General features: G+C 41.9%; 6 protein-coding genes across 8 annotated transcripts in view; 3 read left to right on the forward strand and 3 right to left on the reverse strand.

Moving 5' to 3' along the window:
• The first annotated feature begins 1,314 nt into the window (after positions 1-1,314).
• Positions 1,315-3,107, forward strand: dnaaf19 (dynein axonemal assembly factor 19). Of its 2 annotated transcripts, none has more exons than XM_070923971.1 (3): positions 1,315-1,412; positions 2,020-2,185; positions 2,948-3,107. In XM_070923971.1, the coding sequence occupies exons 2-3, from the start codon at positions 2,037-2,039 to the stop codon at positions 3,048-3,050; spliced, it is 252 nt and encodes an 83-aa protein (XP_070780072.1). In that variant the 5' UTR covers positions 1,315-1,412; positions 2,020-2,036; the 3' UTR covers positions 3,051-3,107. The 2 variants fall into 2 exon arrangements, with proteins under 2 accessions (XP_070780072.1, XP_070780073.1); XM_070923972.1 differs by having other exon boundaries at positions 1,384-1,462.
• Positions 3,108-5,041: 1,934 nt separating this feature from the next.
• Positions 5,042-20,385, forward strand: abi3a (ABI family, member 3a). 2 transcript variants are annotated; one of them, XM_070923401.1, is made up of 12 exons: positions 5,042-5,145; positions 6,300-6,433; positions 7,604-7,774; positions 8,890-9,066; positions 15,225-15,277; positions 15,358-15,411; positions 16,438-16,745; positions 17,090-17,224; positions 17,850-17,984; positions 18,650-18,781; positions 19,081-19,209; positions 19,363-20,385. In XM_070923401.1, exons 2-12 carry the CDS (start codon positions 6,302-6,304, stop codon positions 19,524-19,526), a joined length of 1,590 nt encoding a protein of 529 aa, XP_070779502.1. In that variant the 5' UTR covers positions 5,042-5,145; positions 6,300-6,301; the 3' UTR covers positions 19,527-20,385. The 2 variants fall into 2 exon arrangements, with proteins under 2 accessions (XP_070779502.1, XP_070779504.1); XM_070923403.1 differs by lacking the exons at positions 17,850-17,984; positions 18,650-18,781.
• A 2,833-nt stretch (positions 20,386-23,218) lies between these two features.
• On the reverse strand, positions 23,219-27,100 carry ifnphi1 (interferon phi 1). The gene is given in 6 exon segments (XM_070923801.1): positions 23,219-23,359; positions 23,448-23,525; positions 24,119-24,271; positions 26,030-26,104; positions 26,890-27,051; positions 27,053-27,100. Coding segments are annotated over 6 exon segments (657 nt in total).
• A 2,873-nt stretch (positions 27,101-29,973) lies between these two features.
• Positions 29,974-32,505, forward strand: rdm1 (RAD52 motif containing 1). The gene is made up of 7 exons (XM_070923834.1): positions 29,974-30,078; positions 30,227-30,406; positions 30,814-30,939; positions 31,065-31,227; positions 31,570-31,668; positions 31,790-31,866; positions 32,393-32,505. Exons 1-7 carry the CDS (start codon positions 29,974-29,976, stop codon positions 32,456-32,458), a joined length of 816 nt encoding a protein of 271 aa, XP_070779935.1. The 3' UTR covers positions 32,459-32,505.
• Positions 32,506-34,113: 1,608 nt separating this feature from the next.
• LOC139300305 (integrin alpha-3-like) lies at positions 34,114-53,623 on the reverse strand. Its single transcript, XM_070923350.1, has 28 exons — positions 53,466-53,623; positions 49,984-50,111; positions 49,150-49,235; positions 47,102-47,238; positions 46,906-47,012; positions 46,717-46,809; positions 46,204-46,263; positions 45,958-46,111; positions 45,211-45,404; positions 45,047-45,135; positions 44,838-44,971; positions 44,571-44,648; positions 44,422-44,489; positions 41,682-41,818; positions 40,649-40,792; positions 39,531-39,628; positions 38,387-38,555; positions 37,590-37,676; positions 37,390-37,469; positions 37,235-37,312; positions 37,039-37,141; positions 36,787-36,963; positions 36,526-36,669; positions 36,166-36,276; positions 35,439-35,537; positions 35,132-35,257; positions 34,770-34,914; positions 34,114-34,188 (listed from the first exon to the last, which is right to left on the reverse strand). Exons 1-27 carry the CDS (start codon positions 53,621-53,623, stop codon positions 34,804-34,806), a joined length of 3,150 nt encoding a protein of 1,049 aa, XP_070779451.1. The 3' UTR covers positions 34,114-34,188; positions 34,770-34,803.
• A 10,658-nt stretch (positions 53,624-64,281) lies between these two features.
• The window catches only part of LOC139299820 (globoside alpha-1,3-N-acetylgalactosaminyltransferase 1-like), an 8,587-nt gene continuing 2,536 nt past the window's right edge, over positions 64,282-70,332 (reverse strand). The window contains exons 4-11 of the mRNA XM_070922742.1: positions 70,231-70,275; positions 69,632-69,688; positions 68,317-68,349; positions 68,064-68,198; positions 67,829-67,961; positions 67,417-67,612; positions 65,894-66,113; positions 64,282-65,816 (exon numbers count right to left, since the gene is read on the reverse strand). Coding sequence (XP_070778843.1) covers positions 65,669-65,816; positions 65,894-66,113; positions 67,417-67,612; positions 67,829-67,961; positions 68,064-68,198; positions 68,317-68,349; positions 69,632-69,688; positions 70,231-70,275 — 967 coding nt within the window. The 3' untranslated portion in view covers positions 64,282-65,668. The remainder of the gene's footprint in view (positions 65,817-65,893; positions 66,114-67,416; positions 67,613-67,828; positions 67,962-68,063; positions 68,199-68,316; positions 68,350-69,631; positions 69,689-70,230; positions 70,276-70,332) is intronic.

The raw sequence follows: 70,332 nt of genomic DNA on the forward strand, positions 1-70,332 counted from the left end.
TGACATCTGCAGATGTTTGTCCTCGACATACAGGTGTGTGGTGATGTGGTTACCATGGCAACCCTGTACTGCATATATAAAAGACAGACAGAGAGAGAGAAAAGGTCTCTAAGTGTTTTCAGATATTCTGTAATATTTGTGTCACATGATGTCACCTGTCTGTCTGTCTGTCTGTCTATCTGTGTCTCTACGTCTATCTCTCTGTCTCTGTCTCTGTCTCTGTCTCTCCCTCTCTCTCTCTCTCTCTCTCTCTCAAACCCAACCGGTCAAAGCAGATGACCCCCCACCTAGAGTCTGGTTCTGCACGAGGTTTCTGCCTCTTAAAAGGAAGTTTTTCCTTGCCACTGTCGCCAAAGTGCTTGCTCATGGTGGGACCTGTTGGTCTCTATAATAACATTATCGGTCTAGACCTGCTCTATTTTGTAAAGTGTCATGATCGACTTTTGTTGTGATTTGGCGCTATATAAATAAAATTGAATTGAATTGAATTGATGCTGACATCTTACCGGTGTTAAAATGCAACAGACCTGAGGAGGGAAAGAAGAGACATCAAAGGTCTCATTCATCAGTCATGGGTACGTTCTTGTCTGCACACAGAATCCCATGTATCAGTGATGAATCTGCATTAATAATCAACATTTTATTACCATTAATTTGATTTAAATGAAAGGTACATTTTCTGTTCTGCTGAGTCTCTTCAAAAGTGCAACTATTGAAAACAAATGAAAACAATATGGTGAGCGATGTGGTGTGAAGGTGTGAAATGATGCCATGTCTGCTGTTGCTTCACACTGTTTAATGTTAAAACTTCTGTGTAGTAACGTTTTGTAGTAGAGAGCCAGAGATCACCTCAGTACTTCTTAACATCTGTCCAGATAACTCAATAAATAAAATAAATGTACCTTTCTGTTGGATACCAGTGGGAACAAAAGGAAATTGGCAAAAAGAATGATTTAGAAATAGATTTTGTCAGAACAGGATGAGACATGTTGGCAGGTGTGATAATGACAGTAAAGATTATTACAGAATACAGATGTCTGTCAGCTCACCTGCACTTTTCTGCACTATTAGTTTACAGTCTCCTGACATCAACATGAACTGTTCGGAAGACCTCCACCTGCCGTCCGGACGGTTTAAAGGATCAACATCGGTCAGATAAGTTACTTTATTCACACTGGAATCCTAAAATGGCGCTCCGGGATCAGATCTGTGAGTTTTTATCATCGATATTAAACCGACTGGTTATTGTTTGAAGCATTTATTCCGCCTCAATACACTGCACTGCGCAGGCGCGGTCCGGCCGACCAGTTGTCATGGAGACGCGTTGTTGTTTCTGACAATGCTCCTGACAGGAGCCTGAAAACACCTGAACACAAAGAAACCGGGAGCACGAGGAGGTTGAACGACGTCAGGTAAGGTGTTTTACCTGACTGCGGAGCTGCTGTTAGCCGGGACGCTGACGGTGAATAACAGCAGTTTTAGCTCAGTGGTGTTAGCCGGGACGCTGACGGTGAATAACAGCAGTTTTAGCTCAGTGGTGTTAGCCTGGAAGCTAACGGTGAATAACAGCAGTTTAAGCTCAGTGGTGTTAGCCGGGACGCTGACGGTGAATAACAGCAGTTTTAGCTCAGTGGTGTTAGCCTGGAAGCTAACGGTGAATAACAGCAGTTTTAGCTCAGTGGTGTTAGCCTGGAAGCTAACGTTAGGCACTGAGCTGCGTTCAGTAACCACACGCTTGTTAATGTTTAGTCAGCGTTAACATTTATGAGCAGAAGTGGAAGAAGTACTTTGATCTTTTAAGAAGAAGTATTAATATGGCAGTGTAGAAATACTCACAAGTAAAAGTTGTGCATTAAAAATGTTACTTTATGTGGAAGTATAAAGTAACAAAAGGAAAAGTACTCATTGTGCAGAATGATATATATTATATTATTGGATTATGATTAATGATGCATTACTACTGGGCAGCCTAACCTATAATAATGCATCATAATTCATTAGTTGATTATATTTTGACAGTGTGACATCATCAGGTGATGGCGAGGTCACAGCGTGATGTCATCGACTTCTCAGCGTTGGAGAGAGAGCTGCAGGGGGCGATCGAGGCTGAGCAGAGATACAAGAGAGAGAATGAAGCTAAACTGAGAGCCGTCAGCCAGAGAGTCTCCTCATACAGGGAGTTCAGGTAACTCCAGGGTCCTGGAAACACAGGTTACAGGTCTTATCAGGGTTTCCAGGGGTCCTGGGAACACTTCCAGTTAGAGGTATTATCAGAATTTCCATCTTCTACAACTCCTACAAGGCATCCCAGGACTCCTTGAAGGATTCCCAGGAATTAAATGTGTTAACGTAAATGTTCCAGGGTGCTTTAGAAGGATCCCTGAACTTCCTGGATACTTTAAAGCATGGGTCACTAACAGGCGGATTCATGAATACGGATTATTAAGGGATTTTAAATTTTGATGGGGCGCTTCTATTTTAACCGGCGCAGCTTTTCTAGTCTTTACGGCACTGGTTCAGCGGATCAGGAAACTCACAGACCAGTTTCATGCGAGTTACACCAGCCCACGTGATGTTACTCAGCCAATCAAATATGTGCATTCCAGGCGATAAACACTGCGACTCTGAATACAGACAGATGGGAGAGGTGAGAGGCGAGTGACAGATGATAAGACGAGTGAACGATACAGGGAGAGAGACTGTTAAGTCAACATGTGAAACATCCTTGAAGGAATTTCAGGATGCCCTAGAAGACTCCTGGGGTCCCTCATAACATTATTAGGATCCCTGAATGAGTTCCAGGATGCCTTAGGAAAACTCCTGGTGTCCTTGAAAACCCAAAGTAGTTCCAGAATGTTTGAGAGGCCTCTTGGTGTCCTTGAAGTAATTCCAGGGGTCCTTGAGTAAGTTCCAGGCTCTGTCTTATCTGTATGTGTGTGTCTGTCAGAGACCTGGTCCTGTCCTGCCACCTGAGGCCTCTGGAGAAGAAAGATAAAGACGGAGCTCCACGGAAACAGCCCTGGAACCCTGTCGCCCCGAGCAATGACTGATGTCTGGTCGCCCATAGCAACAAGGAACACCTTGACTGTTTTTAAAATATTTTTTCACTGTGATTTTAATAAAACGTGTTGCTGTCCTGTGAAAAACACGTACCTACCTTGTTTATTTAACCTCAGAAGAAATGTTACTTGAGTCAAAAACATCAGCAGGAAACAGTGCTCATGTATAAAAGAGTTTTCTGTCAGAGAGAAATAGTTCATATGTGTGTGTGTTTAACAGTGAACCTACAGGAAGGTCATGTTTTTAAATGAAGCCAAGAAACATGAGGAGACAGGAAGTCTCGTCCAGGTTGAGTCAACTCTCTAAAGTGTATAAATCTCCAGAAACATTTGCAGCACAGAAATATAGTATAGTGGAGGTAAAGTACAGTATTAGTATATACATGTATATATATGTATGATTAATTGTAGTTTTCTTTTTATGCATTTAATGTAACCACAACTTTCACTATTGAATGGACTTATTATTAGTAGTTTTCAAATGGACTCTGGTACATGCTGTTATTATTAGTAGTCTATTTGAGACATTTACATACAGGTACGTTTCTATATTTTTTACATGCAGATATACGTTTATATATTTAAACGTACTGTTTGGTTACTAACAGGCCTCAGGATCAGGTTTGAGTCATGAATTTTAAACATTTAGTTGCAAATCAAACAGACTCTGAGTCAGTTTTCACTTAACTTAGAGTTATTCTCTCTGATGTGAAACAGGAAGTGGTTTGTACTGAGCAGGTTCACACACAGAGGAGGAAACACAGGCTGGAGGTCTCACTCTGAGCTTACTTATGGAGACTAAAGCCCCTCACTCCTGCTGACGCCCTATTTGGTCCTTGGGCCCATTAAGAGGTTTTAGGGATCATTCAAGGACTTCCAGGGTCCTTTAGAGGACTCCTGAGATACATGAAAATGATCCTTGAAGTTCTCTGGAAGGATCTAAGGACCTATTTCAAGCACCCTGCCCTCACAATCATCCTGGAAGCTCATTTAATGGAGTCCTGGAGCCCCTCACAATTACCATGGACTCCTTCACAAGCAGCCTTGAAACTATTTAAAGAATCACTGAAAACTTTTTTTCCATGACTTTTTGACCCTGGAGTTTCCTGTACAGAATGTCAGGGATTATTGTGATTGTCCCTCAAAATATACCAGGATCCTTGAAAAGATTCCAGGACTGCAAAATGAGTCTAGGGGGTCATTTTAGGTTCCAGAGGTCCTGAAGTTTCTAGTATGATAATGTGGGCTGTTTAAGGTCCTTTAAGATATTTCAGTGTGAAAGGCTTCCAGGAGTCCTTGAAATGGCCTCTGGGATCCCGAGTAGTTTACTTAAAAGAGTTTCCAGGACTTTTGTGAGGGTTCATTGATTCCCTGAGAGGATTCAAAGGTCCTTGAAACATTCCAGGATTCCTTGGAATGGGCCCTAATGTCCTTCCAGATTCTCACACTTTCCAGAGGTCCTATAAAGTGTTTCCAGGACACTAATGAGGGTTCTCTGAACCCCTTAAGAGATCAGCGGTCATCCCAGACTCCTTGAGATTGGCTGAGGGGTCTTTCAAGAGTTCCAGGATCCTACAACCACATACCTACCAAGTTTCTCTCTTCGACCGGACAAAGACTGTTAACTCATAGTGAAAAAACACACTTCATTCAATCTCCACACATGTAGTCTGATCACACAATCAGGCTCAGGCACTCGGGAGCGTCACATCCCGGGGGGGGGGGGGGGGGGGGCGTTATTCTCCGTTCACACATTGGCAATAAAAAGAGATTCATACATGTAAACTGTTACATATAGTACTTTTAAAGATTCACCCCGCGTGTTTTAAGGCTGTTTTTCACTCCATGAAACGGTTTCAATTTTCGTGAGGAGTGAGACATGTTAAGGACCAGAGAGGATCTTCGGCAGTAGGTCGCAGCAGCAGATGAGAAAAAACTTAAACGGCAGGTGGAAGTTTGTCTGACGGGAATCAAACCGTCAACTCTGACAGAGAGACAGACAGACAGACAGAGACAGACAGAGAGACGGGCACCATCAGAGCTTCTACTCTTCCTGCGGATTATTTTGTCTTCTCTGCAGCTTCTGGTGAGTTTTTAAAGTTGAGTTCAGATTCGGCTCCGCTCGCATCACTTCTTCTTCTTCTTCTTCTTCTTCTTCTTCTTCTTCTTCTTTTTTAATTGACGTTAATTAGATAAAACGCGTCACGTACAGGACTTTAAAAACATTATTTAGTGATGATGAGTTCAGTTTCAGTGGAAAGAGTTCAGGTTTCCTCGTTCAGTTTTCAGTCTGACTCTCTTTACATGAGTACTTCACTAGTGACTACTGATTATTTGTTAATCAAATCATGTACTTCAGTAAAAGTATTAATACCACAGTATAAAAATACTCGTCATAGTTAAGTCCTGCATTTCTTTCAGTAAAAGTACAGAAGTATTATCAGAAAAATGCAGTAAATAAGGTATGAAAGTACTTGTGCAAAATGGCGCCCGTCAGAGTTATAGTACTCAATATTTTATTATTGTATTGTTATTAATATATAAATATGTGTAGCAGCTTTAATTTATTAACAGTTTAATCAATGAGACATTTTATTAACTGATCTTCTATTTTAGTTTTTAGAATATGAATCTGTAAAGTAGCTTAAGCTGTCAGGTAAATGGAGTGCAGGAGAATATAAAGCAGCACAAAATTGAAATAATCAGTACAAGTAATGCAAAACTTGAATAAATGTATTTCTTGCTTTCTAAAGATGGCAGACAAGAGCTCTTAAATAGTAATGTCATCGCTGTATTTATTACTTCCTTAATTAGATTAGAAACAGAAAGCTCAAAGTTAGAAACAGGCAGCGTAATAAATAATCTACAGCTTGATTTAAGAAATCTGATCACGGGAAACTAAACTTCAGCATCTGTTCAGTACAAATACTTCAGGGTGAGGCGTCTCGTCTGTCAGGTGGGACAGAAATGATTCATACAAAAATAGTCATTTGCGTTGTTTTTCTACAGAAAAGTTCAATGACTTTATTAAAAAGCCAGAATCTCTGAATCTGTAGATATTATTCATATATTTATATACTTTCAGTGTTTTTATACTGGAGAGATTTTAATAAATAAAGTCGCTCATTGTTCGCAGAACTTAATGTGAGAGAATGTGGAACTTAATGTGAGGTGGCACAGAAGTAGAATAAAACCCCTTTCGGACTTCATAAAAAACGAAATGTCTTCTCTCTAAATCAGTGATGAAGGAGCAGAACTTTGAAGAGGAGGTGATGAAGGTTATGGAGGAAGCACCGAACGCCAGAAAAGCTCTGCTGGAAAATTACGACAACCTGCTGAACGTGGCTGATTACTGCTACAACAACTACATCCAGGTTAGTACTGCTGACTGCTAGTACAACAACTACATCCAGGTTAGTACTGCTGACTGCTAGTACAACAACTACATCAAGGTTAGTACTGCTGACTGCTAGTACAACAGCTACATCCAGGTTAGTACTGCTTACTACTAGTACTACTACTAAAACTACTACCTGTAGGTTATTACTGCTGTACTACTAATACAGCAGCTAGTACTACTACTCCAAACATGGGTTCCTGGTTAGTAGGAGTTTGTAATTCAAAACAAATTTCCTGCATTTCTTCACCACCTGACCTGTTGGATAAAGTCAGGTGGATAAACTGCATTTATGTGTGTTTACCCTCGTCTGCATGTCAATTAATAAAACCAACAGGGCTAATACAATATATTAATAGCCAGGGGTTAAATTGGGATTTGTTATGTGGGGGGGCTCTGAGCAGTGTTTTCCACAGGATTTCGTGGGACTGTGGTGGGTGGACCTTGGACGTCCACCTGTTGTGTGGGCCTCTCCTCGGTCTCAACTTGTGTATAAATTGGACTGAGGCGGACAATCATCTCCCGAAAACAGCTTTTTTTATTAAAGGAACCAGTGAGGCCCAGAGCTCAGAGGGCTGCTCCTATACTCATAGAACCTGGAGTTACAGTAGTAACTAACACTCTATAGCGTATGGGCTTCACCCTCTGAGGCTATCACTAGAGGGATTAAGGCGAAGCAGGATATAGTCTATATAGACCCTCATTGAGTCCGTCCGGTACCACAAACACACATCGACTTCATGAGATGGAAGAATGAGGGTTCCATGCGTAACAGCACATAGAACTTCATATGTGTGGTGCCCCAGTGGCACCACACAGTAGAACACCTGATGTTCTCCGTGAGGGGATGAAGGCTGGGAACAAAATAAAGCCTCCTGCTGAGAGGAAGAGGAGACGAAGGTTACGCACTGTAACTGTCCAGGGGGGTCCAAAAATGTGGGTGCCGAGTTCATTTTTAAAAAGACAAAAAGTTTAACTAATTGAATGACAGGGATGTATTTGCTCCTCTTGCTCCATAGCTCAGGCGCCTAGTAATACTACTACTACAACAACTATCTACGGGTTAATACTGCTAACTGCTAGTACTATTACTACAACAGCTACTTAAGCTAAGCTAACCCCTCCTGTCTCCATGTGTCTGTGTCAGTCAGGTGATGGCAGTTTGAAGGCGCTGGAGGAAACTAAGAACTTCACCACCCAATCACTGGCCAGCGTCGCCTACCAGATCAGCACTCTGGCCAGTAGCGTACTGAGTCTGCTTGACGCTCAGACCAATCAGCTTCGTCACATGGAGTCTTCCATCAACCTCATTGGTCAGGTGAGCCCTGCCCTCTAATCCTGCTGGCTGATGGTTGAAATCAATCAATCAATCAATATAAGTTTAATTTAAAGGGTCACTCCACAGTTTTTATGTTTAGTAGTTATATCATGTCTTCTGTGTCCTGGTGATGTCACAGTGATGTCATCAGACTAAAAATGTCTGTGTTAAAAACTGAGGTGAGGTGGCAGAGAGGCTCTAATGGAAGACACTATCCAGGTGCATTATGGGGAATGTAGAATCCAGAGTTTCTGGTCCAAAGGTCAGGACATCTCCACCTCTGCTGTCTCTCTCACAGCACCGACTTTATGGAAGAGAGACACTAACAGAGTGACCAGAGCTGATCAGAGACCAAATAATCTCACACAACTGGTCTGAGATCAGATGTGTCGTCTGTGGACCCTCTTGTCACCATGACAACAGACGTGGGAAAAAATGATTGAGAAAATAAATAATGACAATAAAGAGTTTATAAGAGTGTCGTTATCTGCATGAGTCTTTAGATCCAGACTGAGTTTTCTTTTAGTATGAGCAGTTGGTCCTGATTGGATCCTTCTGTCTGTTCCCTCTTACTTTGTGCTGAGAATACAGATCCAGGTCATCGCAGTGTGTGTGTGTGTGTGTGTGTGTGTGTGTGTGTGATAATAGCCTCCCCTCCATCAGGGAGGGTAGGTCTTAATGACTGAATGAATGAATGAATGGAGCCTCTGTTCTCTGTCTGCTGTGTGTTCACTTACTGTCATTAACAAAGTGTTGTAGATAAGTTCTACAGCAGAATCTCTTCTGTTCTGCTGATCATTTCCTGAACTGGACTCCAGCTGTAACTGCTTAGCATTATTGATTAATCTGCAGGTTGATTTTGTGATTAATCACTAAAATGTCAGAAAACAGTGAAAATGAGGAGCTACTCAGGTAATCTGAACTGGCTTTAGGTAATACTTAAACTCAGTGTTATGTAATCTTTGACATTTGTTAAAGGCATCTCACTGAGAGGATATGTTCTGTGAAGCTCAGTTTTCGATGGTGTAAAGTCAAAATGGAACAAAAACAGGCTCATTTTTAGATTCCTCTGCGTTAATGTGCACACGGTCTGTTTCACTGTTCGTCTTCCTCAGACAGTGGAGATGCACAAAGAGAAAGTTTCTCGGAGAGAAATTGGCGCCTTCACAGCGGTGAGACGAGTCCCACGCAGCCACAAGATCCTCCCTCCTGCCGGCACACAGCCCCGCCCACCATACAGCCGCCGACCAATCAACTACCAGCAGTTGGATGGCCTGGGCCACGGCATGAAGGTCTCTCTCACACACAAACACGTTGTCCAACTGGTGAATCAGTGTTTCTTGGGTCATGTGTTTGTACTCTCAAACCCCATCAATACAGAACTTCCATCGGAAAATTGCCAGTTTTGTGGCACAAAATACAAAATAACATTTTAAACCTCCTGGTTGAAATGAGCTTCTGTACTTAACATATATATATATATATATGTATCAGCAGTTTGTTAATACCCTGGATGTTGTTTTTGACATTTTGGGTTAATTCAGTTCAGTTTTCTCTTTAAAAAAACTGTTTAATTCTGAGAGTAATTATATTGCAAAAACAAGTTCTGTGTTGAACCTAAGAATGTATTTGTGTGAATCAGCAGTATTACTTAGAAAAGATACACAGCGCAGCATTTAGAAAAGCCAAAAAGAAGCCAAAAAACAGAAGCAGAAGTGAAATTTGTTCTGAGTGGAGTCAGTGCTGTGCAGCTGATGCTAACAGGAAGTGTCTGCGGCTGCAGCCGAACCACACAAACAGAAGTGACACTGCAGTTCCTCATTACAGCTTTATCTTCCTTCACTGCATCCCGTCACTGTGATCTGGTTTTCTGACAGAGTTGTCTGATGGACTGTTTCCTCCTGGGAGTCTCAGATCAGTACCACTGTACATTGCAAACTACTGCAAACTGTACCACTGTACACTGCAAACTACTCTAAATTGTAACACTGTACACTGTGAACTACTGCAAACAAGCTTTTGCTCCAGATGGTACCACTGCATTTTTTTCTCCTGCAAACTATTAACTTCACCACTGTAAAGGCTCAGTACATAACCAGGTTGGAACCCAGATGCACGATTCAGAGACAAGTAGGTTAGGTAAATATTCACTTTTACTTGTTGCCAAAACCAGGCAGGTAGATCGAAAGGCTGGAAAGCTTCTTCAGCTCTTCTAACTTCTAACAACTTCCACTGCTTATACACAACATACTTCAACTGCTTACACTTCAGAAACACTTCAACTGACCTCATTTATTCACTGGAACTGGCGCTAATTCCTTTCAGGACTTCTACTTCAACTGAGACCTCCAGCTCAGTTTCTCACTTACACCTTTAAATTCTGTTTAGTCTTTGAACCTTAACTGATACTTCAACTTCTTTCAGTGTTTGTACTTTGACTGCCACTTTTACTTCAGCTGTTTCAAATGTTTCAACTGAATTATCAGCAGCATTTTCCTCAGAAAAAAATCCTTTTCTAGTTTATTTTATTGTGTTCTGTTTTGTTTGTGAATTGTATTTTGTACTTTTTGTTTCCCACAGAGACATTAAAGGACAGGTTCAAAACATAGACTGTATATAAAGATGGCCGACATATCTCCACCACAGACTGCATATAAAGATGGCCGACGCGTCTCCACCACAGACTGTATATAAAGATGGCCGACGCGTCTTCACTTCCTCCCACTGTATAATCAGAATCAGAATCAGAATCAGAAATACTTTATTGATCCCCAGGGGGAAATTGTACAGTGCCGGTGCTCCCATTCAAGTATAGAAAGCAGCATAAATTTAGAAATAAAAGTTTGTACAAAATATAAAAATAAGAAATAGAAAATAAAAATATACACATTTACAATATTTAAATGAAAAATAAAAGTAAAAATATATACAACAGCAATGAATATGTATGTCTCTCTATATATATGTATGTATTGCACATTTAAGAATAAGTAAGTAATAGTGAGGTAGTATATGTAGAGGCAGGTCCAGATTTTCAGTGTGTTTCTTCGGAGTGTCTGACACTCAGAGGGAGGAGTTGAACAGTCTGATGGCCACAGGCAGGAATGATTTCCTGTGGCGCTCTGTTGTACATTTGGGAGGAATGAGTCTCCCACTGAAGCTGCTCTTGTGTCTGACCAGTACGTCATGGAGAGGATGTGAGACATTGTCCAAGATGACCCGCAGCTTGGACAGCATCCTCCTCTGACACCACCATCAGGTTAACCCTAACCCCTAACCCCAGTCCAGTTTATTGTCAATGTGAACTCCCAGGTACTTGTAATCCTCTATAATGTCCACACTGACCCCCTAGATGGAAACAGGGGTCATCAGCACCTTGGTCCTCCGTGGTGTATATGGTGAAGAGGAAGGGATAGAGGACAGTCCCCTGTGGGGCCCCGGTGTTGCTGACCACTCTGTCTGACACACACAGTGTTGTAAGAATCAGAATCAGAATCAGAATCAGAAACTGTTTATTGCCAAGTAACATACATTACAAGGAATTTGCTGTGGTCTGAAGGTGCTATTGTTTTGATAACAAATAAGTAGAATATAAAGCTAAAATAAGAATAAGAATAAAAGTAAAAATAAGATAAGGTAAATAACAACAGTGCAGTGACCAGAATAAAGTAAAGTGTCCAGATAAAGTGTCCAGTAGGGGGTGGGTGCGTTAATGTAACGCAGTGGGGACAGGGGTGATGTACGTTAATATAACGTATAGCTTATGTTTGTGTTCTGGGGGGGGGGGGGGGGGGGGGTCAGTGAGCACATACTGTGGTCTCCCAGTCAGGTAGTTGACAATCCAGGACACGAGGGGGGCATCCACCTGCATCTCCGTTAGCTTTTCACCCAGTAGAGCCGGACAGATGGTGTTGAAGGCACTGGAGAATTCAAAAAACATGACTCTCACAGTGCTCGCCAGCTTATCCAGGTGGGCGTAGACGCAGTTGAGCAGGCAGATGATGGCATCCTCAACTCCAAGTCGGGACTGAAGGGGGTCCAAGTGTGGCTTGACCAAGGGCCGGAGCTGCTCTAGGACGAGTCTCTCCAGGGTCTTCATGATGTGGGAGGTCAGTGCCGCGGGTCTGTAGTCCTTGGAGCCACTGGGACGCGGCGTCTTCGGCACAGGAACGAGGCAGGACGTCTTCCACAGCACGGGGACCCTCTGAAGACTCAGGCTCATGCTGAGCACAGGCTTTAAGCACCCTGGGGCTGACACCATCAGGGCCTGCAGCCTTGCTTGAGTGGAGTCTCATCAGCTGTCTCCTAACATGGTCAGCAGTGAAGCACACTGTCGAGGTGACCGGTGGGGGAGGGGTGGAGTCGTCAGGAGTGCTGTCAGCCTGGGGACTGGGGAACGAGGTGTGAGGAAAGCTCTCACAGGGGGGTGGGGGGCTGTGAGGAGCAGGAGGGGGAGGGGGGAGTGGAATAGGTGAAGGTTGGAGGCAGACAGCAGAAGAGTCAGGGGGGGTGGTGAGCAGGGCCCACAGTGTCAAATCTGTTGAAAAACAGATTCAGTTCATTGGCCTGGTCCACACTGCCTTCAACTCCTCTGTTGTTGGTTGGCCTGTAACCCGTGATGGTCCTCATTCCACTCCAGACCTCTCTGATCAGAATCAACTGTTTATTGCCAAGTAACATACATTACAAGGAATTTGCCGTGGTCTGATGGTGCTACATTTTTTTAACATATAACATATAACAAGCATGTAAAAATATAAAGGTAAAAGAATAAGATAAGATAAATAACAAACAGTGCAGTGACCAAAATAAAGTGTCCAGATAGGGGGTGCGTGTGTTAATGTAACGCAGGGGGGACAGGGGCGGTGTACGTTAATATAACGTGTTTGTGTTGGGGGGGGGGTCAGTGCAAGACTTTGGCCGTGTTCGTCAGGTTGACTGCAGAGGGGAAGAAACTGTTTTTGTGGCGGGAGGTTTTGGTCCTGATGGACTGCTGCCTCCTGCCAGAGGGGAGGGGGTCAAACAGATAGTGTCCGGGGTGGGAGGAGTCGGTAGCGATCTCCCTTGCTCTCCTCAGGGTCCTGGAGGAGTACAGGTCCTGAAGAGATGGGAGATTGCAGCCAATCACCCTCTCTGCAGAGCGGATGATACGCTGCAGTCTGCACCTGTCCTTGGTGGAGGCAGCAGCGTACCAGACAGTGATGGAGGAGGTGAGGATGGACTCCAGCATTGTTTGTGGCAGGTTAAACTTCCTCAGCTGCCTCAGGAAGTACATCCTCTGTTGGGCCTCTGTTGGGCTTTCTTGAATCACCGGAGGTCCTGGCTGATGATGGAGCCCAGGAAACGGAGGGACTCCACAGTGTCCACTGGAGAGTCACACAGGTTGATGGGGGCGGGTGGGGCTGCGCTCTTCCTAAAATCTACAACCATCTCCACTGTCTTTGAAGCGTTAAGCTCCAGGTTGTTGTTGTTGCACCAGGCCACCAGATGGTCAATCTCCCACCTGTAGGCAGACTCATCCTCACCAGAGACGAGTCCGATGAGGGTGGTGTCGTCCGCGAACTTCAGGAGCTTGACAGACTGGTGACTGGAGGTGCAGCTGTTGGTGTAGAGGGAGAAAGAACGCAGCCTTGAGGGGAGCCGGTGCTGATCGTCCGCAAATCTGAGACGTGTTTCCCCAGCTTCATGTGCTGCTTCCTGTCAGACAGGAAATCTGTGATCCACCTGCAGGTGGGGTCAGGCACGTGCAGCTGGGAGAGCTTGTCCTCAAGAAGAGCCGGGACGATCGTGTTGAAGGCAGAGCTGAAGTCCACGAACAGGATCCTGGCGTAGGATCCTGCGGAGTCCAGGTGCTGATGTTGTTCTGCTGGAGTTTCCACTCCAGTTTCCTCCTGTACTTCCTCCTTAGCCTCCCTGATCTTCACCTTCAGTTCCCCCTGGATCGTTCTCACCTCCTCCCTGTTGCCAGCTCTGAAAGCCCTCTTCTTTGCATTCAGGATGGCCTTGATGTCCTTTGTCACCCATGGCTTGTTGTTTGAATAACAATGAACAGTCCTTGCTGGGACAGTGGAGTCCAGTCCCGGATACGGCCTCTGCCACCTTGCTCTGGTGACGCCATTTGGAGCCAGAGTCTGCTCAGTGGTGATCGGTGGGTGGAGCTGCAGTATCGAGGTCCCACCCATACACTCGCCCAACCCAATCGCAAGCACACCACAGTCAATCACAGCTGTCAATCATGACGTTTCACCCATTTTTATAGCATCAAATAACTAATTAAAACCAAACTGATCAGAAAAATGAACACCTGAACAAACATCAGCTGATAAGAACTACCTGAAATGACAGAAACAATCTTTGGGAAAAATGTATTTGATGTGTTCTTTGATTTTTGAGTGTGGCCCATGGTCCATCTGCGAACATGGAGGGGGCGGGCTTATGACCTATACTGCAGCCAGCAGTATAGGTTCAGAGACGTGTCACATCGGCCATCTTTATATACAGTCTATGGTTCAAAACAGCACTGAGCCGTCGACGTGTTCATGTGAAGAGTAACTGGTTTCTGTAATTGTTCCTCCTGTTCACACTGAAAGTTTAAGAAGTTTAGTGCTTTAAGAAGTGACGCCTTCCATCCAACAGGAGGAACAAACAACTCTTTACATGAACACATGAGTGTGAGTGTTGTTTTAAGAGAGATTGGAAATAATGTGAATCTGTCCTTTAATGTGTTCAGCTGAGTCTTTAATGAAGAAGTGATTTGTAAAGGGTTTTCACACACACACACACACGCACGCACACACACACAGTAACACACACACACACAGTAACACGCACACACATAGACCCAGGCAGTCTTTGTTGAGCGTGGGAAAATGTTTAGAGAGACTAATTAGAGCTGCTGAAGCCTGAGAGGCTGTATTGATACTCACACACACACACACACCCATCCACCCACCCACACACACACACACACACACACACACACACACACACACACACACACACCCATCCACCCACCCACACACCCATCCACCCACCCACACACACACACACACACACACACACACACACACACACACCCACCCACCCACCCACACACACACACACACACACACACACACCCACACACACACACACACACACACACACACACACCCACCCACACACACACACACACACACACACACACACACACACATTTACCACAACTCACATTTATCGGTTCACTTTTTCAAAACTCTTCACACAGTTCAATATTGTTTTTCCGTCACCTCTTCACTGCCTGGACTTTATTATATAGATTTATTCATATAATAAAGTTTATATGTATTTATTATTTATATATATTCAGTTTTTGTGCTGCCTCGCAGTTTATGTCACAGATGAATCAGAAATGCTTCAAAAGGCTTTTTTTGTTGCCATTTTTTGCAAAGAGTAATTCCCCCCCCCACAGGTCTCTGGGAAACAGTCAGACCGAACAGGAACCATTCGTAAAGCCTCCATCAGGTACAGTTGGTTACTGACGACTTCATGTTTCACATCAAACATCTCTACCAGGAAGTCGTGACTCTGTGTGTGTGTTTCAGGTCCACCAAACCCCCAGAGCCGGTCCAGTGCCCGGTGGCGCCCCCTGTCAGCGGGTAATAACCCTGAGCGTGTACTATCTTTGTGAGGACCAGTTTCAGGTGGTGTCTGTGTCCTCTGAGGAGAGAAGATGTTGATTCACTCGCCTCCTTCACTTATTAGTCTGAGCTCAGATTAATGAGCAGCAGCCAGAGCTCACCTGGCTGTATGCAACATGAAAGGAAAATCTGCAGACACTACGCAATATTTTTTATCTACAGTTAAAAATCTCCTCAAAAGACGAGTTGTTGAACTGACATTCAACCAAAGCACAGAACTGTTTGTAGTAACCAGAAAGTATCAGGTCTCTATAAAGCAAAATATTTTAAAGTCGGTTGGTGTATTAACAATGCAGAGTTTAACACAGCACACACAACACAGTAATTCTGACCTTCATATATACTCAGTTTATTAGGAACAGCTCAAACTAAGTCAGGGATGATGTGCTGCTGTTTAACTGTATTGCATCATACTGAGAGGTGTCTCTTATATTTTGTCCACCCCATTTATATCAATGAGGGTTGAGTGAATGACAGAAACACCTGTCAGCGTTACAGAATATAGTTCAGCAGCTCATCTGAGTCTCCCTCCTTCTCCTTATTACTGTCAGCTCAGAGCAACAGTAAAACTGTTTTTATTGCCCTGGGTTTCACCTCTCAGGCGTTGCCTTGTTTTACTGCTGGAGGTCGATGCAGCTACATGTAGCCTGAGGAAAGGAAGACTGCAGTCATTAATTAGGGCTTAAAAAAAGAACTTCTGTGTGTTTAGGGTAGAAAAAAATCACTTAATGTGTTTTATATACAGTCAATATTATCTATAAAAATGTAAATGTAAATGTAAGAGTACATTTCTTTTTGCAAGATGATTTATTATAAACTATCAAAGGAAAGTAAATGTAATTTTAAATCAGATTTCAGTAAAGTGGGAAATCACAGGAATCCAAAAAGCAAAAAAATAATTTTAAGAAGTTAAAAATCATTTTCATCAAGTGTCTGAAAACTAATTTTATGACTTTCATATATTTATTTATTACCGTCTCTCAGCTCTAGTTTTGGGAAACCCATTGCCCCGCCCACCATCCCCACCACCTGCCAGGCTCCACCTGAATGTGACATCATCACCTCGCTGCTGGACGACGCCCCGCCTCCTCCTCCTACAGCGAATGAAATGTCAGCTCAGGATTATGAGGTCACTAATATCTCGGCCCTGCCCCCTCCACCTCCTCCACCTGATTCATCAGGAGATATGGTGGCCCTGCCCCCTCCTCCACCTCCACCTCCACCCCCTCTTTCAGAGGCTCTGACCAATCACAGCGCTCCACCACCGGCTCCGCCCCTCAGCCTTGAGACCGGTGAGGATAAAACAAAAAAAACAAATATTTCAGCAACATATTAAATCGAATCCAACATGTCAGTGTACGTTACCATGCCAACATCATATCGGTCTTAATAACCTGAATTCGTTAAATCACTTCTTCTGAACAAAATCATAAACAACACAAGTTCATAATGAATGAGTAATCATCATGGTGACATTGTGTTAGCCTGGATTAGCTAAGATTTAGCTCAATCTGGATCAGATAAACCTGCATTAGTTAAAATACTTATTCATTTTACTTTCCTGCAAAACCTGTGTAATTGTATTGGTCAAACTTTGTGACCTCACAATGACATCACATCCGCTCTGTCTCCTCAGTGGTGGAGGAGACCAGCCTCCCCCCTCCCTCCCCCCCTCCTCCCTCTGATGATGACGTCTTCCCTCCGCTGCCCAATGACGGCTCAGAACTGCCAGGCCCGCCCCCTCCACCTCCACCCAGCCAGGAAGTAGACGGTACCTGTCTGTCTGTCTGTTTGTCACAACAGTCTCCACCATATCAAGTTGTCAGTTATTGAGTGCTAAAAGCCTTCTTTTCTAGATTGAAAACTATAATTTAAGTGTGCCTTGCTTATTAACTAAATAATATGAGACATGGTTTATCACATGGTTTGGTGTTGTGGTGGCCACTTCACATTATTCACTGAAGTAAAACATTTGTAACCAGTGTTCCAGGAGTCAGTGAGTAAGTTGTTCGGGGTCCTTGAGAAGAAAAATAAACATCATTTTGTGTAGTTACTCCCTCAAATAGAGAATCAGAAGCACAACATTCCAAACTCAACTCAAGAATCTTGCAATTTGAGTGCACCTTGCTTATTAACAAAAATACATGAGACTCTATATAACGAACGTACAATTTCCCCCCGGGGATCAATAAAGTATTTCTGATTCTGATTCTGATTCTGATAACATGGTTTAGTGTTAGTATTAAATACCAAACTCAATTGAAAAAGGTTTACATTTATTTCTGTACTTCTACTCTGGTGTGTATCTCTCTGTTCTTCTTCTGCTGTGTTTTTCTCTCAGTTCTTCTTCTGCTGTGTTTTTCTCTCAGTTTTTCTTCTGTGGTATTTTTCTTCAGTAACCCTCCCGTCCAGGAGGAGTCGCCGCCGTCGCTCGCCCCCCACCACTCGCTCTCTCTCTATGAGGGTCCGCTCTGGCCCCGCCTCCCGCTGCCGCTTCACGCGCTCTCTCTTCCTGCCTGCTGTCCAATCATGTAAGCCACTGTCATCCAATAGAAACTCAGTACATCTGAAAGATACAGATACATTTATTTTGTAGATTAAGTCCTTGAGAAAATTGTAAGGATGTTGCAAAAAGTCACTGAGGAGAATCTCGGGGTCCTTGAGAAGGTTTAGGGAGTTTTTGAGTGTAAGTTCTCGGAGTCTTTGAGGAGGAAAGGGGGTCTTTGGGGAGATTCGAGGAGTTCTTCAGTATGGCCCATGATGAAGTTCTAGGGGGCTTTGAGGAGGTTCTATGAGTGCTTGAAGAAAGTGCTATGGGTTTTAGGCTGGCCATGAGATGTTCCAGGACTTCTTGAAGGCCATTGAGGAAATTCTTGGAGTCCTTGAGAAAGTTGTAAGAATCCTTGAGGAGGTTCCAGGTGTCCTTGAGGAGCCCTGGAACCTCTCTTTTCATCACTGACTCTGAAGTTCTAGGGATCCTTGAGGAGGTTCAAGGAGTGCTTGAAGAAATCGCTATGGGCCTTGAGAAGATTTTAGGGGTCATTGAGAAATTGTAGAAGCCTTTGAGGAAGTTGTAGAAATCCTGGAGGATGTTCCAGGAAGGTTCCAGGAGCACCAGGCCTTTACTTATGTCTGACAGATGAAGAACAGACCCTGCTGTTGACACTGACTCAGATTCTGTCTGTCTGTCTGTCAGTGATGATCCCTCCTCCTCCCCCCTACCCTCCCCCCCACGCTCCTCCTCACCCCACCCACCCCTCCTCCTCCTCCTCCTCCTCCTCCTCTATTTCACCTCGGCTCTGCTTACCTGCTCGCCTCGAACACCTGGGTAAGACAACACACAAATACTGCTGTTACTTAGTATTCTATTAGTGGAAGTAGCAGTACTAGATGTAGTACTAATAACAGTAGTAGAATCTTCGTAGTAGTAATATTTGTAGTTCTGCATATTATCACGACCATCTCATAGTATGACAGTAGTAAAGCAGTAGTATTACACATCAGAGTATACACACAACTCCTGAAACTATCAGCTCCTATCAGCTCTGCTGCTTTCTGTCAAAGCACCGCCTCCTCAAACCTGATGGCCAATCACAGCTCTCACTCACAAGACCTGTGTTCTTTTAGATCTAGAGATCCCAGCCATGCCCCCTCCTCTCCTATTGGATGGTGAGGGTGGTTTTGATGACATCATGCCGCCCCTCCCTCCACCAGTGGACTACGACACCAACGCCCCCCCTCAATACCTAGAGAAAGGTACTGTTACTACTAATACTACTAATACTACCACTATTACTACTACTACTACCACCACTACTAGTCTTACTACTAGCACTACCATGACGGTGACAGGTGCAGTGCAGAGCTCCACCTATGTGTCCTCTAACTGTAGTTCTCCTGTGTGTCCAGTGGTGGCGCTCTACAGCTATGAGGCCTCCAAACCTGATGACCTATCACTCGCTGAGGGCGACGTCATCTACCTGACACATCGTCATGACGACGGCTGGTGTGAGGGGCTTCTCAACGGCAACAGAGGCTTCTTCCCTGAAAACTACGTCCAATCATGTGGCTAGACTGAAGCCCTCTCTGTAGCTCCACAGCTGTGTTTTTATTTCCACTGTTACCATGGAGATTTTACAATCAGTGTTACAATCAGATTAATTTGTCTCCTCTGCTGCCCCACTGAAGGAAAACACAGTAAATACAAGTTCAATCAAAGTGAGTTTAAACCTGAGAAATTAATATTGTATGAATAAAACAACAACACATTTTCAGTGAAGAAAGTAACATGAAACTTTATTGATGAACAGAGAGAAACAGGAAGTGACATTAAAAAGCGGCGCACATGATGTACATTATAATTAAATGCAGATATAATGAAGTCTTGTACTGATTAAATTAGAAATGACATGATTAATGACAAATAGATGTCAAGTAAATTTAATTTATTCAGCCCAACATCACAAATCTCGTTGGCCTGTAAATGATCAATCAGACATCCAAGTTTCTCTTTAAGGAAGACAACATGTTGAGACGTTTTAAGGTCAAATATATCTGTGAACAGCTCATTCTGTTTGTGAGATGTATGAATTATATTTAAAAGTATAAAAGTTTAGTCGACATTTATTAACAATATGAAACCTAGTTTTGTATTTTGTTCTTTCTCAGAGTTTTTCTTCTTTTAAATTTAACAAACTGAAAAAGAGTTTAAAGAGTTCAAATCTTTTCTTTGATTGTCAGAACAAACTTTGACACCTGTGTACTTTTACTTCAATAAGACATTGAATGCAGGACAGGCTGAACTGAGGGCTGCAGTGCAAAAGACAAATTCACATCTTCAGTGTTTATTTATAATCTGTTCATTATTATTGCTGTTAATAATGATCATTAAACATGTCAGTTATTAATCATCAATAAATGAATGAATCTTCATGTTTGTGTTCTATCAGCTTCACGTTTTTAATCTTCACAGTTTCTGATTTATTAAATTAGATTAAACTTGTTCATCAGTTTGTTACACAGCGTTAGCACACAAGCTAACGTCTCATTCAGGTAGGGGGGCGCTAACATGACGTCTCCTTCAGGTAGAGGGCGCTAACAGGATGTCTCATTCAGGTAGAGGGCGCTAACAGGATGTCTCATTCAGGTAGGGGGGCGCTAACAGGACGTCTCATTCAGGTAGAGGGCGCTAACAGGATGTCTCATTCAGGTAGGGGGGGTGCTAACTGGATGTCTCATTCAGGTAGGGGGGGGCGCTAACAGGACGTCTCATTCAGGTAGAGGGCGCTAACGGGACGTCTCATTCAGGTAGGGGGCGCTAACAGGATGTCTCATTCAGGTAGGGGGGGTGCTAACTGGATGTCTCATTCAGGTAGGGGGGGACGCTAACAGGACGTCTCATTCAGGTAGAGGGCGCTAACGGGACGTCTCATTCAGGTAGGGGGCGCTAACGGGACGTCTCATTCAGGTAGGGGGGGCGCTAACATGACGTCTCCTTCAGGTAGAGGGCGCTAACAGGATGTCTCATTCAGGTAGGGGGGGCGCTAACAGGACGTCTCATTCAGGTAGAGGGCGCTAACAGGACGTCTCATTCAGGTAGAGGGCGCTAACAGGATGTCTCATTCAGGTAGGGGGGCGCTAACAGGATGTCTCATTCAGGTAGAGGGCGCTAACAGGATGTCTCATTCAGGTAGGGGGGGTGCTAACTGGATGTCTCATTCAGGTAGGGGGGGGCGCTAACAGGACGTCTCATTCAGGTAGAGGGCGCTAACGGGACGTCTCATTCAGGTAGGGGGCGCTAACAGGATGCCTCATTCAGGTAGGGGGGGTGCTAACTGGATGTCTCATTCAGTTAGGGGGGCGCTAACAGGACGTCTCATTCAGGTAGGGGGCGCTAACATGACGTCTCCTTCAGGTAGAGGGCGCTAACAGGATGTCTCATTCAGGTAGGGGGGGTGCTAACTGGATGTCTCATTCAGTTAGGGGGGCGCTAACAGGACATCTCATTCAGGTAGGGGGCGCTAACATGACGTCTCCTTCAGGTAGAGGGCGCTAACAGGATGTCTCATTCAGGTAGGGGGGGTGCTAACTGGATGTCTCATTCAGTTAGGGGGGCGCTAACAGGACGTCTCATTCAGGTAGAGGGCGCTAACAGGATGTCTCATTCAGGTAGGGGGGGTGCTAACTGCATGTCTCATTCAGTTAGGGGGGCGCTAACAGGATGTCTCATTCAGGTAGGGGGTGCTAACATGACGTCTCCTTCAGGTAGAGGGCGCTAACAGGATGTCTCATTCAGGTAGGGGGGGTGCTAACTGGATGTCTCATTCAGGTAGAGGGCGCTAACAGGATGTCTCATTCAGGTAGGGGGGCGCTAACAGGACGTCTCATTCAGGTAGAGGGCGCTAACAGGACGTCTCATTCAGGTAGGGGGGGTGCTAACTGGATGTCTCATTCAGGTAGGAGGGGGCGCTAACAGGACGTCTCATTCAGGTAGAGGGCGCTAACAGGATGTCTCATTCGGGTAGGGGGGCGCTAACAGGACGCCTCATTCAGGTAGAGGGCACTAACACTAACAGGACGTCTCATTCACGTAGAGGGTGCTAACACTAACAGGACGTCTCATTCACGTAGAGGGCGCTAACACTAACAGGATGTCTCATTCAGGTAGGGGGGCGCTAACAGGATGTCTCATTCAGGTAGGGGGGCGCTAACAGGACGTCTCATTCAGGTAGAGGGCGCTAACAGGACGTCTTATTCAGGTAGGGGGCGCTAACAGGATGTCTTATTCAGGTAGGGGGGGTGCTAACAGGATGTCTCATTCAGGTGGGGGGGGGGGGGCGCTAACAGGACGTCTCATTCAGGTAGAGGGCGCTAACAGGACGTCTCCTTCAGGTAGGGGGCGCTAACAGGACGTCTCATTCAGGTAGAGGGCGCTAACAGGATGTCTCATTCGGGTAGGGGGGCGCTAACAGGACATCTCATTCAGGTAGAGGGCGCTAACACTAACAGGACATCTCATTCAGGTAGAGGGCGCTAACAGGACATCTCATTCAGGTAGTGGGCGCTAACACTAACAGGACATCTCATTCAGGTAGAGGGCGCTAACAGGACATCTCATTCAGGTAGGGGGGCGCTAACAGGACATCTCATTCAGGTAGAGGGCGCTAACAGGACATCTCATTCAGGTAGTGGGCGCTAACACTAACAGGACATCTCATTCAGGTAGAGGGCGCTAACAGGACATCTCATTCAGGTAGGGGGGCGCTAACAGGACATCTCATTCAGGTAGGGGGGCGCTAACACTAACAGGACATCTCATTCAGGTAGAGGGCGCTAACAGGACATCTCATTCAGGTAGGGGGGTGCTAACAGGACGTCTCATTCAGGTGGGGGGTGCTAATAGGACGTCTCATTGTTAAGCTGCTGCATATCTGCTCTCTGATTGGATGAGAGGCGGATTTAAAGGCAGGTACATTAGGTCAGAGATAGTGTCACCTGTAGATTTATGACAGCAGCACATCATGAATATGAACACTGGTCACTCACACTGTGCGTTATGAACCAAACACAAAATACAGAGATGCATGAAAGGACTATATTGTAGTCAGTTATCAAAATGTTTTCAAGTAAAATCAGAGTCAGAGTCTGTAAATACAAAACTGTCAATAAATAAATAAAAGTTGTTCATAAATAGAAACATGGTAAATAAATAAATAGAAATACAATGGAAACTAGCATAGTCCGTCTCTCACACTGACGAGACGTGTCAGTGTTGGTGTTGAGGAGGTGTAGAGCGCCTCCTGCTGGCAGCAGGTGAAGCTCTGATGGAGGCCACCAGCAGATCCAGCTGATCCAGGTGCAGTTTAGTTTCTTTCCTGATCAACTCCCAGGACGCAGCACTACCACCCTGTACACACAGAACTACAGTCAGTACTACTACTTTTACCCAGTACGTACAATGCTACAATTAGTATTACAACAGTACTTGTACTTACAGTGCGGTACAGCGTATGTGTGGCCAGTCTCCTGTAGTATTTTCTCAGTCTGCTGTCTGCTGATTTGTTAGTCGACACCTGAAAAAAGAACACAGGCCAAATTGTTTTTCTGTGGTTGGTGGTAAAACCTGAAGTTGAACATATAAAAGGAAATGAAGCTGCATCTGAGGTGGAAGCACTGAAAGAAGTTGAAGTGCCAGCTAAGCACAATGTCAGAACATTTGAAGATTCAGTTGTGTTTCAGCTGATAGAGGTATTCAAAGAAGGTGAACTGTCAGTTGAAGAGTAATCACTGAGAGATGTTGGTGTCAGTCCATGTGTAAAAACTGAACTTTAAGCACTGGTATGACTTTAAGTATCAGATGAAAGGAGTTGAAGTGTCTGTCTCTGTGGCTGTCAGTCAGTCTGTCTTTGTCTGTCTGTCTGTCTGTCTGTTTGTCTGTCTGTCTGTCTGTCTGGTCTCTGTCTGTCTGTCAATCTGTCCCTCTATCTCTCTGTCTGTCTGTCTCTGTCTGTCTTTCTCTCTGTCTGTCTGTCTATTCACACAGCTTTTGAATCCATCTGTCTGTCTGTCTGTCTGTCTGTCTGCCTGTCTATCTCTGTCTGTCTGTCTCTCTGACTATCTGTCTCTCTGTCTGTCTGTCTCTCTGACTGTTGGTCTGTCTACTCACACAGCTGTTGAATCCATCTGTCTGTCTGTGGATGCTAATCAGGAAGTGTTCAGTCTTGTCGGTATCCCAGGTAAAGGAAGAGAGGTTGCCATGGCGATATAGATCAGAAATCAGCTCCAGAGTGTCTCTGATGAAAACCAACTTTGTCTCCACCTGGAGAGAGAGAGAGAGACAGGTGTGAATCATAGCTTTCTGATTGGCTGTCAGAGCTGATGTCATCAACATAACAGATGACTTACATGTTTGTATGTAAATGTGTCAAAGTGTGTGAAGTGTGTTGTTCTAAACATATATATATATATGAATATATATATATTCATATATAAGATTAAGAAGTGTAAGTGTGTCTGTGCAACTTCTGAAAGACTTTTGTATCATTGCTTGGTTTGGAAACCTACATTTGTCCCCCATAAGTCTTGTTAAACTGCCAGTAAGATCTCAGGGAGGAGTCAGGCGAGTCCTTAGTAGGTCAAATGCTAGGACTGCTAGGACCACCACTACAGAGGGACGACTGAAAGACTCCATGTCTCCTTTCATCCCAAGTGCTAATAATATGCTTGACAACAATTAGCACTGTGGCTGGCTCCTTGTACTGATTCAGTCATTATATAAACTCCTGCTGCATAACAAATGTCCCCCAGTGGGACAATAAAGATAACCTTGAACATTAAAAACGGAGAAAAACAATATGATGAATCCCATTCTAGTACATTCAAAGACAGTTTGCCAAGAAGTACATAAAAATGTAAGATCTCTCATAGTAATCAAAAGTACGCGTCCATATGGTACAATCTGAAACTAAAAATAGGTCAACAGACAGTTTACTGGGCTCAGTGGTTCAGACAAGGTATCAGAGTACTAAGTGACTTATTCCAGGAGGGCTATTTCCTTTTCTTTAACAGAACGAGGGAGAAGTTTAACCTGGAGGGACATGGCCATCTCTGGAAGCATTTACAAATTAGACACTGTGTGAAGGGGAAAACTCACTTCTGTCAAGAAGAAAACCCAATAGAGCGTTACCTACAAATAAAGCATCAAAGTGGCATGACTTATGTCCTTGGGTCAATGGATACAAGAAACATGGGACAGGATTCTTTCCAACACGGGGGAATACATCAGAGAAGCCAGAGGCACATTTATTTAACAGGTATTATTACTCCCCAACGAGACTCAAAAATATGGGTCTAATTAAAGACAGTTTATGTTGGAAATGTAAAACAGAACGCGGTACTTATATGCACGCATTATGGGAATGTCCCACAGTTTTCCCCTTGTGGAGGAATGTTCTGGAATATATGGGTGAATGGTTGGAATGTGAACTGCCCAGATCACCAAGGTTGTGTCTCCTTGGGGACAAAATGCAGTACCGCAGTTAAGTAAATATGTATTTAGAGTATTAACAACTGGCCTATTAACCTGTGCTCGGTTGATTCTAAGATGCTGGAAAGAGCCTCAAACTCCTACTATGAAAACGTGGACAGAACAAATGATGGAATTAGTTGCGTGTGAGAAGATGGTGGCAAAACTGAACTGGGAAAATGATATGATTAAAGAACAATGGGACAGCTTTGGTGGATACGTGTCTGGAGGAAGCAACCTAACCCTGTCAAGAATCTGATGGTCTGATACAGTACATTTGTAATTATTACCTGTATAAATGTCCACCACATTATTGTAACCAAATAATTGCCTTTCCTGCATCACTGTCTGTTAGGGTACCTGCAGTTCCCCTTTTCTTTTTCTTTTTTGTTGCTGGATATTTGTGATATAAAACTCAACAAAACTTCAAATTACAAAAAAACCCTTGAACCGTGAGAAGTTGAAGTGGCAGTTGAAGTATGACATGAAAGCAGTTGTGTCAGAGTGTCAGATAGATTGATAGATTTATTGATTTATTGATTGATTGATTACCTCAGCTTTTTGTATGCGTCTGTAGAGTTTGTATGGAAAGGAAACTGGACTCTCCTGTTTAGTCAGCTGACCACCCTGAAACATGAAGACACAAAAAAACGACACTTCAATTAACCTCATCACACACTGTTAACTGAAGTGGTTCCACTGGTCCAGATGTAAGAATACATAAACATATATGGTGTGTTTTAAATATATGATCATACATGTAAGAAGTTATGAACTATTTTTAATAAATATCCATACATGTTGACTTATATAGTCATTGTTATATAGTAATTGTTATATTAGTAGTAGTAGTCTATTAACAACATATATGTTGACACATGCACATATATCAGACTTTGTGTGATGGTTTTCTTGTAATAGAGGAGACAGATGTTTGCTGCTGTTGTAGTTTCCTAAAGCTCCACTAGATGTTACTAAGGAGTCAACAGCACCTTAAAGGGCCAGTTCAGTGTTTTGAAGTCTCTCTCACGTAACTAACAGTCACATGTCCATCTGTATGTTACAGAGTTATTGTTGACTGACTTTTAATCTGAAACTCTACTTCCTCTGCTTGTCTGACATATGTTGTATATATTCTGTTTTTTATTCATGTATGTAATGTAAAATGTAAATGTAAAATTTAATATGCATTGATACATGTAAACGTATATAGTCTGTAACCTCCTAAAGAATTATTTGAACCACCTCAAGGACCTCACAGAGACATATTGAAGTACCCCTGGAACTCTCTGAAAGACCCGCTGAACCTCTTTAAGGACCCCTAAAATCCCCTGAAAGACTCCTGGAGTCTCTTCAAGGCCCCCTGGAAGCCCCTGCAGGACCTTGTCTCAGTGTGCTATTGTTGGACTCACCATGTGCTGGATGAGAGTCAGAGAGCTGTTGCTCACATGACCGTAGTGTCTGAGCCAATCACAGCAGAGGGCAGGGGTCAGGGTGCAGAGGATGAAGAGCAGGCCGGTCCAGCTGAACATGATGATGATGGTGGTGATGATGATGATGATGATGATGATGACGATGGTTGGCTGCAGACTGAGCTTTGCTGTGTGTCAGTGTCTCCAACATGCTGCTGGACTTTTATTCCAGACGGGAAAGAGAAAACAGAGCAGAGTGAAAGACAGAAAGTCCCACTGTGTTTCCACTCTCACTTTCCACACAGGTACACACACTGAACACACACACACACACACACACACACACACTGAACACACACACTGAACACACACACACACACACAGTAAACACACACATTTCTGATCATTTTAACTGATTATTTTTATTTAACTGTTGAGTCTGTTTCATCTCTTTATATTTAAATCAGCGGTGGGAGAAGTACTGAAACTCTGCAGTGCAGTAAAAGTACCAATACACATTGTAAAAATACTGTTACAGGTTAAAGTCCTGCATTCAAAATCAGATTTCATCAAAAGAAAAAAGAAGTATTATCTGCAAAATGTACCTAAAGTATCAAAAGTAAAAGTACTCATTATGTAAAACGTTAAATTATGATTTTATTTTATAATAAAATATATATATATATATAATGCAACATTTCCACATTAAAATGTTTAAAAAACGAATAGACCTTTGTTGTACATTTTGTGTGTCAGAGAGTGAAGAAGGAACATGATGTCACAGAATTACACTCAGTAACAGTAATCAGCATCTTCTCTGCCAACACAGTTATCCAGTATATTTAAAATTGATTGATATCGCTCAATAAAATAAGTGGCTCATGTCAGCCACCAAGCTAATGCGTATGTTAACATTATAACGTTACAACAACGTTCAACATGCTCATAGACAGTAGAAATGAAACGCTGTGGGTTTAACATGTCATTTAAACTTGGACACACAGTATATGTTGCTAACGAATATATATAAATAATCTGTTTCGTTTGTAACTATTTAATTTGAAAAGGAAATGTTGTGCAGTAAGATTGAAAAATACACCATGTTGTGCAGTAGAAGTATAAAATGGAAGTAAAAGTACCTCAGAATTGTACTTAAGTACAGTACTGTAGTAAATGTACTGATACTGATACTGTTATTTCTCCAAGCTGACTTGTTTATATTGTTTATATATTAAATCCATTCATTATATTTTGATTTTGTTATAATATATTATAGTATTTAGTATAAACATCAGCCTTTAAATGAAGCTGAAACAAAAACAGACGGCAGATGATGAAATAATCATTATGAGATAGATATTGTAAAAATTGATAAATCATTTTATATTATATTATTTATGTATATTGTGAATAAAATATATTTGTGTTAGCTAATGTTGGGAAGTTTATTCAGTGCTGTGGAAGTCCCTTCACTTTCATTTTCCAAACCAGCTGCGTCAGATGACACACGTCACAGCTCTACAAAATAAAAGCGGACACTTCATCTGAGAACCAGTTTAACTGATCGGATACAAAACGGAGTGTTTGTGTGAGATATGAATACACTGAAGACACGAAACAGAAAGACCAACGCAATGCGGACTGTTTGTAGACTATCCAGTCTCTCGTTATAAAAGTTATGTTTTTACTTTGAAGGCAGGATTCGATTAGGTTTCCTGTTTCTCTGGAGTTTGACTGACAGCTGACGTCAGCCTCATTTTCTCTTTCTTTAGCCTCGTTTTCACTTTCTGGTCGTCAAGGAAACTGTAAATTTGGTTTAAACTGGATTTATATATAAACATATACATATATACACACACACAATATATATATAGTATATTATATACTAAGATATTTATGCATCATATTTATTTAGTTTCCTGTCTTTGATCACTTCCTGTCTCATCATTAAATCATCACTTCAAACAGACAAGCGTTTTGTGAATTCTGTTGTGTTTCGTAATCAGTTATATTGTGTGTGTGTGTGTGTGTGTCTGTGCGTGTGTCTGCTATATTCTTCACTATATATTTTGTGTATATTGTGTTGTTGGTCATGTTTATGATATTAGTTCACTGTGGCGGCCTGTTGTTACATCTCTCTTTACATGAACATAGCAACATTTTCATTCAGCTTTAAATGTTATTTCTCTGATTTCTTGTTGTGTTTTTTGTTGTTGCTGCTGAAAAATGATTTAAATGACATCATTTTCAGTGGACATTAAACAACAAAAGCTCATTTACGCACAATTCTTCATGTGACTAATTTTATGAATAGCTCATTAAATATAAAATAATATGACTTCAACCAATCAATGAAAACAAATCAAACACTGTTAAAATAAAAAGAAAACTGTGTTAAATACTTTATTAAATATATACACTGACTGAAAACAAACTTTGTATCGTGCGGACACCGTGATTGGCCTGATGGAGACATCGTCACTCCCATCTGCATCCTCATTGGTTACCGTATCGGACCCCGCCCCTTAGCGGAAGCGCGGTAAACCCTGTTTATTCGGTGGAAACAGAAAAGTGACCGTGAGTAAAATTAACTTTACCGAGTTTTTAAAAAACAACCGGAGGCTCGAGCAGCGGCCGGTTAACGGACAGTTGGACAACAACCTTCAATACATGTTCTCTGAAGCGTGCAGAGAACACCCTGCCAAACTCCATTCAGAAACCTGCCATTTTAACGCTGCTTCGCCGATACATTCGTTACGTGGTATCATTAGTTGTTTAATGTCAAGTCCATCGCTTCTTTACAAAATACAAGACCAAACTCGAATTGATTAAATTTTTGTCGGGTACCTGTCAATCTTTTTAGATCAGAATATATTGTGGATACTGTAAACCAACTCAACCTGATAACATTATTTAAAATCAATGGCTTTTTGACAGGTCACTTGTATGGCGAAACATTCCGTTGCTCCTCTTTAACAGCAAAAGTTTCGAATGATGTTCTTTACGGGATGTGTCTTGGCTGACAAGGACAAACTATTCAAGTATTTAAATTAAATTAGGAGATGTTTTTCTTCTGCAGGTGTGATGGACGTGGAGGTGGACATCCTGGAGTTCCAGGTTCCTGTGGAGAACAATAAGACTCTGTTTGTATGGGACATCCAGCCGTCTCTCACCGAGGCCCAAATCTATGTGAGTCCACCTGAGGTTCAGAATCGAGCATAATGTGAGGCTAACAGTTGACCTCATGTCCATGTCATGCCAAACTCCATTCTAAAATCAGCGTTTTTTAAGAAGCTCTGTCCATCAGACAGTAACAGTTGTGTGTGTTGCTCTTCAGGATGGGTTGGACCGTGTCTTCTCGTATTTCGGTCCTCTCTACCTGCTGAAGGTGTGTCCTAACGCTCCGCTCAACCCGCCCGGGTTCTACGCCCTCATCAAGTTCTACTCTGCTGCTCACGCCTCAAAGGCTCAACGGCAGACTGACGGACGCTCAGTGTTCCAGAGCTCTCCACTCAAGGTCATCACCTCACGCTCTTTCAACACATGGTCTTCATCTACTGAAGTTTATCCGTTTATTTATATAGAGTTGAATAGAGTTACTGTTCAATTTTTCAATTCAATTCAATTTTATTTATAAATCTCCAAATCACAACAAAAGTTATCTGATGTCAAACTGACTCAGTAGCCAGGTGCAGGTCTCAGACCAGTCTGTGGCAGACATGTTGGTCCATCTTTGCAGTTCAGGATCAGATGAAAAGATTCTGATTGTTCTTGTGCACATAGTTTATAAATCTGGCTCCAGGTGACCACAGGTGAAAAAACCTTGTATTTCCACTTTTCATACTTTCAGTTGAAGAAGAGAAGCAAAGAAAAGTAAGTAGCTGTGGCTGTGGTAACCAGCTGATCGTGTGTGTGTGTGTTCAGGTGAGGCTGAGCTCCAAACAGACTCCTCACTTCCTGTCCGACAGCAGACCTCTGAGCCATGCCCGCTGCCTGGAACTGGCCAATCACTGCCTGGGATTCGACGGCTGGACCTCCGACATCATCACAGTGAGAAACACACACACACACACACACACACACACACACACACACACACACTTCATCCGTTTACACCTTTACACACAGGTGAGCAAGTGTGAGAGCAGGTGACTTCCTGTCTGTGTCCTCCTCAGCTGAAGGAGCTCAACAACGAAGAAGAAAAAGAAGAAGAGGAGGAGGAGGGTGGAGGCAGATGGAAGAGGCTGAGGTTTGGCTGTCTGCTGCAGCTCTCCTTCCCTCATCACAGACAGACGACCAGAGGAGCAGCAGTGGTGGAGGACAGCTTCACCTGCGCAGGTGAGGACAGCTCCACCATCTTAATAAATGCTTTATTACACACTGTAGATTAATAGTAAGCAATCAATTTGAATTAGATTTATTGACAGAACATGTGAAGACTAACAAAACACAATGAGATTCTGATACAAATGATACAAGTATATATATTTATACATAAGTATGTAACACTGTGTGTGTGTGTGTGTATATATATATATATATATATGTGTATATATATATGTGTATATATATATATATATATATATATATATATATATATATATATATATATGTATATATATATATATATATGCGTATATATATATATAGTTAAAGACAGAAGTTACTATGTCTCTGCAGATCCTGATGTTCTTCTACAGAAACGTTGTAAACTACAGAAGTTGGTCAGAGAGAAAGCGCTGGTCCAGGCCTTCACTACAGTACTACTCATACTACTAGGTAGTAATACTCCCAACTACTACTACCGCTGCTGCTGTTGGTGTTATCATGTCCATGTACAGACAAAGCTGTGAACTGTTTTATAATTAGTCATCACTAATGTTGACCCGTCTCCCTGTAGGAAATGGTAAAGTGATGGTGGAGGTGAAACAGACCTCAGATCAGTTCCTACCTGAGCAGACAGAAGGAGTCCTCCAGGTAAACTCACCTGTTTCTGTTAGTCTATCCAACGGCAAAATAAAATACTGTGGTCAAATATATTTATATCTGTGTTAAATACATATTTAATATATCTATATACAGAGGGGTCCAAAAGTCTGAGACCACACTGATCAATCATCAAACATTTGATATTAAAACACAAGAAGTTATGACATGTAAAATGAAGCCGAAATATTTTGGTTCTGCACTTTTTTTAGGTCGGCAATCAAATTTAAGTGAATTTGTGGCATTGACCAACTGAACTCCTTTGTACAAAAGGTCAGATGTCATTGAGTGTGTACTTCCATCGAAGCATGCGTTCAGATGACACTCAGGTGGATTTGATCTCCTCATCGGAGGCTCGTTCAGTGAACTCAGCTTGCAGAGTTACTTGCTTATATATAAGTAACTCAGCTGAGCAAGTAACTTGCTAGGTTACTATATATATTTTTTACTCATTGTGTACACAGACAGAAATGTAATCTGATAAAGTTAACTGTCAGTAATGATCTCTGTTTTTCAGATGAGTGAGTTTGCTCCAAATGAAGAGGATGATGATGATGAAGAGTGGGATCTGACTTTATCATAGACACCCAGAGGATTGTGGTGTTTCTGGGTCAACATTGTTGCATGATGGGAATCATCAGCAGGGCTGTTTAATTTATTCAAAAAATCAGTTTTATTATTGTTAACTGTCTGTTTTCTGAGTTTCCACACTGAAAGGATGAAAACAAACACTAAGGGGTTGAAATCAGGACGCACCCAGCAGGGTCTTCAATTGTTGAGCTTAACTGAACAAGCAGTCACCAGCATTGTGTCCAACCACTCAGATCACAGTTGCTGTTGTTGTTCCGACAGCAATATACTTGCTGCATCTCCAGCCTGAACATGTTCTGTTGTTTTTATGCGGCCTGAAAAACAGATTCTGACGTCCTGGTTCATGCTGTGGACAAACAAAACTTTGCTGTGTCTCTTCTATGATCAGTTTCGAGTTGGTTATCATGAATTTCATCCAATCAGCCATTGATCAGTCCAGCAGCAACAGGAACTAACATCTTCACATGTGGCCTCTTCTCTCCAACATCACCATCATCAACTGAACATTAGCTGTGGTGACACAACATCTCTGATTTACAGACAAAACAGACTGACCCTGAAAGTATCGCGGCAAGTACAGTACGGACCAGTAAACTATCAAAAAATACTTTAATATCATCAACATACAGGAAACATAGTGACCAACAGTTCACCACAGTGATTACAAACCACGTCCACACAATCTGAACAAGACAGAAGGCTTTACACACAAACAGATGCTGCTTTCAAGTGCTGTCAGAAACATCACAATTATATAAAAACATTTACAAAGAAGGCAGTAAAAGGACACGACACAGTTTTGCAGAAGAGCTGACTTTGTGAAAAACTTCAACAGTCAGTTGGCTGTGCTGATTTCTAAAATAAAACCTACAACAAAAAGTGTTTTTACTTACAACTTTCTCAACGTGACACCAGAACACATTGACACATTAAAGCTGTCAACACTGACCTCTTCTGCCATGTTTGGCACGTAAAGGAGCATTCAATCTTTAGGAGTTAATCAATCTTTAGATTCAGTTCATTTTGTCTGAGCGGCCGCTTCGTTTCCACAGTCGCGTTAAATCTGTTGGTCACCAAACGTTCGAACAGTGACGGTCAATACTGACAAAATATTTTATATGGAACAGTTTGTTGAAGAATTCGCTCTGAATAAGACACGTCACTGACTCCTGATGTGGCAAAATAACAATAACACATTTCCACCAGACAAAATGGAGTCTGTATTGTCAGGGCCTTTTACAGGACCAACCTCCTGTTTGATTTCTCTTTTTAATTTCTTTATATCTGATCTCACTCAGAGGCCAGGAGGATGCTGGGAAATGCTGTTCACACATACAAACAAAAGATTCTAAATACAGATAAATAATAAAACAAAATGTTTCAGATATACATAAGTCTATACAAAGACTAATATTGGATTTATTGGGTAGTGACTCAGTGTTCTACCAGGTGAGCTACCGGGGGCGCCCGGGTTAAGAGGTTTTCATGACACACACACACACACACACACACACAGTCCAGCAGGTATTAAGTGGCAGTGTGTGTCTCAGTCCAGGAGGTGACCCAGTGTTTGGGTGACTTCCTGTTTCTGGACAAGGAGATGTCGTCTTGGATGAGGAAACCATCAGCGTCCGTATACTGTGGTTGCTTGTTTTTACCCATAATCCTCCCCTGGTGGAGTGCTGCGGCCCGCCACGCCCTCCGACGCACAAAGAAACCACACTGCAGACAAAGCACAGAAACCTCATATGTCCAACTGTCGACAGGCTGCAGGTAAACAGGAAGTTTATAATCAGAGAAATAATGTGTCCAGTAAGATCTGAACCTGCAGCTGATACTCAGCTTCAACAGATTCACTGAACTTCTTCTACTGACAGACTGAGAGGGGATTTTCAGAATAAAAGTTGGTTTATAAAGATGCATTAATGCAGTAAATGAGTAATACCTCAAGCAAATATCAATATATCAATCATTAAACTAATACTAACAGAGAGGCAGTCAGAAATCAGCAGAGAAATATACACAGATGAATACAGATCAATAAAGTTACTGACGAGCTGATCGATCAGATTCACCCAAGGGTCAGAGCAGCTGGAAAGAAGGAAGGAAAGAAGAAGCCCCCAAAGCACTAACTGAGAGCTGAGGAGAAAAACAGTCAGTAACAGTCAGCTAACAGCCAGTTAACAGCCAGTCAGTAACAGTCAGTCAGAAACAGCCAGTCAGTAACAGCCAGTTAGTAACAGTCAGTCAGAAACAGTCAGTCAGTAACAGTCTGTAACAGTCAGTCAGCATTTGGTCCTTACAGCAGGGCTCTCTGGCAGCAGTCTGCCCAGTCTCTCAGAGCTCCTTGTCCAGCCTCTCGTTCTCAGATGGCTGGCTCTTCATGTGGGCTTTCTGGGTCTTTGCCTGGTACATCTCTCTGGTGCTGGCTCTCCTGAAGAAACCACACTGAACAGCAGGGGGCGACACAATGGCACTTTACCAACCAGGAGGTGATGATGACTTTACAAATTATTTATTTTATGGTGACCAGAAACTAATCCCACGTCTGTGGAATTTGGTCCATAGTAGATCCTAAAACTACAACCAGGGATAAGACAGAAGTGCTTAGTTCACATGGTTGAATCTTCTGTTGTTATCTGGTGGACTGCCTTGCTCAGTTTACCTTCCAGAGCAGCAAGCAGATCAGAGCCAGCAGTAAGACTCCAGCCAGGACAGACACCACTATGATCCACACAGGGGCACTTGAGTCCACCTGCTGCCCTGGGTCCGGATAAATGTGGACCTCAATCTGCAGAAGAGGAAGAAGACTGTGATTCAGGAGGCAAAACAGGAAACTACAAACACATTGATGGTGATTATTTTCACCTCTGGCAAGCATGTAAGAATAGATACATCATCATGTTGTTTGTTCAGATTGTGGCTGTAATGAACACTGCTGCCTCCGTGGGACACTGGCAGCAGTTTCGTACCTCTGTACTGCGAGACTCCATGTTGATGGTCGGTTTGTTAGTCTGTAGCTTCAGAGTTGCCTGGCCTCGAACCAACACAGTCCTCGCATCACTGTAGTCCTAAAACACACACAAGCAGATCTGATTTAAAGAAGCAATAATTGCATTTTGGCCATTAGAGGGAAGAAAAACGCAAACACAGTCCTCATATATTATCAGATTATAAAGTAGTTGTGGCGAACATGTTAGCAATCAATTCAATTTCAATTCTATTTTATTTACATAGTTCCATATCACAACAAAGGTTATCTCATGACACTTTACATATAGAGCAGGTCCAGGCCGGACTCTTTACAACATTAAACAGTTGCACATCTGTTCCACTTCCAGTTGTTACATGATCCTTCATGTGGAGTCGTGTTTGTGTCTCCTGATGAATGACGTCCAGTATTCTCTCTCTGTTAGCTCTGTTTCTAGTCTCCACTGCCTCCTGAAGGAAATATCTGTCTCTTTAGCTGCTAAATGCTACACTATGTACAGCAGTTTGTATCTAACTGTGTCTGTCTGCTGCTGAGCAGCTCGTGTACAGTGGCCTTATAAGAAAACAGCTGTTGCTGCTGGAACAGATCAGACAGGAAATGTGCTATAAAACCAAAACTAGCAGCTAAAAGGCTAAAAGCTCTGTAGCGCTGCAGAGTTGGTGACAATTCTGTAAAGTTAAATTAAAATGTGATGAAAGTGGTTGTACCTCGATCAAGGTGGACTTCCACAGTCTGGCTCTGACAGTCAGAGTTGCTGAGTTGTTCATGTTGAACAGCGGACAGACGAACGTCACACAGTTAGCCCCATGTCCACAGTCCTGCACACACATTTGGACTTATTTACCTTCGAGGACCTTCATTTACAAAATGTATTTTCCAGTCCCTAACCCGAAACTGAATATAATTCTAAACTTAAATCAAGTCTATACCCACACATCAATAAAAGTGCATTGTCTTTCCGCAGAATGTTTGTTGATGTGTTTGTTTGATACCTCCTGTGTCCCGTGTGGGTGGCTGCAGTACTGCATTAACGACAGAAGCAACGCTACAGAAATGACTGTTTGTACCAGAGTGTAAGACTTCTTTTTCTGTCCCTGCAGGTGGAGGACAGGTAGAGTTTTTTCTCTCTGCTCCTCCCTCTTCTTCTTCTTCATCTCCTCGTCCAGACTCCTCTTCTTCTTCTTCTTCTTCTTCTTCTCCTCATTTGACAACTGAGCAAACAAGAGGGAAAAGTAATTAACAACAGACTGGCTGTATACTGAAATGTGCCAGCCGAGGACTTTTAATTTGGAAAGGAGTCAATGTGAGGCTGATGTTGCCATAGTTACCATGAGGTTGAGGGGGTTGATGATGTTGCCGGGCAAAGCACAATGAGGCTCTGATGTGCCGTTCACTTCGATCTCAGCAAGGTACAGCAGCCACTTCCCATTAGACACCTCCCTCGGCCAATCAAACTCCACCAGCAGGTTGCCTAGGCGACCCAGTGGCTTCCCTTTGATGTGTACCTATCAGACGAGGTAGTGGGTTAACACCTGGTCTGTTTACACTCTTATCAACAGTCAAACTGATTTTAGACAAACCTGCAAGGTGAAGATTAGCAGACCGCCAACATCCCCCGTCTTCTTCATGGCCGATTCACCAATCACATGACCACTGAAGGAGGCAGGGCCTGGCGGATTGATTCTGTCAGGACACAATCAACCAATATGAGAGGTGAGGTCATCAGGTCAAAAGGTCAGAGGTCAACATTAAACCTCTTACATTGTGGTAACTTACAAAGTGAGGGATGTCTGCAGTGAATACTCCACCAACATGGAGACAGAGACAGGAGACAGGTCTGACTGCTCACTGAGCCTGAAGACACACAGAAACACAACTCAGTACCTGTCCAATAAAAGACATTTAGACGTGTGTGTGTGTGTGTGTCGTACGTGGACAGCTGCAGCAGAGAGTGAATCTTTCTGGTGTCTAAACTGATCTCATCCAGCTGAAATATGATCAACACCTGAACCTGAAATACAGAAAGAGACAGAGGCTCAAGTAGAGTCTCAGCAGGAATACTGCAGTACAGACAATAGTACTAGCAGTACTGCAATGGCAGCAGTACTAGACTGTCAAGACTGTTCTGTACCTTCTGGTTGCTTTTGAATGGGTTCCCCAGCTCACACAAAAGAACAGCATCCACAACAGAACACTCCACCATCGCCTGGATGTCACCCTGAAACATAAACAAACACAGGGCTGACTGTAGGAGTAACTGGTCCAAGACAAGTCCCAGGTCCTTTAGGGTAATTCTCAAGTCAGTCAGTCAAGTCCTTTGGAGTAAGTCTCAAGTTGATCAAGCCAGGCCTTTAGGGTAAGTCTCAAGTCAATCAGTCAAGTCCTTTGGGGTAAGTCTCAAGTCGATCAGGCAAGGCCTTTGGGATAAGTCCAAATCAAGTCTCAAGTCAAGTACCAAGTTAAGCCCCAGGCCTGCTAGGAAAAGGTAAAATCAAGTCTCAAGTAAAGTCTCAAGACTTTTAGGGCAAATGCAAGTCAAGTCTCAAGTCAGTTATCCAAGTCTTTTAGGCCAAGTCCAAGTCAAGTATCAAATCTTACTGGGGTAAGAGTCCAAGTGAAATCTCAGGTCAAATCCTTTAGGGCTGGTCCAAGTTAAGTTTTCATAAGAAAATTACCAGTCTTTCAGGTTATTTATTAGTAGTCTGTTTCTAATAAAACATTCCAGTTTATTTTTCCATGCTGTATGGTGTCCCTTGAGGCTCAGTCCACTACTCTTCTCTACCTACATGCTCTTGCTCAGTAGCGTAATTCACATTCACATTCACATTAAATATTCACTCCTATGCAGATGACACTCTGCTCTACATCACCATTGTCTTGTTCCCTACCTGCTAAAAGCTGGATGACAAAGACCATTAGCTTCACTACCTTTGTTCGGACTCCAGAGTATATGAGCAACGGTGGGATGCTAATATTCAAAGCAGCATTGTGAGCATCCTCTGCTGATTGGCCCGGTGATGGTGTGTTGCTGATATTAACCTCCAGAAACAATCGGTTAATGCTGGTATTGTAGTACAACACCTGACTGTCCTTCTGCCTGGAAACACAGAAATCACAACATGACAGCACAGTCTGAGGTCAGTTGGGACAAATGAGTTGAGAGATGATACACTGGCCTGGTTAAGACACATAACTTTTGTGATGTGAGAGAGCTGCTAATCATAGTTAAGTCCTTTAGGTCAAGGCAATGTCAACTCCTAGGTCTTTAAGAGCAAATCTAGGTAGAATCCCAAGTTCTGAAAGGATGGTTCAAGTTAAATGTCAGGACAAGTCTGAAGTCAAGACCCAGGTCCTTAAGGGAAAGATTCAAGTAGCAGTCAAGTATACCTTAAGTTTTAAGTCAAGAAGTCAAGTAATTTAGGACAAGATTCAAGTCCAGACTTGAATCAAGTCCCGACTTGTGCAAGTCCAAGTCAAGTCAAGTATTTTAGGGCAAGCATAAATTGAGTCTCAAGTCATGTAGTTAAGTCCTTTAGGACACGTTAATGTCAAGTTTCACATCCAGAGCAAGTCCACATCAGGTCTCCAGTCAAGTAGTCAAGTCCATGAGGGCAAGTCTCAAGTAAAGGCATGTGACAAAATTTATAACGTTATTACTAACAAAGTTATACTAACATTTTTAGAGCAAACTAACTTAGCATGTCACATGACATGACACAACAAACAGATTCCTACAGAGATATCACAACTAACTAATAATAGTAGAACTAGTAAAATAATGAAATATGAAAATTTGCCGCATACCTAAATTCAGCTTTAGATCCACTGTATTTCTTTTATTTATTCCTTTACTTTCATAACCACTGTCAGAAGGAGCAAAGTACATTTTTTAATGATACTTCTGTACTACTTCTCTTATTAGTAATCAAATGTATTTGATATAATCAATATGAATAATCAATTGCTGTGTGTTAAACCCAAACTGATGTGTTTTAGCACAGAAAAGTCGCCTTTTAGCTTATGTTGTCTTAAAGTGGACCCCCAGTCTGATACGGAGGAGGAGTTCACCTACACGGGGAAGGGTTTCTGGTTCTCATCTGTGAACTGGGCTGTCATCTGCAGGTTACTATGGCAACGGTTATCAGAACCACAGGCCTTCTGGATGTGGATCTGTTAGATGAAGAAATTCAAGATCAGTGAAGGAACATTCAAACAGTGACTGAGTTCTCTTGAATTCTTACCTGGTGTGTGTTCTGACCTAGGTTCTTCTGTTTTCTTCGTTCTCAAGAGTTTTCTGTGTGTACCGTTTGTTTCTGACCTTAGTTTGGATAGGTCATGACCTGGGTTCTGACATAGGTTCTAAGTTCTAAGTCAGTTCTGTGGGTTCTAATGCAGGTTCAAATGTTTTTTAAGTGAGTTCTGATGGTTATGACCTGTGTTGTGTGTTACGGCCCTGGTTGTATTATTATATTATTGTGTGTCTGTTGCTGGTCAATAAAGTATTTCTGATTCTGATTCTGATTGGTGGTTCCTCCGCAAACATCCTGCCGCTTGAAATGCCTGGGTTGTCCAGTACTCCGGTGACAGCAGCATCTCTGTTCTGTCCCTGGCCTCCAAACCTGTTTTGTTGCTTCTTTTTAGTCTTTTGTGTGACAATCTTGAGATTTTGTTAGGCCCATTGCCCTAGTGGTTTTGTGAGTATCTCTGTATTTGTGTAAATAGAATAATCCACATTGTTAAATTAAATAGTACTGAAGCTTTATCCTATGGAGTCAGGTTTAGTAAAAGTTGTTTTGTTTTGTTTCACTGAGGATTAGTCGGCACCTTTTTGAGGAGATGGTTCACCCTGAGTGATATTGCTTCTTGTTATTGTCACATTTTTCGTTAGTTGTAGTTATAAATGACCTCACTTTATAGATAAATCAGTGTTTGGTTGTGGTCCGGGAAGGGAACGTCCTTTGTACTTTTATGTTGCGCTCCTAACCCCCTAGAGGGGGGCGTAACAACTGGGTTCTGCCTGGTTCTGACCTGGCCTCTGCTTGATTCTGACCTGATTTCTGATGGGTTCCATGAATTCTGACCTGGGTTTTGATCTGACTGGTTTGGAAATGGGTTCTGTTTAGTTTTGACCTGGTTTCTGATGGGTTCTGTTGGTTTTGAATGGTTCTTTAGGTTCCTGTGGGTTCTGACCTGGGTTTTGATGGGTCTGGGTGTGTGGCTCAGAACAGGAAGGCGCTTCAGGTCCTGTACGTCGTTTCTTCTCTTGAGAAGTTTCTCGTACAGAGAGACATTCAGGGAGAACACCAAAGGTTCCACTTTGTTTCGGATCGGACTCTGCAGAACACAAACACATAGAACACAACTGCAACAACACTTTTCATACAAGGAACTGTTAAACCTTTCTCATTGTCCATGTTTGTTTATTGTTTGTGTTCTGTCAGTGCAACAGATGAGTCCAGAGTGTCCTTGAACGCACCAACAATGTTCAGATCATTCTCTGCTGTTAACAGCATCAGAATGATGACTTCAGTTTAACTAAACAAGTTATGTCCAAAAATCTTTAAACTTTAAAAAGTGCTCCTTTCAGACGCTGTCAGTGGTTTGTTACAGCATCTTGAACAGAAAGTTTACTGTTTTTCCTCTGGGCCCTGGTGGAGAAGCAGGATGTGAACTGTCAGCAGCAGACTGATTAAAGCCCAGAAGAATCAGTCGGTCTTATCTCACAGAGTAGAATTTCCTTTAATTAAATGTCAAAATGTTGGAAACTCTCTGCTGAAACCTTTGCATCATATTTCAGATCTAAGATGTTTTTCCCTACGGAAATCAGACACCACATTTAGAGTCGAGCCACAAACATGTTCATGAGTGCATTTCTTCTTACTATTGGTAGTAATAGTTGTGGTGACTTTACCATTTATTTTCAGTTGTTAAAAAAAGATTTTTGTTGGACAACTTGGGAGAGATTTTTCAACCAGCCAAAAGATTTTTAATTTTTAATACATTTTCCTTCCGATCCACTGTTAACAGTAAAGTCATCTACAGATCAGATCATCAGTAAGTATCCAGATCCCCTTCCTGCTCTCCAGAGTATGATCCCTTTAGATTTGAATGACTCGATGATCTTTCCTCTAGCGCCACCATAAGGACAAATGTGCTGTAATGAACACTGTAGCCTTAGGGGGTGCTAACAGGGCAGCAGACTGTTATCTGTTGTGTGTCTCACCAGCAGTCTGACTCTCATGGTTTCACATTGTTTTTTTGGCATCGACAGGTAACCAGAGTACACGCTCTGCCCGTTGTCATGGAAACGGAGGCGAGACTTGAGGCTGGTGACGTCAGCGGTCACAGTGAAGTGGACGGCTGAGAGACAGACAGATAGACAGAGAGACAGACAGTTAAAGAAGGACACAGCCCTCTGATTGGCTGTAAGACACACCTTAATATTAGCGTTACCTATGAACAGCACACACTGTAAATATATGTTGAATATGAAATGTTTATGTAGAAATACAGATGTCATATATAAAAATGCAGGAATAAGTTGAACTAAAGTAGCATTTAAAAAGTCAGAAAATGAACTAACAGAAAGATAACAGACAAGGGAATACAAATAATTTAATTCTTACTATAGTTTAGAGCAGAATTATATGAAGTTGTGCCACTTGTTTAATCATTGATTTGTTCAGTGGGTTTCAGTGGTGATGCCAAAGTAAAAAACTGTTATTGTTGAAGAGCATTTAGAAATCAAACACCAGCTGTTTCCTGTATTTAAAACAGTCCAGTCTATCTACAGTCTGAAACATCATGAAGTCATCCAGAATACGAGAAACTGGAAGTTCACTTTAGACTCAAGAACACGGATCCACAGAGTATTTAATAATCTTAAAAAAGTATAAGAAATACAGTGTGATTAGGACACAACTAATCTATCTAAATTCGAATGTAGTCATCCTAAACTGCCACTTCTCCATTATTGACTTTTATATAAATTACTGCAACATAGCTTGGACGAGTATACGCTTTATAAACTGCAAATGATTTATCGGCCACACAAAAGATTTCTTCGACTTTTATTTTGTAGGGTTTCCCTGCCATTCTCTTTGTTCAGTTTATTTATAGTTATTTCTGTATACCCTGCTTCATTCACAACTCTGAAAACAGGAACAGTCTTAACTTTGCAAACGTTTTTAATTTGTTAAAATATGTTACACATTTCTTCATTGTCAACTCTTAATATTTTAATACTTTAATATTTTTCTATTGTATTGTATTGAACAATATTGTAGATCCTGGTTCTCACAGATCTTTGAACATGATGTTGTTGTGATGATGAGTTACATTTGGCTTTTTGTCTCTGCTATTATCTGCTATTATAATTTTACTTTTTATATTTGTTTATCTTCTATTTGATATTTTGCAATTAAAACAAACATATGTCAGAGTAAACTAAGCAAGTTTAATATAATATTAACTACTACTAATATAATAATAACTACATTAAAGTAGTTTTTGAGGATTTGATATTCATTTATTTATTAATTATATATATTTCTTTCCTTAAATGTATTTATTCCCATTTGTCCTTTTTCAGTAGTTGTTCTATCTTTTTCTGCATTATCTGCTGTGTTTCATGTTGTTTATGTATTCACTTCATCAGACATGTAGTTTTATTCTATTTACAACAAATCAAAATCAGCATTAGTGGAACTCATTTACATTTCTTATCAATAAGCACAAATCATTTTTTACTTTTATTGCTTTTGTTCAGTGTTAATTTACTTTATCTAGTAGTTATCATTTCTAATCTTTACACAAACATGTTTACTTTTGTGAATATGTAATATTGTATATTTTTATGTTTGCAAACCAACCACCTGAGGAATAAAGACAACACTGTTGAATTTATTATGAGTAATAATTAATATTCATTAATGACTCAATACCACTGAATTCAACCATATATCAGAGTGTATCTGTATATACGTATATATTTTATTTTTTACTTTTATTTTTTCATATCTTTATTTGTACATACTTCTCATTTCTAAATTTATGCTACTTTCTAGTCTTGAATGGGAGCACCGGTAACTTGTGTAATTTCCCCCTGGGGATCAATAAAGTATTTCTGATTCTGATTCTATGTATGTGTGGAGGTGTGGTGTCATAGCAACACCGTGACCTCGTCTCTGATTGGTCAAATTAATGAGACACAACCTGGACACACACACACACACACACACACACACACTCAGTATTCCTCAGGGAGCTGTTTGTGTGTGTGTGTGTGTTTCTCAGCTGTAATAATATCAGTTTCTGTAATGTGATTTATCATTCAGAAAAACACAGAAGACAAGGACACGAGGACACACAAGGACACAGTATGATGTCATCTGATGTGCGTTTATGTGTGTGTGTGCGTCACTTTGTTGATTAACAGCAGGCGTTAATTGACGGCTTCATCCTGTTAATCAGTCAGGTTGGATAATTAGCTGAGAGCGCAAACACACAAAGACACACACAGCTGTAAGCACACAGGACACTGGTTGATGATAATGAATCACTCGTGACCATAAACAGACTCGTTAGCATCGTGTCCTCATAAACACTCCATCTGTCAGGTTAGCGACAGAAGCTAATCCAGCAGGCAGCAGCCTGTCAGATTATTAAGATGCAGGATGAAAAATACTGGAATGTAATGCTAACATGCTCACAATGACAATGCTAACATGCCAATGTTTACCAAGATCACCATCTTAGTTTAGCGTGTTAGCATGCTAATATTGGCTAATTAGAGTCCAGCTGAGGCTGATGAACGTCATCAGTTCTGCAGGTATTTGGTCATAAACCAAAGTATTGGACACGTGAACATGTTGACCTGATGATGGCTCTACAGACAGACAGACAGTCTGATGGACGGGTTTCGGTGGTCTGGACTGTAACTGGGTGGGAGGCTGTTTACTCACTGATGTTGTCTCTGTCGCTCTTCTCTCCGGTGCTGAAGATGTAGGAGAAACACACCTCCACCTGAATACTGACACATACACACACACACACACATGGAGTCAGCGTGTTAGCTGTTAGCGTGTTAGCAGGTCACAAGTCTGAATCTCACCAGAAGTCACAGCTGTTCGGGTCGACGACATCCGGAGAAACTCGGAGGGTTTTATTGAGGTGAATGACTGGACGAGTTCTGAGGAAACAATCAATCAAGTCGACATATCGTCAATAATACCAGTCAGCAGCATCTTCATGGATCAATAAAGCTGCTGTTACTGTCACACAGAACCAAACAGGTCATGTGTTTCTGTACAGTATAGTTTATATTAATTAGTACATAGTTATAGTTATAGTTAGTAGTATAGGTGGTGGTAGAGTTTACCTGAGCAGAGCCACGGTGTCGTCCAAAGACCCAACCAACAGGTCTGGATATTTGTTCCCATCAACATCCACACCTCCAGACAGAGAGTACCCGAAAGTCCTGAACCCAGGGGAGACCCTGCTGCCCCAGATCACCTGCAGAGAAACGAGGGGGGGTTAAAGGTGTGATCTACACACTGTTGTCATACAGAGGTGTGTTTACTGTGAGACCTGGCTCGGTTCTGTAGAAACCCCCTCACTGCTCCCAGTCCAGATCATCACACTTCCTGTTTCATGGAATGGTGCTCCGACTGCAAAGTCTGAAAAACACACGTTAGATTCTTAATCAGTTTCTTTTTTAAACTTTAAAATCAGTTTATTATCAGAGTCCTCACCCTGGAAGCCATCTTGGTTCAGGTCTCCGGCGGCAGTGACAGACATACCGAACGCAGATCCAGCCTGTCCTCTCAGCACCACACTGGGCCGAGAATCAAACCGACCTCCTGCGTTCATGTAAACATAAACTGCCCCGCCCACCTCCTGCTGACGATGGAAGTAAAAAGGAGCGCCCACCAGCAGGTCGTTCCACCTGCAGGAGAAAAGAAAACCACGAGTGTTCAGGAGTGCCAACTTATAGTTCTGAAAATGCAGTCTGACAGTTTTCAGACTGGATTAGATCACCTGCTGTACTGACTGACTTCATTGAAGTAAATAATACATTTAAATCTTATTTTGGTCAATGTGAGGAACGGCTCTGTTCCAGATCCTCCTGCTTCCTGTTCATCACAGATCCACAGCTGTGACTGCAGATGTGCTGGGCTCAGACTAAATAATGGAAACATGTACTGGTGTGATGGTTCAGTCGTTCGACTTCTAATTAGAAGGTCAGAAGGTTCATCGGCTTATAATTGAACTAATTAACTACACTAAAAAAGACTTCCTTTCAGCCAAACTGAAACGTATCTAAACTGTTTTCATGTTTTTGTACTTTGGACCTTTTTGTGTTTTCAATATGAAAAGTTTCACAACACGTTTGATTCTCAGCTGATTTCTTCATGTTGGAACACAAAAAGTCGACGACAGAGATGTCTAACAGGGTGTGACCTCGGCGGGAATCATGTGACCTGTGAATCCTTCCTTACCCGTCATTGTTGAGGTCGGTGGTCGCCACGGCGTTACCGAAGTACGAGCCCATCTGTTCACCGCGCAGAGTCTGCTGAATCATCAGTTTGTCGGACTGTTTCACTGCCAACAGTACAGAGCCTCGAGCATCTTCTTTACTGTCCTTAGGAGCTCCTGTTCACCAATACAGCAATCAATAAGGCAGTCAGTCGATTGATCAATACATCAGTCCAACTGGCTACTTCTTCAATGGTAAAGGTCATCACCTGTTACTATGGTTTCAATATCCTGAGAGAGAAGACGACGAGCCTGAGTGACCGAATATCCTGCGCGCACACACACACACACACACACATACATACACACACACACACACACACACACACACACACACACACACACACACACAGTTAATGTTAATCACGTTTTTACACTGACACTGTGAGCTACTGTTTTTAAGCCTGTAGTTGTTCACATTTAGTCAAATTGTCTCCATTAAAGCAGCTGAATCAGCTGTTAGCAGCTCCTGTCTGCAGCGTCCTCATGGATGGATAGACAACTATCACTGATCACTGAGATACTGAAGGAAACTTAAAAACAGGAGGATTCTCAGGCAGGTTCTGCAGCGTCTTTCTTCTCTGATGTCTGAGTGGATTTCTGGAGGTTTGTTCTGGATGGACATCAGAGATAATGATCTCCTCTGGAAGTGGAAGTCACACTGAATGATTCAATATATGTTTTATGTCTGTGAAGGAGTGTGATTTAAAGGGACAGTTCACCTATATAAATGTTTCTGCGCTGCAGGTTGGGGAAAGAGCTCCTCTGGGTGTCAAAGACAACATCTGGATTCATCCAAGAGACATGGACGTTACCTACAACACACACACATTCATAAATGACCAGAAAAACAGAAATGTGTTCAGTTGGAGCTGAAACCCTGATGACACTTTCCTGTTACAGAATCTCACCTTGCCATTCGTAGCTTCCAGGTGAGCCGACAATGATTTCAGTCTGAGTGATGGAGGCAGAAATGCCCATGTTACACATGACCTCACCACTGACATCACCCAGGTGACTAAAACACACACAGAAACACAGGTTTACTGACAGGAAATGTCATGTGTCCTGTGACATGTGACATGTGACATGTGTCATGTGACCTACCTGCAGGGCTGGTCGGGGTTCTGCCAGTGCATGTCTGTGTCGTCGTACAGCAGGTCGTTTCCACGGAGATAACACCGGCCAATCATGTGTCTGAGTCTGAACGCTCCGTAGAGTTTGACGAAACGATGACCGCATGCCTGGAGAGAGGGAGCAGAGAGTTAGCGAGTTAGCTAGTTAGTTAGTTAGTTAGATAGACATTCAACTAGTCACCAGTTACAGTTAGTTAATTTCTTAGTCAGTCAGTTAGATGGTTCATAGAAGAATCAGCAAGTCAGATTAGTTAGGTAGACAGATAGTAAGTTCATTACTTAGTTGGTCAGTTGGTTAGTTAGTAAGTTGGATAGTAAATAAGTCAATCAGTCAGTTGGTAAGTTAAGTTTGTTAGTTAATTCATCATATTGTGAGTTATTTATTTTGTCAGTTAATCAGTTAGTCAGCCAATTGTTTTTTAGTTTGTCCATTTTACAGATTTTGTTAGTTGATTGTTAGTGACCTAGGTAGTCACTCAATTAGTTGGCTAATCAGTTACTCAACCAGTTATTTAATTAATTTCATTATTTAGTTACTCTGTCAGTAAATTTGACTGATAATGAATTGGTTAACTTGTCAGTTGAGTAGTCAGTTAGTCAGTCAGTTATTGAGTTAGCCAGTGAGTCAGACAACAGTGGTTAATCGCTTAGAAAGCAAGTTATAATAAGTTACTTAGTTATTTAGTCAACTGACAGAGAATAAGTTAGCCAGCAAATTAAGGAGTCAGTCAGTCACTTGTTAGTTAGCGAGGTAGTTAATTAATTAGTTGTTACGTTAGTTAGACAGTGAGTTAGTCTGTTTGTTCATTCAATTCAATTTTATTTATATAGCTCAAAATTATATCTCATAACACTTTACATATAGAGCAGGTCTAGGCCGAGGAAAGTGGAGGTGTATGGAGGTGAATGGAGGAGAGTAGAGGAGAGTGGAGGTGTATGGAGGTGTATGGAGGTGAATGGAGGAGAGTAGAGGTGAGTGGAGGTGAATGGAGGAGAGTGGAGGTGAATGGAGGTGAATGGAGGAGAGGAGAGTGGAGGTAAGTGGAGGCGAATGGAGGTGAATGGAGGAGAGTGGAGGCATATGGATATGTATGGAGGTAAATGGAGGAGAGTGGAGGTGTATGGAGGAGAGTAGAGGAGAGTGGAGGCGTATGGAGGAGAGTGAAGGTGTTTGGATTTGTATGGAGAAGAGTGGAGGTGTATGGAGGAGAGTAGAGGAGAGTGGAGGCGTATGGAGGAGAGTGAAGGTGTTTGGATTTGTATGGAGGAGAGTGGAGGTGTATGGAGGTATTTGGAGGTGTATGGAGGTGAGTGGAGGTGTTTGGAGATGTATGGAGGAGAGTGGAGGTGTATGGAGGTGAGTGGAGGTGTATGGAGGTGTTTGGAAGTGTATGGAGGTGAATGGAGGAGAGTGGAGGTGAAGAGAGGTGTATGGAGGTGAGTGTGTGTCTTTTCAGGTACCCCTACAGGTAACTAGAGTAGAGGAGAGTGGAGGTGAGTGGAGGTGAATGGAGGAGAGTGGAGGTGTTTGGAGGAGATTAGAGGAGAGTGGAGGTATATGCATGTGAATGGAGATGTATGGAGATGTATAGATGTGGAGGTGAATGGAGGTGTATGGAGGAGAGTGGAGGTGTATGGAGGTGAGTGGACGTGTATGGAGGAGAGTAGAGGAGAGTGGAGGTATATGCATGTGAATGGAGATGTATGGAGATGTATAGATGTGGAGGTGAATGGAGGTGTATGGAGGTGTTTGGAGGTGTATGGAGGAGAGTGGAGGTGTATGGAGGTGTATGGAGGTGAATGGAGGAGAGTGGAGGTGAATAGAGGCGAATAGAGGTGTATATGGGTGAGTGTGTGTCTAGTCAGGTACCCCTATAGGTAACTGAGAACATGGTTATGTATTTTGGGTGAACTGCCCCTTTAATATCAGGACATGTTGCCATATCAGAGCTACTTTGATGCTTAAAGAGAGTTTGCAAACAGTAACAACTTGATCAGCCAATGAGAACACAGACTCACCAGGACCCTCCCCCCAGGTCGCCCCTGACTGGCGACTGAGACGCCCAACCACATGTCCTCAATGAGGTCCTCGGACAGGTTTAAGTCTGAAACAGGACAGCTGAGTGACACACTGCGGGCAGAGTCGTTGTTCCTATTTGCAGCTGCAGTGTTTTGATGATGTTTGTTCGTATAGCATGACATTAAAAAAGAACTCCTCTGATTGGCCGTTGCTGTGGTTACAACTGATTACAGCCCACTCAGGACAAAGCTTTAGTGTGTATGTTGTGTTTGGGAGGCAGATAAAAGAGAAACAGATAGCAGCTGTCACTTCTCACTGAGGGATGGACTACCCATAATGCACCAGGAGAGAGATAACACACATTTACTCTGTTAATCTGAAAACTACAGGAGCAGAGAGGCCTGAGCTCTGACTCTCAGGCTTTGTACAAAACCTGACTTCTTCTCTGTGATTGGCTGAATCCTCAACCCTTACAGGCCAATCGTATTCACGAAAGCCTTTTATTGACTTTGATTTAAATTAACCAAATCTGAGAGAAGTTCCTACATGACCAACATGAGCAAGAGCAACACTGAATCCAAACGTCCGGAAAATTACCCATAATACACAGCGTTCTGGATGTGACAATGTCCGTATATATTACTCAACTTTTCACTCAAATCGTTTTTGGACCCCACTGTATATATGAGCTTTATGTTATATATGAATGCTGTGAGTTACCTGTGTGTATGACTACAGGTGTGTTGGCTCAGGTGTCTTCGATTAACTACATCATGTCTCATGTCACAGAATTCCTGGTTAAATATATAAAACTAAATAAAGGTGAGTCGCACCTGGGTCTATGAGCTTCATCCTGCTGCAGTCTGATTGGTCAGCGGTGATCGGGCAGTTGTACACTCCTCCTGTTCGATTGGCTGTAACATTAGGCTCCGCCTTCTCCCTGGGAGCTCCGACCAATAGCCTGTCAGGGAGACAGGTAAGACAGGTGAGAGGGTCTGTTACTCCTTCAAGGTTCCTTGGAATGTCTTGAAGGACTTCAGGCGCTCTCCTAAGCATCCTTGAATTCCTTCAAGGATCCCTGGTAAGTCTTGAAATACTCCAGGATCCTTTCAATGCATACTGGAACTTGTTAAAGGACCCCTGAAACGTTCTGAAGGACTCCAGAAGCCCTGTCATGCATCCTGGAACTTAATCAAGGACCCCTGGAATGTCTTGAAGAACGCAGTGAGTCTTTTAAAGCATAATGGAAAATGGACACCTTGGATTGTCTTGAATGACCCTGGGAGCTGTTTAAAGAATCCTGCAACTTGTTCAACGACACCTGGAATGTCCTGAAGGACCCCTAAAGCTGTTTAAAAAACATCCTGCAACTTGTATGTTGAGTACGTCTGAGTCTGGAGGACATCTAGGACACACACACACACACACACACACACACACACACACACAGAGGAAACAGACAAGGACAGATGGAGGACTCATCTCTCGTCTCCTCCCGATGAGCTGAAGTCATGTGACAGAGATCAGTTGGATAGAAACACTGAAACAACATCACAGTTACTAATCCCAGTAACACCAGTAACTCAGTCCGACTCGTCCAGGATGTGTTAGCTTAGTATTAGCTGGGTTTGTTTTCAATGGAAAGTAGCTAAAACTTGATTGAAAAGTTGTTAGATGATGACGCCATACGCTAATTTTCATATATGTGACGACATTGCATAAATATTTACGTATAAATGTACAAGATATTAAACAACTAAAATAAAAAAATGAAGTCAAACTAAACTGTGCTCACTCTAACCAGCTATTATTATTTTGCAAACACTCCGCATACATGTTCAATATAGCCCACCTGTTAGCCACGGGTACGGCTACATTCAGGAATCATTTAGTTTATTGAAAAGCGCTTTAGATTTAAGCATCAGCTGAATAAATGTAATGTAGTTTTGTTCAGAGAGCTGTGTGCAGTCACTGATGCTAAGCTAGCTGCTGGATGGTAGTAAATCCATCCAAACTGTAGACTTCCTGCTTGTTAAACCACAATGTCAGGTTTTCTGTTTCCTGTGTTAACTACTTACAGTAAAAGTATTGAGTAAATGAATGCATCACATTACACTCCACCTCCAGTGTGTGACTGTTCAGAACAGATAGAAACACTTTGCCTGCAGACCCCTTGCTGAACTTGACCCCTTGCTGAACTTGTCTAGACTGGACTAATTGGTCTGACTGCACTATGATGGACTCTACTGAACTGCACTGAAATATGTCCAAACAGCTGTGAATTAATCTATATTAACACATCAGTGCACAGAAACACACACACACACACACACACACACACACAGAGCTGAAACAGACTGTGAGGACATTTTGGGTCCTCACTACTTCAAAGGACTGTTTTAAGGTTAAGGTTAGATTTAGGTTAGGGGTTAGGGAATGCATAATGTCAATCAGGGTCCTCACAAGTATGGAAAGAAAAGCGTATGTGTGTGTAGTGCTCCGTAACTCATTCTCTGAGTTTCATTTCCTGTGTTCAGACCTGCACACACAGATCTCAGAGCAGTCTACCAGCTGAACACACAGCAGCTGATCCAGGTCTCTGTGTGACCTCTGACCGCAGATCTGATCTCAGCTCAGGTGTGTTACTGTGGTGATGATATCACAGGTGTCACATGTCAGAACTGTAACTTCCTGTCAGACAGACATCATGTGGCCAGGCTGAAGGTGAGAAGAAACAGGAAGCCAGAACTCTTCAAGGACTTATGGAACCTTCTCAAGGACCTCTAGAATCTCCCGAGGTTCTCCTTGAACCTCCTCAAGAACTTACTCAAGGGCACCTGGAACTTTCTCAAGATTCCTGCTATTTCCTCAAGGACCCCTAAAACCTTCGTAATTACTGACCAGGTCTAGTTTCTGTTCAACCAATCACAGAGGGAGAGGCATCTGATGGGCGGGACACTGAGCCAAACAGAGGACACATTGACCTCCTGACTCCTGAACTCCCCAAGGAAACTAGATTACTGTGTGTGTGTGGTCCATTAGCAGCCAATCCAATTAGAGAACATAAAGAGGTGGTTGTCATGGTGACTGTAGAGACAAACAGCTGGGTGACCTCTGAGTGACCTCTACACTCTGGACCAGAGGTCTTCAGACTGTGAGGCGCCTCCTCAGAGGGGAGGGAGCGTTAAAGGGGGTGGAGGGAGGTGAGGCAAAGATGCTGTGTGAGGAGAAAGGGACAGGTGCAGGAACAACAACAGGAAGTTATTTATTGTAGTTTGTATGCTGATTGAACTGCTCACCAACAACAGATCTTCTCAGAGTCATAGCTCAGTGTCAGACTCCACCATGTGATCTTGATGTCTCAATGACTCCTGGAACCTTGTCAAGGCCCCCCTGCTACTGTACCTGATGTTTTCTCAGACTGCAGGAGAATCCAAACACATTATTAACACTGCAGGGCATTCACCTGACTGACTGAGTGTGTGTGTGTAGATTCCTCTTGTGTAACAGGGCTAAAGTATGTTTCATTTACAGACCTCCTCAAACAGCACATTATTTTCTTGGGTCTCTTTCCTCCTGTAATCTTTCTGAGGGCCTTTGAGTCTTGATCAGCATGCAAACTGCTGCTAACGTTGCTAAACTCCCTAAAGTCCATCGCTGAGATGGAGATGATTATTCACACTACTGCAGTTCCCTTTTGACCTGCCTCATCAAGACGCCCCCAAATCACGTAGAAGTTGTCCAAAATGCTGCTGCAGAGCTTTAGACCAGGTCCTCCAAAAGGTCACACGTAACACCAATCCTGATTTCTTTACACTGGCTTCCCATCAAATTCAGAATCCAGTTCAAGGTTCTTGTGATCAGGTTTAGAGCCTTGCATGGTCAGGCACCTGCCTACATTAAAGGCCCACGCTGGTAATGTTCATGGGAGCTGTAGTCTTTTTCTGCACTGTTTAACTTTGTTAAAACCACAAAGGTTTCAGTTTCCAACAGTGTGTCAGTTTCTGGAAAATAAACTTCAGGAACACGTTTGATTTTCACAAAGGCCCATGAAAGAAATGCTAAATGAGAGATTGTGTTGAGTTACAGAAGCTACACAGGAAGTGATGTCATGACTTCGGCTCTCTGTGATGACCAGATGGTCACATGGTATGAAAGAGTTAATCCCAGTACAAGACAGTAATGAGCCAGGTGGAGGTGGTTACTGATGGCAGTTTCAACTAAATTTAGTCCAGTTTTAAGACAGATTAGACGTCTGTTCTGTTATCAGCTGCTCCATGAAATATATGGAGTAGACAGACAGGTGTGTACTTACAGGTAACTGTCTGTCTTCAGGTCTTGGTGCAGAGCAACAGACAGTCCGAACAGACTTCCGTCTCCGCCCGTCTTCAGCAGCGGGAACGACGTGTCGAGGTTAGACGCCATGCACACACCGACCCACACACTCAGCAGCACACACACACCTGTCGCCATGGAGACACACACCTGCGAGGACAACAACATGTCACTGTCAGACAGGTAAAACAAACAGCTGTGCAGGTGATGAATGAAGTGTGATGATAGATCAATGTTTTGCAGGTTTAATAGAGATTGTTTATTTGTGACCTGTTGAGCGCTTTCACCCAATAAAAAGGATGTCTGTTGGTTTAAATGAACGGCTGTCTCACTCACTGATCTCAGTGTGTTCACGTGAATTATTCAGTATGTGTTGAACCCAATCAGTGTGACGCTTCAGGGCTACTTTATGCAGATAACACCATGGTGTACTGTTCAGCCTCTCTAATAACTGAGAGTCTATACAGTGCTACAATTACTATTATCTGATCAGGTTTAGTCTCACTTCTGTCCTAAACTCATATAAAGTTAAATCATAACACAAAGATGTTAAAAATATATTAAAGTGAGATGTTCTGGTGATTGCAATTCCTTCAATGTCTGCTGACTTATTTCTCTGACCTTTTACAACCATGTGTTTCAGCAGGGCCACTCAGGTCTGCAGACTTGTTGCTTCTGATTGTCCCAAGATCAAGGTTGACAGGAGATCGAGCCTTTGCAGTTGTAGCCCCCTGTAACTCTGAATGACTTACCTCTGTATGTTAGGCTGGCTCCTACACTGCCTGTTTTCAAATCCTGTCTTAAAACACATTTTTATTCCTTGGGTTTTAACTCAGTATGAGGGTTGCCTGTCTTTTTCTGATATTGTCCTTCTGGTCTTTGTGTTTTTATTGTGTTGTTTTATGGTTTTCTTTGATTGTACAGCACTTCGGTCAACTGTGCTTAATAGATTGGGTTGGATTGTTGAGGATAAATGTCTGCATATCAGTTCAGAAATACAATTTATCCTGTGCATTACCAAAGTCAAACATTTACCTTTAGTTCTGGGTTTAGATCATCTACTCTTTTGCTGTATTCACATTACAGTGGAAAAACAAGGCTCCTGAGTTATGTGCCCCATTTCGCTCTGCACAGTGGAAGTCTATGTAGCTAACATTGGCAAAATAATAACTAACTATGCAGTTCAAGTTGATTATGATCTGTTCTCAGAATCAGAATCAGAAAGAATCAGAAACTGTTTATTGCCAAGTAACATACATTGCAAGGAATTTGCCGTGGTCTGAAGGTGCTATTGTTTTTACAACAAATATGTAGAATATAAAAGGTAAAATAAGAATAAAAATAAAAATAAGATAAGATAAGATAAATAACAAACAGTGCAGTGACCAAAATAAAGTAAAGTGTCCAGATGAAGTGTCCAGTACGGGGTGGGTGCGTTAATGTAACGCAGGGGGGACAGGGGTGATGTACGTTAATATAACGTATAACTTGTGTTTGTGTTCGGGAGGGGGTGTCAATGTAAGTTTGTTCTGATTGTTAAGTAAAATTGTATTTGTAGATGTCGTATGTGGACTCAAACAGTGTTTGGTAACAAACCTGGTATCTGGAAGAAAGTTCTCTCAATGAGTCAATATTTGCTTTTGAAAGTTATTTTTTTTACTTTATTTGAGATAGTTTTGGGAACTGGATATTGTGTGAGTGTGACAGTTGTACCAGCTTATTATGTTTTTATGCTGCCCTCTTGGTCAGACTTCTCTTCAAAAGTAGATTTAAATAATAATCTCAATGAGACTTTTGCCTGTTAAATAAATGAAAATGAAATGAAAATTGAATCTGAAAGCTGATATTTCGAGCAGCAGATGTATTCAGTTTGGTCTCATTATGATTATTATTTGTTATTGTACAGTTACATTCAGAAACATTTTAATGTGTCCTCCATGTTTAACCACAGCACAAGTTTCTCTAAACCAGGATCTTATGTTTAAATGTGCCAACACATAACCAGGAAACTCCTAAAAACTCCTGATACCTGATCAGGATACTGGAGCTCATGTAAACACTTAATTAGATGCCTAAAACTGTTTCGAACATCGTCACACATCTACATGTTCACAACTTTACTGACAGATGTTGAACTGAAATATGAGCCTCAAAGTTCTTCACCTCAGGGGATACATGGAGCTTTTGACCGCATCTCATGGCCTTCTTCAACGAACATCACTTGCTCAGTTCAGTGAGTGGATCTTTAATTTAGAATATTTACCACAGATTTGGTAACAGTTGTTTGAGTCTTAAATCATGATTCACCTATTTCTGAAGCTTTCAATCGCATCTCACAGTCTTCATTGACAAATAACGCAAATAGATTAAACATAAAAAATATTTATAATAGATTCAATAAGCAGATGTTTCTGTTTCCACAATGTTGAACCACAACATGAACTATAACATCATGTTAAGTCCTTGTAATCAGTGATAGAAAGTAACCACCTATTTTTACTCCAGTACTGTATTAGGTATTTGTACTATACTTGAATATTTCCATTTTTACACTACTTTATACTTTTGCTGCACTACATTTATTTAAAGATTCAGATTTTACAACCAAAACATCAAATGAGTTTATAGAATCTGATGGTACAACTCAAACTAACTGTATATAAAGACGTTCACACGCAGCTACAACAGTAACATGCTGCTCAATATATTATATATATATAATATATATTATATATAAAATATATGATATATATTATATATATATATAACATTATATATATATATATATATATAATACAACACTTCACTGATATATTTGTTCGTTTACTCAATAAGATGTTGAATGCAGTATTTTTACATTTCTGCATTGATAGTAAAAGTAAAAAATACTCCATGACATGCATATAATTCTCTTCTAATAAAGAAATATTAAACTTTAATTTTACTGCGGTTAAATTCACAATTTGAACAGAAAGAAAACGTTCTTTTCCTCAGTTTGATGGAAGCAGCCTGCTGTTTTTCTCTTACAGTATTTTTACACTGTAGTATTGGTACTCTTACTTAAGTAAAAGATGAGGGTACTTTACTTACCACCACTGATTCTAATAAAACATTAAAGGCATGTAATGAATAAAAAAATATTAAAGAATAATTTCAGTGTTAACTCAATGAGCTTTGGTTTAGGACACAAAGAAAAGAGAAGAAGTAGTTCAAACCTTTTCCAGCTTCTTGTTGTTTGTTAATAAAGATCATATGAATGCTTGATTCCTGCCAAGCTCCGTCTGACTTCTCCTCCGTCTGCTGACTGACTGATCTGCACACACTCAGACGCCTCTCTCTCTGTTTTATCTCTATGTCTCTCCACCTTCCTGCCTCTCTCTCTCTTTCATTCTCATTCTCCAGTCGTGCTCGCTCGCCCTGAAATGAAATCATGTCTCTCTCTGTGTTAACCCCACCCCCTCCACACACACACACGTCATAAATGGATTCAGGACGTTTGGGCGTGAGGGCACCTTGATTGTCTCTCTCTTTACACACACACCCTCCTGTTTATAAAGTGGGTGTGTGTGTGTGAGTGAGAGAGAGAAAGTGAATGTTTAAGTAACATTATGAGGCCTTAACTTTGACTCACACACACACACACACACACATTATTTCAGCTTCCTGTCTTTGTATTGACTTCCTCTTTTCCTCCTTTTTCTGATTTTCAAAAACACATCTAATCAGTCAGCCGTACACACACACACACACACACACACACTCACACTTATACTTCTATCCTTGTGAGGACCCTAACCTTAAAGTTTAACCCCATAACATTTATTTTGTTTTATAGATTTTATTGAAAAGGTGCTGAAATGAAAATAAATTGTTAAAGCGCAACATGCAGGTTTGAGGCCTCAGTCAATCAGAGAAACACATCTAAATCCACTAATGGTAACATCTGAAGTCGTTTTTGTAAGATAGTTTTTGAATTGAACGTCACAGAAGGGAGAGTGAGCAAGCTAGTTCAAGTTTAACATGAATAAATATGGATCCCAATACTAGTTTTGACACTGAAGAGGTTGTTAATGTATACTCATACACATGTGACGGACCATAATTATGAGCCTGTAGGTATCCAAGACACCAGGACCAGACCGGGATTAGAAGAAAGAACTGCCATTGAGAGAAATTGAGAGCGAACCAGTGGAGAACTGGGCAGGTGATTAGTAACCAGCTAACCATAGCTAACCACAGCTAACGCTCTGTTCACATCACAATATCGCAAAGTTTGCAATCAGGCTGTAACAAAACTAGTATTGGTCGTTTAATACTGGCAGGAATATTGATACTTACCCACAACAGAAACGTATTATTATTATTATTACTTATTGTTATTGTATCTGGTAACGCCTGATATTTCGCACACCATGTTCCACACTACCTCTTATCTCTCAACCTCTGAAGATACAGAGACATGAGCTTTAGGCAGCAGACATGGTGTTCAGGCCAGAAAGCCTTCTTCTGTTGAGTTCTTTCAATAATCTGATTTTCTATATAATTGGAATAAAAGTCGAGCAGGTATCTAAACCCAGAAGTCATTGCTTTTTGACTTTACCAATATAAACGTGCAAATAGTACAGCTGAGAGTAGATATGTAGATATGCTAATGCTAGCTAACATTAGCCATTATACCTTATCAGCTGGTGCTACGGTGCCTTACAACAATAAATACTAACCACACATTGCTTCTCATTATTGAAATCATTATGCATACTAATTTGGAAGTTAGCGAACAACTTCAAGACTTGTACTGACTGGGTCACACTGAATCTCTGACACATCCGTGAACAGTGGTGGATGTCTGGCTACTGGCAGCAGAGCGGCATATTAGTTATTAGTTATTATATTAATATTAGACAAAAAAGTTCACATCATCAATTCAATTCAGAGGTCAAGTGTTTGTACAAAACTGATATCTCCTCTCAGCAGTACACAAGAGTATCCTGTGAATTTGTCCTTTTAAACTGATAAATGCTCTGAGGACACTCCAGTAACTTCAAATTCTCTCATCATGCCTACATATTAATGCTTGAACTTTTGTAATTGCTGCACCCCAACAGGATGGTAAGTGATCTAATAGAAGAGCACGCAGCTGACTGGGATGTCTACCTGCCTGCCAAGGTTTTCAGTCTGTGTTTCAAAGAGCATTCAAAGACCAAGGAAAGGCCCTTTTCGGTGCTCTGCTGTAGGGGACTGGAGCCTGTCCAATCGACCACAGGACTGAATGTAAGTGGAGGTTTTGAACATTTGAGTTTTGATGAGCCTTTGTTTTATATATATATATATATATATATATATATATATATATATATATATATATATACTGCAAAGTGACTCTTGTGTTCTTGCCTCTCTGTTCCAAAGTATGCTTATTCCAAGATCCGAGAGACTGCTTTCGTGGTTAGATAGATATCTGAAGTTTATTTGGTGAGTTGAACATATTTAAAGTTTTTGTATGCATACATACCATACTTTAATATAATATTGATTTTTCAGGGGTCATGAATATTTGTGGAATATCTTGGCATTTTCATGAATGAGAAAGTCAAAATAGGTCACTTAACAGTAATATACAACTTAAGTAATATACAACTTTTCTCACGCAGTATTATTATTTTTCAGGTCAATTGATGTTGAAATCAAACTGGACTGTCATGGAAAAGTGATGGAATTCAACTGTACTTCATGGCCACAGTGGGAATGTGGTAACCCTGATAGTTTGACAAGGATGAGGACTTTGATGACTGGACAGGTTTGGAGATGAAAGTGCAGATTTCTACAGTGTCTTCCACTCTCCCAAGAACTCAATATAATTTTCAACTTGTTCAATTCAAAGTATGTTTTTGCTTTTACCCGTTTTTGTCAGCTCAGTAGAAGGCCATTTTCAGTCTTGGATCACATTTTTGGATGTACTGTTTTATTTCAGATGTTAACATTGTACTACTATGAATTGTCTTTAAAATGTTATTAAAAACTTAGCAGAATGACGAGTGCGCAGTTTGGTACTTGAGGGGAAGTCAAGTTCATGATGAACTAACTACAAGTCTTTTACAGTCCAAACCATTGCCAAAAGTAAGTAAGTACTTCAAACAGTCCAAGCATTTGGGTTGGCACATTTAAGGCTGCTGTGCTTGATTGTTTGTTGTTGTTTTATGTCAATAAAATTTCAAACATGTCAATAATATACATGAAATAAGAATGTATTTGATTATACATGCAATATGTAAAAATCACTACAAAGGTACTCAATGTGTTTTCAAATGAAGTAATTTGTCAGCAGTACATATTGTCAGCACCATGACTTGTTTTCAATTCAATTCAATTCACTTTAATTCAATTTTATTTATATAGAGCCAAATCACCACAAAAGTCATCTCATGACACTTTACAAATAGAGCAGGTCTAGACCGACTCTTTATAATGTTATTACAGAGACCCAACAGTTCCCACCATGAGCAAGCACTTTGGCGACAGAGGAGAGGAAAAACTTCCTTTAAGAGGCAGAAACCTCGAGCAGAACCAGACTCTAGGTGGGCGGTCATCTGCTTTGACCGGTTGGGTTGGAGAGAGAGAGAGAGAGAGGGAGAGAGAGACAGACAGACAGAAAGAGACAGACAGACAGACAGACAGACAGACAGAGAGAGAGACAGAGAGAGAGAGAGAGAGACAGACAGACAGACAGACATGTGTAGCAGCACCAGCAGTAGCCATAGCAACTATAATTATAATAACAATGGAAATATGACTGATAATAGTAGTTACAGCTGTAATAATAACTGAGATATTATTGATAATAGCAATAACAGCTTTAATAGTAACAGAACTACGACTAAATATAATAACTGTATTGATGAGAGTCAAGTAGGCCCATGGCAGCAGCAGCCAGGCGTACCAGGACCACGATCCACAGGAACCTGCGAGACGACAAAGCACAAAGAAACTCCAGGAAGATATAAAGTTAGTAACATGCATTGGAGGGACATGAATGTGTAAAGATGGAGAGGGAGAGGAGGAAAGCTCAGTGCATCATGGGAAGTCCCCCAGCAGTCTAGGCCTATAGCAGCATAACTAGGGGCTGGTCCAGGCAGGCTCAGGCCTTAAAGAAGAGGTTTAATTACAGCTACTTTAAAGGACTATGGTATGTAGCCTGTTAATAAAGACAGATTGATCATGTCTAGTAAAGAAGTGCTGACTAAAGGTAAAACCTCTTTAAGCAACCAAGTTGGGATGGGGTCTAAGAGACAAGTTGATGGCTTAGATGAAGAGATGGTTTTAGTAATTTGGTGAAGGTCAATGGGAGAAAAGCAATCTAAATATACATCAGGTTTTACAGCTGTTTCTGAGATTCCTGTGTTTGAAGGTAAGATAAAACCTGAAGACAGGAGGTGATCAATTCTGTCTCTAATAGTTAGAATTTTATCATTAAAGAAGCTCATGAAGTCATTACTGCTGAGGGTTATAGGAATACATGGCTCCATAGAGCTGTGACTCTGTCAGCCTGGCTACAGCCTGGTGTAGACTTTTTTGCCTAATGGCGTGTAGTCCAGTAATAGGAATTCAAAAGTTATTAAATAATGGTCCGATAACAAAGGATTCTGTCAATTAGATGTTCAATTTCAAGTCCATATGTCAGAACCAGGTGGAGGGTGTGATTAAAACAGTGAGTGGGTTTCTGTACCCTCTGACAGAAGCCGATCGAATCCAATAAAGAGATAAGTGCAGTACCAAGGCTATCATTATCAACGTCCACATGAACATTAAAATCACCCAAGATAATGACTTTGTCTGTTTTAAGGACTAAACCTGATAAAAACTCTGAGAATTCAGATAAGAATTCAGAGTATGGACCTGGAGCGCGATAGACTATAACGAATAAGACTGGCTTCAGTGTTTTCCAGGTTGGGAGTGAGAGACTCAGAACGAGGCTTTCCAATGAGTTATAATCCAGTTTAGGTCTAGAGTTCATCAACAGACTTGAGTCTAAGATGGCTGCAGCTCCACCTCCTCGGCCGGTGCCTCGAGGGATGTGAGTATTAGTACGACTGGGCGGACATATTCTTCATGACACAGCCAGGTTTCTGTCAGGCGCAGTAGATCAGTATGATTATCTGATATTAGCTTGTTTACTAATACAGCTTTAGATGACAGAGATCTGATGTTTAACAGTCCACACTTCAATTTCCTATTGTTTTGGCCTATAGCAGTGGTGATCTTAATTTCGTTTACGTTTTTATTAATGACTCCTCTCCTGTTTAACTTTGATTGAATTAATTTAATGGGGGGGGGCAGACACAGTCATTATGGGGTTTTGGGTGGGTAACTGCTCTAATGGAAACGCAGAGAAGCGTGTAGGACTGCGACTCTGCCTCCTGGTCTGGACTCTGGGCTGTCACAGCTTTGGTTCCAGGCTGAAAGCAGCATAGCTGCAGCTGCCAGATGCAGGAAGGACAGCTGGCAAACAATCCCCACTGTGACTGAAGGCTTCTAATATCACTGCTGCATCATTAGGGCATGAGAAGATCTGACTGATTACATTTGTGTGTTCTATTAAATTCATGTGTTGCTGAGGCATGTTGGACAGTTTTAGTCTTATTCTGTCAGCTGCAGCCCTGGAGTTTCAGACGAAGGTACCTCACTAACCTCAAATCCTGCTTCGTAGTGCAGGCCTAATAAAAAGGGTTCGGGTTAGGGTTCAGTTTTATTTTATTTTTTATGATTCTGGTTGAGATGATGATATACTGAAATATAGGAAATATTAAATTAATATTATATCCTCATGATTTGTTAAAGGCATTAAGTGACATTTTACAGCTTGGCGTTTCGCAAATTTGCTTGAATTAGCAAAATTTCGAATGGAATTTGGTGTGAATCTTTTGTCACATTTCAGTGAGCTTGTTTTGGTGCTGACAGCTACAAGATGCTTCTGATAGCTGGTAGCTAAAGTAGTCCAGCAGCTTGTATCGTATTATTAGTTATTTAACGAAACTCATTTTATGTTAAGCCCAGATAACCCTGCAGTTCTTCATTGTGTCGGTGACCGATGTACCAATCCCCATTTAAAAAACTGAAAATACTTTTGATAGATTCACCCACAGTAAAAATTCCAACATTTGAGTCCTGATCATTTCTTCACTCGTCTTGCAGCCGCTCACCAGGTGATTGTGGTGTCAGTTGATCGTCATGAGTAAATTGGGGGAGGCCTCCTTTAACTGTCACGACTGGATGCCTGAAAGTGAAGCTAAACCTGGTTCTGACCTGAACCCTAAAACAGATGTGTGACCAGACTAAATGTCCTCACAAAGACACACATATAATATCTCCTGCTGCATCAGTGGCCACACACACACACACACACACACACACACACACACACACACACACACACACACACACACACACACACACACACACACACACACACACACACACACACACACACACACACACACACACACAGGTTATCTGATGCTGGATATATCATATATATATATATATATCATCACATAGCTACCATCTAACAGTTACCTTCTGTCAACCAGACAAAGGCTTCTTGTCTTCTATTCAAATCTGCACATGAATGCATCACTGACTCTTGACTCTACATTCAGTCTGTGTTTTCATCATAGTGTGACTGGTCAAACATCCCGTTGTGTTCAGAAAACAAACTGATAAGAAGTTCCTGTTGCTGTCAGCCTGAAGAAAAGGCAGCAGGTGAAAACATAAAGACAAACTGCTGTGAATAAAACACAAATTGGTTGAGCTGAACAGCCAATCAGAAAGCTCAGAGTCAACACTCAGCTTCAGGTTACAGTCAGACAAGAAGCTGCGTGTTTACGTCATGTTGTAACATGAGGTGTTTATTCACAGCAGTATCTTTGTTATATAATAATAATAGTGTAATAACTGTTTATAATCACCTCACAAATGATGCGACAACTGAACTGAACCAAAACAATCCCTCTAAACCACCAACTGTCATCTAGTAAGTCCCTGGAAACAGCTCACAGGTGAATAACATATAACGTACTGCTGTCTTTCTCTCCGCTGTCACTATCTCATGAAGACAAAATGCCTCAGAAATCTTTAAACACAAGAAGAAACACCTCATCTACCCTTTCCAGTCACCCAGCAACCACACACTAATATCCAGCAATATCTGCCAGTAACACAGCAAGCACCTAGTGAATGGAGCCAGTCTGTGAACACAGGTGTGAACACAGGTGTGAACCTCAGGGTCGTCCTGCAGAAAACTTTAGTCAGACAGCAACATCTGCGTTGGCCAATCACATACATACTAGCACACATTCCTGGTAGATCACTTTGTAACGTGAAAGCTGTATTTCTACCGTTTATCTCACGGTCTTCGTGATGAAAGATTAAATAACAATAATAATAATAATAATAACTATTATAAACCTCTGTGAGGTGTTTTTGTCATTGATTGTTTCTCAAACTGGATCAGATTTCATCCTCTCAGCTGCACCTGAAGGGCTGTTTTCAGTCTTATGGTTTAAAATAAAAAAATTAATAACATTATTACTCATTAGCAGTAGTGCAGTACGCTTAGCTACCCCCCTTTGGTCACATGACCCTTGCAGAGTCTCTGCTGCATTCAATTAGAACTGCAAAAACACACACCTGTGTCACAGGTGTCCGGTTATTCTGTCCACTTACTAAATTTTTTTTCGGCTAATCAGAATCCAGATTGTAAATATATTCGAATGATTGACTAATGAAGACTGACAGCTGACTGATGAGTGGACATGGACTTTTATTTTGATACTGACAGGACACAGCTCAGAAAGATTTGTGTTTGAGACTCGACAAATTAACTGTGAGAAGAAAACCAACAGTCCCTGAAGGCATCATGAAGCAGCTCAGAGGAGAGCCGTGGCATCACAGTGACCCCTGATCACAGCTATTGATTACCTGGTGATCCCAGGAGGGCCCTCGTGTGTGAAACATGTGTTCCTTACTTTTAGTGTTTTGAGACCTGGTTTAACGTTCGTGTCGGTCTCCAGGGAATGAATGTAAGTCAATACAGTGTCTCCTCACAGTGAGACATGGAAACCAGTTTGTGTCTCATTTCCTGTCCAGACAGGAAGTCATTGGAGATAAAAAAAAAAAAGATGGGCTGAACAGGAAGACATTGATTGTTGTTTGTCGTGTGAGTCAAAAGCTGAGATGGCAGCTACTGATACTCTGCTAAGCTAGTTACCTTTAGCAGAACCATCATAATTGTATTCTATTTTTTACAGCTAGAGAAAAATCAGACGACTACATTTTGTTGTAGATTTAGCTGAGGCTAGCCTGGGGCTATTTCGCTAACTAGTTTTCACTTGACATAACTTTCCTGCTTTAGCTGTCTAGCTGTCTTCTCTCTGTGACATGTTTATACACTGTTTTCACGGAAATCATACATTTCTATAGCATGATCATCTTTTACATCGTAAAACAGACGCCAAACATGTGATTCAGGTTTTAACTCAGGTTTGATCAAAAATGTAGTTACTGTGTTCTGGCTTTTTAGGACAGGGCTTGGGGAATGCAGCTTGTAGCTTTTGTACATGATGACGAGAGCTGACGTCAATTAGCAGTGGCCTGGTATAGTTAGCATAACTAGCACCCCTTATTCATAATGGGTATTTCTGTTAGCCTGCTGACACTATCCTCATTCACAGCTTGTTTGTGTTTAGGATCTTGGGTACACCAGGTGTGTAGAGAAAAACAGCAGAGGTATAATATAGGCGTGAGACAACTGACAGACGTGTCCTGTTTTTGTGAGTTAAACAATAGTTGCACATGCTCAGTAGGGGTGATGCAACATTACCTAAAGGTCCTAATGGACCGGTCCGTGACATCATGTAACGACAGGAAGTGCTTCTTTAATCTATATATCGATACACACATATATATATATATAATTCTGTAGTGTCCAGTCTTTTAGCTGTTAAGCTCCAAACTTTGTGATTGACAGTCTGAAGTCAGGAGAAGAGGTGGATTGTGGGTAAGCCTCAGGTGTTAGAGACAGGTGTGAACCAGTTCCAGAGGTGTGTGGTAGATTAACCGGGCTTTTCCAAACCCTTTCAAACCCTGACTTTGGGGGTTTCAGCTCAGTTCAGTCTGGTTCAGCTGAGTTCAGACTCTGACATTGGGCCGGATCTCAGCGTAGTTCTTAACGACTCCAGAGAATCTGATGATGTGAATCTCTGGGTTTCTGGGTTTGAAGTCCTGCCACAGGTACTCAGATGACAGCACCTTACTGGGCTTGTTGATCCACATGTACCTGAACACACAGGAACAAGAAGTACAGTCATCAGAAATACAATGAGGGTCAAGACCTGTTCAGGTGACTCTGCCTACCTGTTCAGGTGACTCTCCTCCTGCCAGGCAGCCTCGATGCCTTCCTTGGCATCAGCCTCAAAGTTGGAACGGCAGGTTTTTGCAAGCAGGTGTACTTCCTGCAGGAGACCTCCAAACGCCCCCCCACAGTAGTAGAAGTCCCCGTCCCCAGGAGCCAAGTAGGCTCTAGACTCTGGCCTCCGCTCGTAGGGGAACCTGCTGCGGGCGTCCCTGTAGTATCCTGCAGAAACACAGAATTTTATTTCATTTCAAAACATAAGAGTCTGGGAAACTGGGACTATTTCAGAAGGTACACTCAACTGGTGAGTATCCCACCTTAGAACATAATCCCAGAAAATACAAAGATCTAAAAACAGAAGCTCCTCATTACAAGCTGACAGTCAAGGCAGGTAACACGTTGTACAGTCTGACACCTTCACACGTCGTCACACTGCTCACCACCAACTGAAATTTTTAATTTAAGAAGCTAAGCAAAGAAATGAAAACCCCTAAAATCTCTGAGATGCTGACAATTCTGAAGAGTAGGGTTAGTAACTTAAGGTGTCAGCCGGTGATTAGAGTTGATGATTAGCGTTGAATTAGTATAAACTATTTGGATAATTGATTAATCGTTGTGAGTTTTTCTTGTTTTCTGTCTCATGTTATAGAAAATTGGATATATTTTAGTCTTGAACTGTTGGACATCATCTTGGGCTTTAAGAAATGGCAATGGTCATTTTTACAATTCTCTATAATTTTATAGACCAAATAATCATTTTTTTCTAATTAACATTATTTATTAAAATCAATGTTTGGCCAATCACCATCTTTGTGTGACTGAGAATAAGTCAAATGTTAAATAACACTAGCCAGCAGCTAAGCTAGAACTTCTTGGTTTAATTGTAGATATTGAGATGCAGTTTTGGGTTGCTGTGAGAGTCCCAACAGACCTCTGCAGATCAATAAATACCCAAGTCCTGAATTTGAAGTTGCCTTCAAAATAAAAGCAAATATTAACAGCATGCAGTAAAAGCAGTAACCTACATTGTGAGTAGAGACTACTTTATGAGGACAATCCTTCCTCTATTAATCTTTTGACAATGAGGTGAAACTTTTCAATGGGAGAATAAAACAACTACAATACTGCAGCGGCATGGGCAGCCTTCCCAGGACTCTGTATTAGCCTTAGCACGACTTGCTGGGGACACTGTGACACTGCTATGCATCAAGTTTGCTCAAGTTTGTTTCCTGTCCTGTAAAATGTTTTAAGAGAATTTGACACATATCTTATAGACACTGCCTGCAGTAGTTTACATACTGATCAAATTTGGTCATTTTTATTATTTGATGATGATGGTTCTATGTGACAATACTTAATTAAATACACATTTTGGATTTGGTCTACAAAAAAACATGAACATCTTTGAGAGCCATAGTAATGCCATACCAGAAGGTGGCTGAGGGTACTTGGGGGCAGCGATACATGTATACATCAGACTGGATGAGGACAGTGGAGTGCTGGAGGGCCGGTATTGCTTACTGACCTGGATGTATCACAGCGACCAATTCGCCCAGTGACTCGGTGCCCCAGCGGCCGTGGAACTGAGAGTCGACGTCCAGACAGAAGATGTAGTCGGTGTGGTTGCGAAGCTTCTCCTCTATCAGCGTCTGGACGAGTTCCATCCTTCGAGCAGAGATCTCCTGCCAGCGATTCGAGCTGGGCACTGATCGCACCGTCAGCTGGAGGGGGACGAGGAAGAGGAGTCATTGGACATCAAACCTCCAGAAAAACTGCTGTTCTTTTTGTAATAACTACAAAACATGGCAGACAGATTTCATCTCTGAAAACAAACCTCCAGCAGGTAGATGAGTTAAAGCTGAGATCAGTGTAAATCTGTTGAACCTGCACTGACTTTGTTTGGTAACAGCATCTTTTCATTTGCCTTGTCCGTTTACCTGTCTGCCGGCAGCCATTTCAACTTGGGGCACCTCTTTAGGCTGGTCGGTGAACACGTAAACATGCACCTTGAAACCAACGAAGAAGTGCTGTTCTGCTGTCTCCAGGAAGTCTTTCAGGAACCTGATGTACCTGTCCAGATGGTCACAGGGGTCACCTCCAGATCAAAGGTTAAACCAGAAATACTATGTTCAGGGCGGCACGGAAACCACAGGGTTGTGATTTCATACTTACTTTCCAACAGCGAACACGGTGGCTGTGATGCTGATGTTCTTCGGTTTATAGATGCTATCAAGTAGAACCGGGTTAAAGGTTCCCTCCCAGACGATGGGAGCCAACCAGGGCGTCACCGTCACCACGTCAGTACGACTATGATTAAAGACACAAACTGACATCATTAAGAAGCAAACATCATCATCAACAACAACAACAGTGACGAGACACACTAACAACAAGAACAGCAGGAACAACAGTGAATGATACTCACCCCTGCACGATGCTGGGCTGTTTGTATTGCAGACTGAAACACACACAGTTTCCTCGTCAGAACAACCAGACAGTCTGAACTGCTATTAGCGCTGTTGGCACTGTTAGCACCGGAGGCTGCAGTGTTCATTACAGTCACAAAATGAACAAACTCCATCCTGATGATTTAACTATTCTTAGAGTTTGAAATGTAGTGGAGCTAAAAATGTAGTTTGTCGTGACGGTGGCGCTAGAGGAAAATTGATGGAGTCATTGAAATCTAAAGGGTTCATCCTGGAGAGCAGGAATGAGATCAGGACACGCGCAATTGTCATTTCATAATGCACACAGGCCAGCGGACCATCAGCACTGCGGAACAAAAATTGTAGAGCGCAGGTTTTACCTGGAACGTTCATATATGAGGAGATCAGATCCAGTGTCATCTGAACGCATGCTTCGATGGACGGACACAACTCAAAGACATCTGACCTTTTGGACGAAGGAGTTCAGTTGGTCAATGCCACGAATTTACTTACATTTGTTTGCCGATGTAAAAGTGCAGAATCAAAATATTTCTGCTTCATTTTACATGTCATAACTTTTTTTTTTTTAAATGTTTCTGAATCCTCAAACTTTGTGATTATTTCCAAGTTTACATGAAAATATTTGAGATTTTCAATGTGGTCTCAGACTTTTGGAGCCCTCTGTATATAGTAAGAATTATGGCCAATGAGACACTGTTGAATGTCAAAATAAATTACGTGGCATTACCTGGTTCTCCCTGCTCTACCAAAAACATAAAAACCGAACCGTGAATTTTGTGTACCATTACAGCCCTATTATTGGATGCCTAAAAAGAATGCCTTGTCGTATCTAATGTGTTAATGTTAATGATGCACATCTTATATTAACTTATGAGGGTAGCTAGCCAGTCTAACTAGCTAATAATGTTAGCCTCTAACACAACTGTTATGTTGGCTGGCTAACTTAATGATATATAATTTTGCACTAACGTTACGTCTCTCCGAGTTATTCATAAACCTTTGTTTGACTAGTTTATTACTGAACCACCCATCACAACGCCGTGCCACGCATCACCACAAGTAAATTCTCAACCTGTGGGAAACACTGTCTATGTACTGAGAGGTTTAATTTGAAGGGAAATGGCGGGTTCATTGTATATGGTCTCAGTCAGTGACACATTAAAACTGTTTGTCTTAAGCATCCAATCAGTGACCTGAAAAAATAGTGAATCCCTTCCCACCACCAACACAAGAAGCTGCTGTCAATCAAAATGATCTGATGATGATGATGATGATGATGATAATTGTACTTACTGGTCAGGAGCCACCAGGTGGAACCCGTGATTGACAGAGATGACATCGGCAGCAGATCTGCGCACGCACACGCACACGCACACGCACACGCACACGCACACGCACACACAATTAAGGACTGGACTGGGCATGCCCAGCAGGGGTCCCCTCTTGATCAAACAGCTCCCGTCACAAAGGTCTCTGCAGTCCTTTGTGGAGAAACATTTGTTTGTCCTGTTCTGAGACATCAGAGTAACACAGACCTCAGATCAAGACTTTCTGTTATTATTAGTAAGTCAGTGTTGATTTATGGATCACTGAAAACCTGCTCTGAACACACATCACACCCACAGGTGATGACGAACACACATTGAATCATTTTGTGACTTTTACTGCGAGTACCTTTTTAGTTAGTAACAGGAAGTCTGTCTGAGATCCTACTGAACCAGTTTTTCATTGTATGGAAATGCATTTTGAATACAACGATACAGCTGGAGGAGCTCAGGTGAAAAGGTGAACAGGTAACAGCTGCTCTGTGTGAAGGTCCCTGAGCTGATAAGCCCATCAGTCCACACCCAGGGCAAACTCCGACAGAACGGGAGTGTGTTAGTGTAACTGACCTGCTGTCAGCTGTTATCACTTCCTGCTCGAAGGACACAACCAATCTGCAACATACAAACACACGACAGACAGGTTGGACTTTTAGTAAATAACCACACAAG

The sequence above is a fragment of the Enoplosus armatus genome, chromosome 17 (genome assembly GCF_043641665.1).
Source record: "Enoplosus armatus isolate fEnoArm2 chromosome 17, fEnoArm2.hap1, whole genome shotgun sequence".
NCBI classification, from domain to species: domain Eukaryota; kingdom Metazoa; phylum Chordata; class Actinopteri; order Centrarchiformes; family Enoplosidae; genus Enoplosus; species Enoplosus armatus.

What these genes read in the sequence shown, in the direction of transcription:
- abi3a (XM_070923401.1), top strand. Translation starts at nt 6,302, where the DNA reads ATGAAGGAGCAGAACTTTGAAGAGGAGGTGATGAAGGTTATGGAGGAA. An exon ending in GCTACAACAACTACATCCAG is followed by an intron (nt 6,434 to 7,603) that starts GTTAGTACTGCT and finishes TGTCTGTGTCAG; the next exon opens with TCAGGTGATGGCAGTTTGAA. An exon ending in TGCTCGCCTCGAACACCTGG is followed by an intron (nt 18,782 to 19,080) that starts GTAAGACAACAC and finishes GTGTTCTTTTAG; the next exon opens with ATCTAGAGATCCCAGCCATG.
- dnaaf19 (XM_070923971.1), top strand. Translation starts at nt 2,037, where the DNA reads ATGGCGAGGTCACAGCGTGATGTCATCGACTTCTCAGCGTTGGAGAGA. An exon ending in TCCTCATACAGGGAGTTCAG is followed by an intron (nt 2,186 to 2,947) that starts GTAACTCCAGGG and finishes TGTGTCTGTCAG; the next exon opens with AGACCTGGTCCTGTCCTGCC.
- LOC139300305 (XM_070923350.1), bottom strand. Translation starts at nt 53,623, where the DNA reads ATGGCGACAGGTGTGTGTGTGCTGCTGAGTGTGTGGGTCGGTGTGTGC. An exon ending in ACCGACCTCAACAATGACGG is followed by an intron (nt 45,405 to 45,957) that starts GTAAGGAAGGAT and finishes TTTCTCCTGCAG; the next exon opens with GTGGAACGACCTGCTGGTGG. An exon ending in TGGAGTCTCGCAGTACAGAG is followed by an intron (nt 35,258 to 35,438) that starts GTACGAAACTGC and finishes CCTCTTCTGCAG; the next exon opens with ATTGAGGTCCACATTTATCC.
- rdm1 (XM_070923834.1), top strand. Translation starts at nt 29,974, where the DNA reads ATGGACGTGGAGGTGGACATCCTGGAGTTCCAGGTTCCTGTGGAGAAC. An exon ending in TCACCGAGGCCCAAATCTAT is followed by an intron (nt 30,079 to 30,226) that starts GTGAGTCCACCT and finishes GTTGCTCTTCAG; the next exon opens with GATGGGTTGGACCGTGTCTT. An exon ending in GGACAGCTTCACCTGCGCAG is followed by an intron (nt 31,228 to 31,569) that starts GTGAGGACAGCT and finishes ATGTCTCTGCAG; the next exon opens with ATCCTGATGTTCTTCTACAG.